The sequence below is a fragment of the Oncorhynchus mykiss genome, chromosome 17 (genome assembly GCF_057628025.1).
Source record: "Oncorhynchus mykiss isolate SJ-2025 chromosome 17, ASM5762802v1, whole genome shotgun sequence".
NCBI classification, from domain to species: Eukaryota; Metazoa; Chordata; class Actinopteri; order Salmoniformes; family Salmonidae; genus Oncorhynchus; species Oncorhynchus mykiss.
The window spans coordinates 74,769,955-74,842,043 of record NC_143038.1 but is presented as its reverse complement, the minus strand read 5'-3'; the positions used below and the strand labels follow the sequence as shown (position 1 = coordinate 74,842,043).

The following is a 72,089-nucleotide window of genomic DNA, read 5'->3' as shown; positions in this document are numbered from 1 at the left end:
ATTCCCATTAAACCACAGTGAACTAGGAGAATAATTTGTGAATACAGCCTTTAAAGAAAAACATCAGAAGCAGAGGAAAATAATAATTTATTTCCAGCTTGAATCCTTTTCTCATTCCGTGTTACTACATTACGTTTGCAAATTATCAATCAGAGCTTTTTTTTTTTTACTTTTAGTTTAATAAAACATTTTGCAACATTTTTTGTTCGTCGTCGGGAGACTTAACTTCTGTATACCACATCCCTTCGAAATCTCTTCAACCATATGAGGTAAATAATGCATGAATCCCAGCCTCTAGAGGTGGTGGTGAATGACATCTAACCAGCATGCACCGTGTAAGGAAGTGCTATTTCTTATGCAGGTGACCAGCCTACTGCTATTACATTGCTATAACTGAGACAACGTATTTTCACAGTAAAACATGTTAGGTCCCATACAGGATAGCTCCCACACCCACACACACAGCACACACACATTACACACACTAACTGCCGAGGACACACAGATAAGACATACACCCACACATTGGGAGGAAGAGACAGCCTTGACTTGCAGAAACCAGCGCACACACCTAATCTCCTTTCTAGCCGAACATTGTGTGACTGAGGACAGCGCACACACCTAATCTCCTTTTTAGCTGAACATTGTGTGACAAAGAACAAGACTCAGAGGGATGACGGACGGCCCAACAGGGCCAATCCAAGAAGACTACACCTCAGCCTGAACCAACCCGAAGACCCGATCTTCTAGAATCAACCTACTTTCTGTTCTGTATATGAGACATGTGCACTCTGTTATCTGCGCTCTTTTCTGCTGGTTCCTTAAGAACCGAATGAAATGGCCCGTATACGTTGTACCAGATATCTTTACTCATAATTAAACTGTCACTTGTCATACAATAGACCACCTTGTCTGAATCGATCCTTGACCGGCTCACCCTCCTACATATCCCATTATTAACAGAAACTTGGTAGCAGAGGGATGGTTTACTAACGACCCAGTCCAGAGTGGTTGATGTGGGTGTGAGGGGGCGAGTTGGTGAAAGGACGGTTCCCGGAGGACAGGTGAAAACCATTCGGGGGTGGACAACAATTCTGCTCAACTCGGGAAACTGATCTCTGGTCGACCACAAAATAAGGTAAGCAAAACCTGTTTTATCAAACTTTGCATATTGTCGAATAGTCATACCAAATTACGATCAGTAGTACCGAGTGTGGGTAAGAATTTTTGTGTAAATTTTATATAAATAATGGACTTGAAATTGACAGTGAAGTAAACATATGTGGTAATTAGAATATCCCGATAGTCCGGCATGAGAACGGTCCGGTGGCAGACACCGGTAAGGGATGAGTAGTAGTTAGAATATTCCGATAGTCCGGCATGAGAACGGTCCGGTGGCAGACACCGGTAAGGGATATTTAGTAGTAGACCTAATATTAATAGAATATTCTGATAGTCCGGCTGTGAACGGTCTGGTGGCAGACACCAGTAAGGAATAAATAATATAGTCTAGGATAGATTTTCACCGATAGTCCGGCTAGTGACCGGTCCAGCTGTGTCTGGTAAGGTGGTCTATTATTGAGTATTGATGTGACCAGGATTATATTCTATGTATAAGTGATATTCGTTCGGGCGTCTGAAAAAGGGCGTGATCAGTTTTATCATTAACATCTGAGTATGATTCGATCATTCATCTGCAAAAGATAAATCCAATTAGTGTTTTAGATAGAACCAATAGCCGGTAGTGTCCGGTGAGGTTAAAATCCAATAGCTGGTAGTGTCCGGTGAGGTGTCTACAATAGATTAATGTATGATTAAGATATGTTGGACTGAAAAGTCCGCTTTGTGTTGTGGCCAGAATGAATGTGATAAATGTACTAATGTGTGATGTCATAGAATAAGATGTTCTAATTGAACAATTGTGTTTAAAACTATGTCCATGTAATAATATTTGTGTGTTGACTATAGACTAAATGTAAACGGCGTTTCACAAGTCCCTGATATTATTACCAATATTTAAAATTATTGTGAGAAAAGTATTTCCTAAAAAAAAAAAAAAAAAAAAATCTCTATTATCCAAATTGTTAAAACATAGTTTATGTTGATAATCATTTCCTGAATTAGGGGCTCGTGTTTAATCATTAAAACATTATTGTTTAAAATTCTGGATATATGACGGAGAGGCTCTGAGTTAAGACAGAGTACGAGTAATAGTGTCTCCTAAGAATACATCACTGGCACGAGCCAGTGACGGGCTAAGTATATCCAAAGAGTGTACAAAATATTTCTAAAAAAAAACACGTCAAATCAGCACCTAAGACAGGTGGAGGAGAGGTTTGGCATTACACACAAGTTTGGCTCTGTGTATAGGCCGCAATCGCAGGGCCTTGTGGAACGCTGTAATCAAAATCTGAAAGCTAAAATAGCTAAAGTATGTGCAGGAACCAAATTGACCTGGGTGGAAGCCCTGCCCCTGGCACTGATGGCCATGAGGTCCTCACCAGGTGCAGGGACACATCTTTCACCCCATGAAATAATGACAGGTAGAGTAATGCCAGGGCCACCAAGAGAGGGAGGTCATATGCCCCCTCTTGATGTGCACCAGATAGGGATGTCTGACTATGTGAAGAAATTGACGGAATTGTCTGCAGCTCTCTCCAAACAGATACACCGAGTCGCAGAGAGGGAGCTGACTGACGTCCCGGAACAACCAAGGGTAAAAGTTGGGGACTGGGTAAGGATCAAGGTCCACAAGAGAAAGTGGGCTGATCCCAGGTGGACTGGACCGTACGAAGTGAAGGAGGTTACTTCACACTCAGTCCAGGTCAAAGGTGAATTGGGCGCACCTTGGCACCACCTGACACATTGTACACCAGCCCCAACCCCTGCCAGAACTCTGGCTGAAGTAAGAAGTGATTTACTCACATCCAATTCGAATTCAAATTCTGACATCCCTCCCGTCTGATCATGTGGAGGAGACTCCCATCCTCAGATGATAGGGACACTAGAGTAGCACCATGGGCTAGAAGGGCTAGGAGACCATGGGAAAGACTGGGTTGTTCTGGCCCATTGTTTGTCCTAATTATAGTCAATGTTGTTTTGACATTGGGAGTAATGATATGGGCAGCCCAGCGTATAATCACTGACCAGGAACAGACTACCCAGCTAAACATCACCAATGCTTCAATATTCTCGGATACGCACGTTCTGTCTAAACGTCAAGTTCAGAATAATGACTTTGAGTGTACTGCAGAATTGATTAGGTCAGCTACTCTGTGTATCCCGCCTAACGCTACTACCACTGTTATACTTACCTGGGGTGTTATTGGAAGCCCAGGTGGCGGTTATGGTACTCATGCAATCAGTTGGTCTAGATCAGTGTGGTACATGACAGAAGGGGGGTATAATAAATGGACGTGGAAGAATTTAGTGGCAGAGACTGGTCCTGACTGGTCTAGCTGGACAGTGCATCAGATGGCACTCCTGTGGCGGAGCAGGTTGACGTTAACTAAAGTTACAACTGGTTTGAAATTGGTAATCAAACACAGGGAAGGTGGTATGACTTATGACCTCCATTGTAACTTTCCTTTGTGGTCTGATCAGCCTCATTGGAAAGCCATTTGGATGGAGAATCTAGGGTAATTTGTAATACTGATATTAAGGTAATTTAATACAAAAAGGCAGTGAAATTTACATTATAGTGTCATTATATTTTCTCTGATGAACGTGGTGTGAAAATTTAGCTAGGATAAGTTTTATTTATGGTAGACTCATGTTAAGTATTTGGGACATATTTTGAGCAAACAGGGCAGGGAAGAAATTGAGATATTTGTGTTTGGTTTTAACACCTGTGTATAGGGGGTGCCATTTGAATATTTAATTTGTGGTCATGGGTAATACGGTTTGTTTTTATTTTTTATTTTTTAAAGGTAAATTAATTATAGTGGGGTTTAATTAACCTATATAAGGACTTTAGAAAGTGCCACCATAGACATGTTTTTCAAAAAAAAAAAAATCCATGAGTTTAGATAAAGCCAAACAGTGAGACATTTAGTTCAAATTTGGAAACATGAGAAAACGAGCTACAGACAGATAAGGGGAAAAGGCAGACAGAAGAGCCCTCCCCTGCACTGCAGAGACCTTGAAGGTTGGAGAGCAGAGAGGAGAAGTTTTAAAAGGGAGCCAGGACGAGCAAAGATAACAGAATGTGTAGATAACAGTTACTGAGTGGAGACAAAAGGGAGAATTGGACATGTGGAAAATGAAAGGGGCGCTCCTACATGATAATGTCAGAACAGAAGGATAATATACTAATCTTACCTAAGTCATTATTTAGAGTAGGTAAGGTTGTTACCTGGGCAGAGCCAGGTATCAAAAGGGGGATGGGTAAATTGTGGTCTAGGATAGGATGGGGCCTATTGGATAAGAAACTAAAGATATAATCAGATAAAACATATGAGACACTGTTTGTTAACCAAGCCTGTATGTCCAGGATTTTATGCATTACAGGTGAACTACAGGTGAAGTCACTCAATCCAGTCCCAGAGGCTTGTTGGGGGGACCATACAAGGACTCCTGGTGACAGCTAGCTGAAAGAGCTACCCGGATTCATATCGCACGGGGAAGGGTAGGACACTGACACTGTCGAACAATAAACAGTGTTCGAGAGGAGAACTGGAATTAACAGGATTCCGGGGGCCATCTCTCGAATGAAGTAACCCTCCCTGTCCTGTCACCCCTGTTTTTGTTCATAGAAGTGAAGATGTGTCTGGCTCTTGCTAGTGATGTGTTCTCTGGGAGAGGGTGGGGCTTTACAGGAGTGTCAGTGTACCTGTGTAATGGGGGAGGGTGTCCATATGGGGATTACATGATAACCAACTTGGGACAATTCTAGGATTGGAGAAGAGGGTATTCTTATAGCATAGGGGATCCCACAAAGGTGGATAGGTTTTCCATCATATGGGGAAAACCTGGGAGCACTGTTGAACTTTGTAAAGGTGATGAAATCCTACTAACCATCAAAACTATTAAGCTCTCTGATGCAGGCACTTACACCCTCGGACTACAAAGGACCGGGACAGACACGATGGATGTGTTTTCTATTAGGGAGCTGCCAAAACCAGAGGTCCCAGACGAACCAGGGCCAGACACACTCCTCTACCACCCCTGCACCGAACCTGCCACCTATCACCACTGTGTTAAAAAATCCCATTCAGGTAATTAATGTTAGAGACTACACAGCTATTGATCAATTAGGCACTGAGACTGGTTTTGATGGTAGGGACAATTTGTGGCTGTCTTATATGAGGTACACAGCTAAAACCCTGAGAAGAAAGGACTGCACTATTTGTAGTCATGCTAGACTTGTTCTGGCTACACACCCATTTGCTATAGGAGAAGGAGAGGGGTGGTTGTGTATTCTGAGAGGTTTTTACCAGGTTCAGCCCAATTCAACCCTCTGCTCCTCTTTGAGCCTTGTGTTTCCTACAGTACCTCCTCATCGGGCCCCTTGGGGTGTTAAGGCATATGGGGGCAATTACAGTTGCATCACGGGTACAGGTAGTGGCATGGACTATGGGAGATTGCCTGAAGCTGATTGCAGCAGTAACATAACCATTTATGCCACTTGGCCAGTTACAGGCCTAAACCAAACTAGTGGTCTGGCTGATGTGTGGTGGATATGTGGACCCAAAAGAGTACTGAGACCCATTCTTAGAGGAGACTGGCAAGGTACGTGTGCTCTGACCAGTTTGATAATTCCACTGACCATTGTTGATGTTACTTCTGAACAGCTGTTAGGTTCTGTATCCAGGGGACCTGAAAACATTCCATCCCATGGGAGACATATATGTAGTGCTCCATGGACAGAGGATGTAGTTGACATACACACTAACCTGTTGGGAGTGCCAGTGGGGGTTCCTCATGAGTTTCAGGCCTTGGGTAGGAATGATGGACTCTGGCACTTACTACCTATTATAGGTCCAGCCATAGTGGATGCTAGACGGACTGCATGGATCAGTTATATCTACTATAATCAACAGCGTTTTGTGAATTACCCCCGTGATGCACTCACTGGTCTGTCTGAACAGCTTGAGGCCACATCTAGGGTTGCCAGACAGTCTGCAAGATGTTCGGTGAACAATGTTGCACGTATATTCCTAATAACACCACTCCAGATGGTGGTATAGCTAAGGCCTTTAATGGGCTTGGTGCATTATCTGCTGAGATGAGGACCATGGCGGGGGTGGAGGAGTCTGGACTGTTCTTTTGGTTGGGAGCCTGGTTTGGTAAGTACACTGGTATGGTGGTTACTGGATTTCTGACCCTAATTCTTGTATTTTTATTATTGATGTGTTGTGCTGCTTGCATCATACCGTGTTTTAAGAAGTCTGTTACAGATGTGACTCTAACATGTTTAATCCCATTAATGACTACGGATAACCCCAGTTGTAATTGCTCTGCCTGGGATGCTGTCTATCCCATGACTAAATCTACTGCTAGGAAACCATTGTTTTCCAACAAGGTTGCCAGGGCACATTTCACCTGTGTCAAAATGACGGGAGGCGGTACTAATGTGGGACAGGTTCCTGGGAATTGGTGTCTGGATACAATCAACATTGTTGGGAGTTTCAGTCCAATATCCAGAGCAGATGTGAGGTGGTGGTGTGGCAACACTGTCCTGTTTGATAAATTACCCTCCAATACTACTGGAAGCTTGTTACACTTGTTACTCTCCTTTTGCCTGTTTCTATCTACCCTACAGAGGCTGGAGACCTCATCCTTAGGGTCCAGGGGGTGAACCCTGAATATTGGAGGGGACGTTCCAGGCGTGCCACCACCCCATCTAGTGGTGATCCGACGTACATAGACGCCATTGGAGTCCCAAGGGGAGTTCCTGACGAGTACAAGTTGGTGGATCAGGTGGCAGCTGGGTTTGAGTCCTCCATTTGTTGGTGGTGCACTGTTAATAAAAATGTGGATAGAATACATTCCAGAATCGCATTGCAGTGGATATGCTACCGGCAGAGAAAGGTGGAGCTTGCACTATGTTTGGTGAACAGTGTTGTATTTTCATCCCTAATAACACAGCCTCCGATGGTAGCTTGACCGTAGCCCTAGAAGGTTTGAGGACTCTTAATGGTAAAATGAAATCTCATTCTGGGATTGATACCTCAATGTGGGACTCCTGGATGAGTGCCTTTGGTAAATATAAAACCCTGGTCTCCTCCATTTTGGTCTCCATTTCGGTGTTCGCGGCCATTTTGGTTCTCTGTGGATGCTGTTGCATTCCATGTATCCGTTCCCTCACCACTAGGGTTATCTCTAGAGCTATTGACCCTTCCCCCCTTTCCCAGATGTTTCCTCTGCTTGCTAATGACCTGCCCGAATTTGAGGATGAGGTTGAGAGTGCCTACTAGGTTTTGTTTTTCTTTTCATGAAATGCTATGACTGCTGAAATAAGGGATAATGAGTGACACCCTAGTGGGTGTCAAAAAGGGGGGCTTAAATTTCACATCATTTTCTTTTGTTCTGTTTTTCAATGAGCTGTTGTTCTCTTTTGGCATGAGGGTTGCAAGTTCCTAGGTGGCTGGTAGCCAATCTAGTACATAGTGGGATCGAATGGAGAACATGAAGGTATTTTCAACTTTGTAATTGTTAGCCTAGTTTATGTCACATCTCTTAGGAGATGTGAAGAGAGGGAATCACAACACTTTTCCTTCTGGGAAAAGTTTTCTTTTTGTGTCTGGATCTAGTTAGGTTGTGTCACGTCTCTGGGGAGACGTGAAGAGAGGGATTTGTAAGGAAGTGCTATTTCTTATGCAGGTGACCAGCCTACTGCTATTACATTGCTATAACTGAGACAACGTATTTTCACAGTAAAACATGTTAGGTCCCATACAGGATAGCTCCCACACCCACACACACAGCACACACACATTACACACACTAACTGCCGAGGACACACAGATAAGACATACACCCACACATTGGGAGGAAGAGACAGCCTTGACTTGCAGAAACCAGCGCACACACCTAATCTCCTTTCTAGCCGAACATTGTGTGACTGAGGACAGCGCACACACCTAATCTCCTTTTTAGCTGAACATTGTGTGACAAAGAACAAGACTCAGAGGGATGACGGACGGCCCAACAGGGCCAATCCAAGAAGACTACACCTCAGCCTGAACCAACCCGAAGACCCGATCTTCTAGAATCAACCTACTTTCTGTTCTGTATATGAGACATGTGCACTCTGTTATCTGCGCTCTTTTCTGCTGGTTCCTTAAGAACCGAATGAAATGGCCCGTATACGTTGTACCAGATATCTTTACTCATAATTAAACTGTCACTTGTCATACAATAGACCACCTTGTCTGAATCGATCCTTGACCGGCTCACCCTCCTACATATCCCATTATTAACAACCGCACACTTTTAAAAGTAAGATTTTATTTATATTTCGTTTAAGGTAAGACCCAGGTGCAGCCAGTGTCAAAATAACAATGTTTATTATTCGAACAGGGGCAGGCAAAAGGACAGGTCAAGGTCAGGGTCAGGGTCAGGCACAGGCTCAGGGTCAGGGGCAGGCAAAAGGACAGGTCAAGGTCAGGGTCAGGGTCAGGGTCAGGGTCAGGCACAGGCTCAGGGTCAGGGGCAGGCAAAAGGACAGGTCAAGGTCAGGGTCAAGGTCAGGGTCAGGGTCAGGCACAGGCTCAGGGTCAGGGCAGGAAGAAGGGGAAACTAGGAAACAAAAATAATCGAGAGACCGAGGAAAAACGCTGATAGGCTTGAAAAACAAAAACAAACTGGCAACAGACAAACAGAGAACACAGGTATAAATACACAGGGGATAATGGGGAAGATGGACGACACCTGGAGGGGGGTGGAGACAATCACAAAGACAGGTGAAACAGATTAAGGTGTGACACTTTTCAATATGGGACATTGATAAGGTAAACCATTCAGCACTAAAGAACACCTTTTGACAACTTAAACCGCATCAGCGACCATCTCATTGTCCATAACTACAAATGTAATAGGTCAATCTCCATCCAATGTCATGTCTTTCAGCAGTCAAACAAAACAAAGGCACAGATCACACACATACACAGTCAGGACACAGGCGCAGAACACACACACACACACACACACACACACACACACACACACAAACACAGTCAGGACACAGGCACGGAACACAGAAACACACATACACAGTCAGGACACAGGCACGGAACACACACACACAGTCAGGACACAGGAAAACCATCTGCCTGCGTGCCTGCACACACAAACACATACACACACACACTTAACTGGCCCAATTCCACGAGGCTAGTGATGGTGAGGTTGAATGCAAAGACGACTGATCAGTGCAGGCCAGGCCCAGCTTTGTCGCTGGTGGTTGATCAGTTGTCACAGTGCATAGACAAACATTGGTGTTAGAATGGCCTTACTGAAAAGCTCAGTGACTTTCAACTATGCACTGTCATAGGATGCCACCTTTTCAACAAGTCAGTTCATCAAATTTCTTCTCTGCTAGAGCTGTCCCAGTCAACCGTGAGTGCTGTTATCATTAAGTGGTAATGTCTAGGAGCAACACATGGCTCAGCCGCAAAGTGGTATTCCATACAAGTGCAAAGAACAAGCGCACAGATTTGGATCGCCAAGTGCTGGAGCGCGTACTGTATAAACATTGTCTGTCCTTATTTGCAACATTCACTACCAAGTTCCAAACTCCTGCACTGACGCTTTGCTTGTTTGATGGTTCGTCTGAGGGCATAGCGGGATTTCTTATAAGCGTCTGGATTATTGTCCCGCTCCTTGAAAGCGGCGGCTCTTGCCTTTAGCTCGATGCCATGATTACAGATAACCTTTGTTTGCATTGTATTCATCATAGGAGGCAGGTAAAGCCAATATCATTAAACCAGGGACGGTCTTCTTCATTTCCCATTTACCAAGACAACACAACATAAAAACACAGCAAAAGCCTGAGAAAAAAAGTGTGAGAGAGGAGATATCTGACAATAGTAGTTAGCTCTTTCATGTGCTCCAAGTGTTCTACTTCAGCTAGAGTGAAGTCTATTTGTCTGTCAGTCATGGGTCTGTGTGTGGGAACATTCCTGGGTCTGTGTGTGGGAACATTCATGGGTCTGTGTGTGAGAACATTCATGGGTCTGTGTGTGGGAACATTCATGGGTCTGTGTGTGGGAACATTCATGGGTCTGTGTGTGGGAACATTCATGGGTCTGTGTGTGGGAACATTCATGTGTCTTCCTGTCAACATTTCGTACGGTGTAACACCCCAGGCCTTTATTAAACACCCCAGGCCTTTAATAACACCCCAGGCCTTTAATAACACCCCAGGCCTTTAATAACACCCCAGGCCTTTAATAAACACCCCAGGCCTTTAATAACACCCCAGGCCTTTAATATCACCCCAGGCCTTTAATAAACACCCCAGGCCTTTAATAACACACCAGGCCTTTAATAACACCCAGGCCTTTAATAACACCCCAGGCTTTTTTTGACACTACTGCACATTTTCATTAACACCAGTGGTAAATAACCCAACCAAGATTTATTGGTGGAGTGGCATGCCTTAGCTAACCCTTGTTTAATGGGGGAGGCAGGTAGCCTAGTGGTTAGAGGGTTGGACTAGTAACCGGAAGGTTGCAAGATTGAAACCCTGAGCTGACAAGATGAAAATCTGTCATTCTGCCCCTGAACAAGGCTGTCATTGAAAGTAAGAATGTGTTCTTAACTGACTTGCCTAGTTAAATAAAGGTATCATGAAATGGATTGATTAGCTTGAGCTCTCTCAATAACCCCATTACTCTGGGGGTGGTAGATGGACACAAACGTCTGGTCCACTCCCATCATTACCAGTGAAGTGGTTGTCTGCAGATAAAACCTCAGGAACAACAAATCTATTCTCTCCCTCATTAGTAGCTTTGCTACTGCATCACAGTGTGTTGTGGGAAATGCCTCCACCCACCCCTGGTGTACCTGTCAGTAAGGACTAAACAGTACCTTTTCCTTTGTTTTCTTTCTGCAAGATGTATAAAATCCATGGCAAGATGGACAAATAGTCCTCTTGACGTAGGGAAATGACCTGGTTTCAGAGGTGTCCCTTTGGCAATGTTGAATTGCATGCAAGTAGCACGTCGAAACAGAAACTGTTACACATGCTGAGTCAAATTAGGACAAAACTAATCCAAAGAAATTGCTTGTATCATATCCCACCCTTAATAAATGGGCCATACCATACCATGGTCTGCCAGACAGTCTGTCTCCAAGTTTTAGAAACGGGGTCAAGTCTACAACCCTGCAGTTTCCATACCAAATGAGAACCAACATCCAAAGCCTGTTAAGATGCCAAATGTGTCTTTCCCAACAGTAGCAGAGAAGAACATGGAGTGGCTTTGACACTTCGAGGCAGCCAACATAGCAGCGTCATCTGCCACGGCGTGACCCATATTCAACAAAATATTTCCCCCCGGTGTGAGCAGCAACCTTCAAAATAGCCAAAGCAGAGAGCAGCTTCATAGCCTCTATGAGATCTAAAACCATAATTCAATAAGGAATAGGACTTCCACAAGAAATGTGGAAACCCCTTCTCCTCCAGACACCACACCAGGAGAAACTAACCCCTATTGCATAAGCAGAATCAAGGAAAATGGTAACCTTTTTCCCTTCTCCCATTTTACAGGCAGTGGTAGGTGCCAAAAGTTCAGCCTGTTGAGATGAGAAGGTATCTGGAAATGTTTGTTGTATGTGAGTGGTTCTATCAATTGTCACAATACAAAACCCTGCATGTTTCTTCCCTGTAGTTAGATCTATATATGCAGAACCGTCAACGAAAAGCTCCAAGCATCATCAGTCAGAGAGGTCAGGCCCAGCCTTTTCATTGGTGTGGGACCCACTGTCTCTGCACTGCCTTAGATTGAATCTGTCATGGTGCCCCATGATTTTGTCACAATCAGGTTCTATGTAATGTGGACTGAGTGACTTATCTGTATGGTACTGTAGAAAAACCCAGTTCTATCTCCGTATACAGGTAGTAGAACCGAACATAGGATGATATACCCAACACAGTTCTATTCCCGTATACAGGTAGTAGAACATACCAGGATGATATACCCAACACAGTTCTATCCCCGTATACAGGTAGTAGAACCGAACATAGGATGATATACCCAATACAGTTCTGTTCCCGTATACAGGTAGTAGAACCGAACATAGGATGATATACCCAATACAGTTCTATTCCCGTATACAGGTAGTAGAACCTAACATAGGATGATATACCCAACACAGTTCTATATACAGGTAGTAGAACCTAACATAGGATGATATACCCAACACAGTTCTATATACAGGTAGTAGAACCTAACATAGGATGATATACCCAACACAGTTCTATTCCCGTATACAGGTAGTAGAACATACCAGGATGATATACCCAACACAGTTCTATCCCCGTATACAGGTAGTAGAACCGAACATAGGATAATATACCCAACACAGTTCTATATACAGGTAGTAGAACCTAACATAGGATGATATACCCAACACAGTTCTATCCCCGTATACAGGTAGTAGAACCGAACATAGGATGATATACCCAACACAGTTCTATCCCCGTATACAGGTAGTAGAACCTAACATAGGATGATATACCCAACACAGTTCTATCCCCGTATACAGGTAGTAGAACCTAACATAGGATGATATACCCAACGCAATTCTATCCCCGTATACAGGTAGTAGAACCTAACATAGGATGATATACCCAACACAGTTCTATATACAGGTAGTAGAACCTAACATAGGATGATATACCCAACACAGTTCTATCCCCGTATACAGGTAGTAGAACCTAACATAGGATGATACACCCAACGCAGTTCTATTCCCTCTTCTTCTTTAGTTTCACTACATTCATTCAAATCAAATTATTTTATATAGCCCTTCGTACATCAGCTGATATCTCAAAGTGCTGTACAGAAACCCAGCCTAAAACCCCAAACAGCAAGCAATGCAGGTGTAGAAGCTCGGTGGCTAGGATTTTCCTAGCCACCGTGCTTCTACACCTGCATTGCTTGCTGTTTGGGGTTTTAGGCTTGGTTTTAGGCCTAAAACAGCAAACAGAAAGCAATGCAGGTGTAGAAGCACGATGGCTAGGAAAAACTCCCTAGAAAGGCCAAAACCTAGGAAGAAACCTAGAGAGGAACCAGGCTATGTGGGGTGGCCAGTCCTCTTCTGGCTATGCCGGGTGGAGATTATAACAGAACATAGCTAAGATGTTCAAATGTTCATACATGACCAGCATGGTTGAATAATAATAAGGCAGAACAGTTGAAACTGGATCAACAGCACGGCCAGGTGGACTGGGGACAGCAAGGAGTCATCATGTCAGGTAGTCCTGGGGCATGGTCCTAGGGCTCAGGTCCTCCGAGAGAGAGAAAGAAAGAGAGAAGGAAAGAATTAGAGAACGCACACTTAGATTCACACAGGACACCGAATAGGACAGGAGAAGTACTCCAGATATAACAAACTGACCCTAGCCCCCCGACACATAAACTACTGCAGCATAAATACTGGAGGCTGAGACAGGAGGGGTCAGGAGACACTGTGGCCCCATCCGAGGACACCCCAGGACAGGGCCAAACAGGAAGGATATAACCCCAACCACTTTGCCAAAGCACAGCCCCCACACAACTAGAGGGATATCTTCACTAACCAAGCTACTCTAAATGGTTCCATATGTGTGGTAAATAACCACAATTGGTTTCAATTGTATTTTAACTTCAGTACGGGGGTCTCCCTGTCTCCTCACTTGTGGATGTAATGGAAGAGTGTCACACCCTGACCATAGTTTGCTTTGTATGTTCTGTGTTTTTTTTGGTCAGGGTGTGATCTGAGTGGGCATTCTATGTTGGATGTCTTGTTTGTCTGTTTCTGTGTTTGGGCCTGATATGGTTCTCAATCAGAGGCAGGTGTTAGTCATTGTCTCTGATTGGGAGCCATATTTAGGTAGCCTGTTTTGTGGGTGATTGTTCCTGTCTTTGTGTTTGTTACACCAGGGCTGTTTTTCACATTTCTTGTTTTTGTATATTGTTCTATTTTCATCGTTATTAAAGATGTATCAAAAGAACCACGCTGCGTTTTGGTCCGCCTCTCCTTCAACAGAAGAATCCTGTGACAAAGAGTAAACTCACAACAATTGTATTTTAACTTCAGTACGGGGGTCTCCCTGTCTCCTCACTTGTGGATGTAATGAAAGAGTAAACTCACAACATGTCTTTCCCAATACGCAATTCACAAATGTATCCCTTTCTTGTACTAGTCTTAAAGAGTTGTTGTCTATACCAGTCTAGATTTATATCAGTACATAGACATTCTTGTTATTGACCAGCATATATCCATTCACTGTTGTCAAATGCACTCAACTCATACAACAACTGTCCCACACCAAATCTATAATCACACCAATTATATCAACACAAAACCAATGTCTTCCCTCAGGTAAGAACACAATATATAAACCTAATTCCTTCCCCTATGGCTTCCACATGGTGTGAACAGTCTTTAAACATAGTTTCAGGCTTTTATAAAAAAAAATGAGAGAGAATGATCACATCGCGTCAGTGGATAGTTAGGTGTCTACAGATGTGTGCATGCGCGAGCACTCTCTCTTCTATTGAAAAGGCTACCGTCCGGTTGACATATAATCCATTATTTATATTAAAAACAACCTGAGGATTGATTAAAAAAAAAACGTTTGACATGTTTCTACGAACTTTACGAATACTATTTGGAATTTCCGTCTGTCCATCGTGACCTGCACGACCCTGTGGATTACCAAACAAAATGCACCAGCCAAATGGAGAGTTTTGGATATAAAAATAATTTTTAGCGAACAAAACAAACATTTATTGTGAAACTAGAAGTCTCGTGAGAGCAAACATACAAAGATCAAAGGTAAGGGATTCATTTTATTTCTTTTCTGACTTTCGTGACCAATCTACTTTGCTGCTAGCTGTTTGTAATGTTTTGTCTGCTGAGAGAGATGTACTCACGTAATCGCATGGTTTGCTTTCACCGTAAATCCTTTTTGAAATCTGACACGCCGGGTGGATTAACAACAAGTTAAACTGTGTTTTGGTGTATTGCACTTCTGATTTAATAAAAATGTAATATTTTTAGTAATTTATTTTGAATTTGGCGCTCTGCAATTCACCGGATGTTGATGAAAATGATCCCGCTAAAGGGATCGGTGCTCCAATTAAACAGCATGGACAATTCCTTAAAATGATGTAATGGCTTTAGAAGCTTCTGATAGGCTAATTGACATCAGTTGAGTCAATTGGAGGTGTACCTGTGGATGTATTTCAAGGCTTACCTTCAAACTCAGTGCCTATTTGCTTGACGTCATGGGAAAATCTAAATAAATCAGCCAAGACCTCAGAAAAAAAATTGTAGACCCCCACAAGTCTGGTTCTTCCTCCGGAGCAATTTCCAAACGGCTGAAGTTACCACGTTCATATGTACAAGCGATAGTACGCAAGTATAAACACCATGGGACAACGCGGACATCCTACCGCTAAGGAAGGAGACGCGTTCTGTCTCCTAGAGATGAACGTACTTTGGTGCAAAAAGTGCAAATCAATCCCAGAAAAACAGCAAAGGACCTTGTGAAAATGCTGGAGGAAACAGGTACAAAAGTATCTATATCCATAGTAAAACGAGTTCTATATCAACAAAACCTGAAAGGCCGCTCTGAAAGGAAGAAGCCACTGCTCCAAAATCGCTATAAAAAAGCCAGACAACTGCAAAGTCCAAAGATTGTAGTTCTTGGAGAAATGTCCTCTGGTCTGATGAAACAAAAATAGAACTGTTTGGTCATAATGACCATCATTATGTTTGGAGGAAAAAAGGGGAGGGCTTGCAAGCCGAAGAACACCATCCCAACAGTGAAGCACGGGGGTGGCAGCATCATGTTGTGGGGGTGCTTTGCTGCAGGAGGAACTGGTGCACATAGATTATGTGGATATATTGAAGGAACATCTCAAGACATCAGTCAGGAAGTTGAAGCTAGGTCGAAAATGGGTCTTCAAATGGCCAATGACCCCAAGCATACTTCCGAAGTTGTGGCAAAATGGCTTAAGGACAACTAAGTGAAGGTATTGGAGTGGCCATCACAAAGCCCTGACCTCAATCCTACAGAAAATGTGTGGGCAGAACTGTAAAAGCGTGTGCGAGCAAGGAGGCCAACAAACCTGACTCAGTTAGACCAGCTCTGTCAGTAGGAATGGACCAAAATTCACCCAATTTATTGTGGGAAGCTTGTGGAAGGCTAGCTGAAACGTTTGACCCAACTTTTAAAGGCAAAGCTACAAAATACTAATTGAGTGTATGTAAACTTCTGACCCACTGGGAATGTGATGAAAGAACGGGACCAAGGCGCAGCAAGTGTATAGTTCCACATCTTTATTCCAAAGTGAAATTCCAGCAATAAATAAATAAATAAATAACGAACAACTAAACATGACTACGTGGGGCACATGCACAAACACAAAATAATATCCCACAAACACAAGTGGGAAAATTAGCTACTTAAATAGGATCCCCAATTAGAGACAACGATTACCAGCTGCCTCTAATTGGGAATCATACAAAACACCAACAAAACACCAAAAATGTAACTAGAATAGGAATTTTGGTCCATTCCTACTGACAGAGCTGGTGTAACTGAGCCAGGTTTGTAGGCCTCCTTGCTCGCACACGCTTTTACAGTTCTGCTCACACATTTCCTATAGGATTGAGGTCTGGGCTTTGTGATGGCCACTCCAATACCTTCACTTTGTTGTCCTTAAGCCATTTTGCCCCCTAGACAAATAAATAATTATCTCTACTATTATTCTGACATTTCACATTCTAAAATAAAGTGGTGATACTAACTGACCTAAAACAAGGAATTTTTACTAGGATTAAATGTCAGGAATTGAGAGAAAGTGAGTTTAAATGTACTTGGCTAAGGTGTATGTAAACTTCCGACTTCAACTGTACATACTGGTATGAGTCATCAACCACACAGTGCTTTTTACTAATTTCAGACTTTTGGTTTAACAGGTGCTAATTAATTTATAGTGCTGTGTTTATAATTTTTATTTGACTAGACAAGTCAGTTAAGAACAAATTCTTAATTTAAATGACAGCCTAGGAACGTTCTGCCTGCTCAGGGGCAGAACGACAGACTTGTCAGCTCAGAGATTTGAACTTGTAACCTTCCGGTTACTAGTCCACCGCTTTAACCACTAGGCTACCCTGCCGCCCCAAGATCATCCAGACGCAGTGGTCACTCACTCCTGGCGAGCTCGCCAAATGTTAGGTGGTCCTTTGCATGGGGGGTGATGTACGTTTCCATTAACAATCAGTCTTCCAGATAGATGACACAGACACAGAAACCTTGGTATAAAACTCTTTAGTAATAAAATGCAATTGCAGACAGACATTCACATACAGAATACCTCAGTATACTACTAGTAAAAATCTGTGTGGAGAAACCGGAGACAACACTCTTTATACAACCTACCGTCAATTATATCTTAACATTGTTGCACTGTATTTGCCACAAAGTATCTAAATTGAGAAAAACATGTCTAGACAGTGTTTTCTCTCTTAACTGTCTTGTCCTTGAGGCTTTGTGACTCAGCAGGTGTAGACAATTCTCAACCTGAGAACTAAAGCAGTACACGTCCATTTACCCAGGATTTTTCCATCATTGCGCATTGCAAGCATACAAAGGTTATCACATATATATACAGTAATCATGGCATTCTTCCAGTTTGTGATGAGTAAATCGCTGTTCTGATATCCAGAAGTTATTTTCGGTCATAATAGATGGTAGCAGCAACATTATGTACAAAATAAGTTACAAAATAAGTTATAAACAATGCAAACATTTTTAAAATAGCACAGTTGGTTAGGAAAAATAAAATGTCATCCTGTTCTGTGCCATCTTATCCGTTGAACAAACTATGTTTTCTCTACTACCCCCACAAGTGTCTCGGTACCGAGCCAAACATGTGTATATCCACGCCAAAGGTATACAGGTCATTCCATAATATTGTTTGCAGATATTTCTTATATCTCTCAGACATAGGAAAGACACTGTGTGTTTTGACTGTCTCTCTATCCATGTATGAATCTGCTTTTCAATGCGTTTTCATTGGCTAAAAGCAGTACGGCCAAATTAAAATGTTCCCATTGGGGTCCTAAAATTCCAAATCCAATAGTTAAATCATCCTTGGTATGACCATTATAAAACAATTTCATGTGTTAGCTTAGAATTAAGACGCTATGGGGTATGAAGGAGCTACTTTTTAATGAACCGTTCGATGACGAGAACCAGATTCATTCTCTATGATTGAGTACTGTACGTAGTTATGTTCTGTAGTTTTAGTGCTTGTGGAAATCACAGAGAAAAATGTCAATCTGCCCAGGTATTCCTCAGCACCGTCATCGCCTGTCTGTATGAAGCACTGACACTGCCTAAAAATACCACAGTCGGCAGAAAGAGAGTCATCCCCACACTGTTATTTATTGATTTTGCACCCCGGTATCTCTACTTCCACATTCATCTTCTGTACATGTTATACTCCAGTTAATAGCTACATTTTAATTATTTCGCCACTATGGCCTATTTATTGCCTCACCTCTCTCACCTCTCTTGTCTTACCTCATTTGCACACCCTGTACGTAGACTTTTCTTTTCTACGTTTGTTTTACTCCATGTGTAACTCTGTGCTGTTGTTCGTGTCGCACTGCTTTGCTTTATCTTGGCCAGGTCGCGGTTGTAAATGAGAACTTGTTCTCAACTGGCCTACCTGGTAAAATCAATAAGTCATTGAAAATAGTGTGTGTTTGTGTGTGTCGGGGGATGTATGTTTGTTTGTGTGTGTGTGTGTGTGTGTGTCGGGGGATGTGTCTGTGTGTGTGTGCATGAGTGTGTGTGTATGTTGGGGATGTGTGTGTGTGTGTGTGTGTGTGTGTGTGTGTTGCTGGATGTGTATGTGATTGTGTGTGTCGGGGAATGGGTTTGTGTTTGTGCGTTTGTATGTGTGTGTGTGTGTCAGGGAATGTGTGTGTGTTTGTGTGTGTGTGTGTGTGTGTGTGTGTTCAGCACCACAGATAAATTATTAGACTGTATTAGTGACTTGAATACTTGGATGGCTCACAACATCCCCGAGCTAAATCAAGACAAGACCGAGGTACCTATTATAGAAGCCAAAGCACAGAGAGATAATCTTACCGCACATTTTAATTCACAATCAATAAAAATAAAACACCAGATTAAAAACCTGTTGTCATTTTAGATTCTGAACTGAATTTTGAATCACACATTAAGGAATTTGTCCAAATGAGCTTTTTACCACCTGGGGAACATTGCCAAGGTCCGTTTCTCTCTCAGGCTGATACAGAGAGTCTCATCCAGGCTTTTATTCACTAGCAGGCTTGACTACTGTAATGCTCTCCGGTCTGGTCTACCCAATAAAGGGAGTTGTTCCTAGCCACCGTGCTTCTACACCTGTATTGCTTGCTGTTTGGGGTTTTAGTGCTGGGTTTCTGTACAGCACTTTGTGACTTCAGCTGATGTAAGAAGGGCTATATAAATAATTTGATTGATTGATAAAGCCATTGGGGAACTGCAAAACATACAGAATGCTGCAGCACGGGTACCTGTGCCTGTGAGGTTTAGAATTCATGTTCATTTAAGATTCTTCTACTGGTTTTTAAATAAATCCACAATGGTGACCACTTAGATAGATGTGGCTGGGGGGGTGGTTAAATAATTTATTTCACATTAATTCATTAATTTAGGCAATTGTGTTTTTTTTTTGGGGGGGGGGGGACATGGCCCTACTCGTATTCCTAATCGTATCCATAAATAGACAGTTGATAGTCGGGATCGGATGGTACAGTAAAAAGTTTAGATTTCGGTTTTATTTGCGTAGATATTTTATGTGTGTTTTTTCCTGTGAAATTAATTGAGTTTTAGCTTAGCAGTTAAGAGCGTTGGGCCAGTAACCAAACGGTTGCTGGTTCGAATCCCCGAGCCGACGAATCCCAAAGCCGACGAATCCCCGAGCCGACGAATCCCAAAGCCGACAGAAAAATATTTATGTGCCGTTGTGCAAGGCACTTAACTCTAATTCCTCTTGTAAGTCTCTCTGGATAAGAGAGTCTGTTAAATGACTCACTACTGTAGTGGCTCTGGATCAGAGCGTCTGTTAAATGACTCACTACTGTAGTGGCTCTGGATCAGAGAGTCTGTTAAATGACTCACTACTGTAGTGGCTCTGGATCAGAGAGTCTGTTAAATGACTCACTACTGTAGTGGCTCTGGATCAGAGAGTCTGTTAAATGACTCACTACTGTAAGTGTCTCTGCATCAGAGCGTCTGCTAAATGACTCACTACTGTAAGTGTCTCTGGATCAGAGAGTCTGCTAAATGACTCACTACTGTAAGTGTCTCTGGGTAAGAGAGTCTGCTAAATGACTCACTACTGTAAGTGTCTCTGGATCAGAGCGTCTGCTAAATGACTCACTACTGTAGTGGATCAGAGAGTCTGCTAAATGACTCTCTGCTGTAAGTGTCTCTGGATCAGAGAGTCTGCTAAATGACTCACTACTGTAAGTGTCTCTGGATCAGAGAATGGTGTCTGTGTACTGTACGCTGATGCTGAATAGAAGTGGTTTATAAAATGTGATATTTAAATAAAGCTTGATATCTGTGTGTACAGTATTCGGAAAATGACATGCTGAACAGAAGGAGCTCAGGTCTGTATTCAGAATGACATGCTGAACAGAAGGAGCTCAGGTCTGTATTCAGAATGACATGCTGAACAGAAGGAGCTCAGGTCTGTTTTCAGAATGACATGCTGAACAGAAGGAGCTCAGGTCTGTTTTCAGAATGACATCCTGAACAGAAGGAGCTCAGGTCTGTTTTCAGAATGACATGCTGAACAGAAGGAGCTCAGGGCTTAGTTAACGTTCCAGTGGTATATTTATTAATAATCAGCGTTCCAGTGGTGTATTTTATCTGCACATGCGCCAGCATCGTCCATGCAAGCCTCCCAGTTATGCGCGAGTGAAGTGAGTTCGGAAAAAAAACTGAAAGTATGCATCTTTCGAAATTGTTTTCACATCCGAACTTCACGTGTCCGAACTCAGAATTTGAATAGGCTACCCAAAAAAGAACACGAGTCGATGTGGTAGAACAATTATTATTATTTTTTTGTTTTGTTGCATTTGTCAAAATCCCATCGGGAAGCCTGATTTGAGATATGTCATGTAAACAAGATTGTTTGGGGAAATTGTTCTTCCTGCACAGCATGTAAACATTTAAATATAACTATTATATTAATCTGACTTATTCACAATAAGCACATTATTGTGTGCATGTAATCGTACTCAATGATGCAAAACACACACACACACACACACACACACACACACACACACACACACACACACACACACACACACACACACACACACACACATCCACTATTATTTATTCATAGAAGCATCCTTGACTCTATTGATTGCTGTTATAAATATTCTCTTGAGCTATTTTTCTTACCTCCTGTCCTTCAACTCCTCACAGGGATAAATATAATGCCATAACACACAAAGGAATGGTTCGCATTATCAGAGGGGACAGGTGAAACGATGGACCTGTCAATTCTCAACAATACATCCATCTGTTTTTTTCAACAGGGGGCATGGTTGGGGGTAATTACATGCATCTTTTGGTTGGAGGAGGCTAAGTTTGCTTCCCAAAATGCCATCCTATTCTCTAGATAGGGCACTCCTTTTTGACCTTGGGCCCTTTTCAAAAGTAGTGCACTACAGTAAAAATAATAGGCTACCGTTTGGGATACATGCTAGAGGATTGTTCTCTGACCTCCAGATCTATCCCCATGTTACTCGGTGCCTTTGGTGTTTGGAGAATATTCAGAGCCAAGGAGTCAATAATATATTTATACATCAATGGATGAATTTTGGAAAGCGACATTCATTCTGTATGCAGACGGCGTGACCGAGGCCTTATTTACTCTACGTTAATAAACTATCTATAAGTGAGGCATATTCTAGAAAGTCTCTCACTTATTGCGTCCTCTACACTCCCCAGTGTTTTCAAGGCCAGGTATAATATATCATATTGGATGTTGTATGATAAAAAATGTATTATTTAAAAAAAACAGTCTGTCAGGGAGCATCATGGGAGACTGTTAACAACAACAACAACAACGTAAGACTTAAGACGTAAGACGTAAGACGTAAGAGAATCTGTCATGTGTCAGAATGGAATCACATGTAATTTGGTCCATAGTAGGTCAATCTAGCTTCTGCTACAGTACAGACGGTATGGAAGCCGTAATGGAGCCCACAGACTGATCAGCTACATTGCTGTGCATGCTAACAGAGTTGAGTAATGTCCTCTTTACAGTAGTTGTTCATTCATAGCAGCCATCAAAGAGAAAAAAAAGGCATTCATCCATCCATTCATTAATGAATTCATCCATCCATCCATCCATTCATTCATTAATCCATCCATCCATCCATTCATTAATGAATTCATCCATCCATCCATTCATTCATTAATTCATCCATCCATCCATTCATTCATTAATCCATCCATCCATCCATTCATTCATTAATTCATCCATCCATCCATTCATTAATGAATTCATCCATCCATCCATTCATTCATTAATCCATCCATCCATCCATTCATTCATTAATTCATCCATCCCATCCATTCATTCATTAATCCATCCATCCATCCATTCATTAATGAATTCATCCATCCATCCATTCATTCATTAATTCATCCATCCATCCATTCATTCATTAATCCATCCATCCATCCATTCATTCATTAATTCATCCATCCATCCATTCATTCATTAATCCATCCATCCATCCATTCATTAATGAATTCATCCATCCATCCATTCATTCATTAATTCATCCATCCATCCATTCATTCATTAATCCATCCATCCATCCATTCATTCATTAATCCATCCATCCATCCATTCATTCATTAATTCATCCATCCATCCATTCATTCATTAATCCATCCATCCATCCATTCATTCATTAATTCATCCATCCCATCCATTCATTCATTAATTCATCCATCCATCCATTCATTCATTAATCCATCCATCCATCCATTCATTCATTAATTCATCCATCCCATCCATTCATTCATTAATTCATCCATCCCATCCATTCATTCATTAATTCATCCGTCTATTAATTCATTTCCCAGAGAAAAAAATACATTGCTCAGAGTGGTCTTTGTAGAAATAGGGGAGACGTACACGTTTTATCATTTTGTGATCACTTACTGTATATCTGCACTGTTTCTCTAAAGAGGAGATGGAAAATAGAGTTAATTCTTGAAACAAACATGAGGCTAATGAGCTTGTATTGAGACTTATGTTTGAGAAGCATGAGAAATAGGGTGTAGTATCCTGATGAGATTATTTCGGTCTCAACTATTGATCCAGAAAAAAAATACAACATTTAGTATCAAGTTGATATATACAGGAAGCTGAGGCATTTAAAAAACACACAAAAAAAATATATTTAAAAAAAAATTTTTTTTACAGATTATTTAAATGTTAACAACTTTCACCATTTACAGTTTAAAAAAAAAATGTTTACAACATTGTCGAAGCACGTATGAAAGAAAGTCACTGGGTAGAGGTTAGATTGCTTGTCAAATAACAAAATAGTACAAATATGTCATTGCCTAAAACTAGTGTGGAATTGAAAGTGCTGTCATTATCCCCATTTAGACTGAAAGCCAAAGTGGAAAACTCCCTGAAAAAAATGCCTGGGGTACCTTTAAAAAAAAGGCTAAGTCAGAACATACCTGCTTGTAACTGTTACAAACGGTACCCCCTCCAGGCGTAGTGAAACTACCTACAAAACACTGAAAACAGGTTACTGCAATCACCCTTGTCTATAAATTGATGTGAAGTTGAAAGTGCTGTCACTAACACATTAACATTTGAAACAGATGATTTGAAAACATCAACATGGACCCGGGGTTTACCTGAAAGTCCTGTATATGAAATTACATTATTCCTTACGATGCCAAAATATAACCCACAAAACAATGCCAAGTATCACGATACCCAGTGGTATATCGATAACGAGTGGTATCACAATAACGAGATACCTAGTGGTACCACGATACAAAGGCAAAAAACTTTTTGTTCACTGATATTCATATCTCGTATCAATTTAACACTGATATTGACAGTGATAAGGGAGTGATGGGGGGGGGGGGGGGTTTGAGGGGGTGTATGGGTTCCTCTGGGTAACGGAGAGTTGTGTCCCGACTGAAGATGAGACACCAGAGGAGGAAGGTAAGATGTCCTGGGGAGGAGCGCTGTATCCAACATGTCTGACAGAAACACAATAACAGATTCAATGTTGCTAATCAAGTAACTTGATGTATATATATATATATATATATATGTATATATATATATATATATATATCAAGTTATTTGAGTGGCCATATTCATTCATTGGGATCACAATATTCAATATTGGCAATATTGAATCTGTTATTAATGTAGAGTAAATGACGGCCTCGGTCACTCCGTCTGCACACAGAATGAATGTCGCTTTCCAAAATTCATCCATATATATATATATATATATATTTATATATATATATATATACACACAGTTGAAGTCGGAGGTTTACATACACCTTAGCCAAATACATTTCAACTCAGTTTTTCACAATTCCTGACATTTAATCCTAGAAAAAAGTCCCTGTCTTAGGTCAGTTAGGATCACCACTTCATTTTAAGAATGTGAAATGTCAGAATAATAGTAGAGAGAATTATTTATTACAGTTTTTATTTCTTTCATCACATTCCCAGTGGGTCAGAAGATTACAAACACTCAATTCGTATTTGGTAGCATTGCCTTTAAGTTGTTTAACTTGGGTCAAATGTTTCTGGTAGCCTTCCACAAGCTTCCCACAATAAGTCGGGTGAATTCTGGCCCATTCCTCCTAACAGAACTGGTGTAACTGAGTCAGGTTTGTAGGCCTCCTTGCTCGCACATGCGTTTTCAGGTCTGCCCACAAATGTTCTATGGGATTGAGGTCAGGGCTTCGTGATGGCCACTCCAATACCTTGACTTTGTTGTCCTTAAGCCATTTTGCCACAACTTTGGAAGTATGCTTGGGGTCATTGTCTGTTTGGAAGACCCATTTGTGTCCAAGCTTAACTTCTTCACTGATGTCCTGAGATGTTGCTTCAATATATCCACATCACTTTCCTACCTCATGATGCCATCTATTTTGTGAAGTGCACCAGTCCGTCCTGCAGCAAAGCACCCCCACAACATGATGCTACCACCCCCGTGCTTCACGGTTGGGATGGTGTTCTTCGGCTTGCAAGACTCCCCCTTTTTCCTCCAAACATAACAATGGTCATTATGGCCAAACAGTTCTATTTTTGTATTATCAGACCAGAGGACATTTCTCCAAAAGCACTCCCTATGTGCAGTTGAAAACCGAAGTCTGGCTTTTTTATGGTGGTTTTGGAACAGTGGCTTCTTCCTTACTGAGCGGCCTTTCAGGTTATGTCGATGTAGGACTCGTTTTACTGTGGATATAGAAATGTTGTACCCGTTTCCTCCAGCATATTCACAAGGTCCTTTGTTGTTGTTCTGGGATTGACTTGCACTTTTCGCACCAAAGTACATTCATCTCTAGGAGACAGATCGTGTCTCCTTCCTGAGCGGTATGACGGCTGCATTGTCCCATGGTGGTTATACCTGCGTACTATTGTTTGCACAGATGAACGTGGTACCTTCAGGCATTTGGACATTTTTCCTAAGGATGAACCAGAATTGTGGATCTCTACAATTATGTTTCTGAGGTCTTGGCTGATTTCTTTTGATTTTCCCATGATGTCAAGCAAAGAGGCACTGAGTTTGAAAGTAGTCCTTGAAATACATCCACAGGTACACCTCAAATTAACTCAAATGATGTCAATTAGCCTATCAAAAGCTTCTAAAGCCATGACATAATTTTCTGGAATTTTCTAAGCTGTTTAAAGACACAGTCAACTTAGTGTATGTATGTAAACTTCGGACCCATTGGAATTGTGATACAGTGAATTATAAGTGAAGTCATTTATCTGTTAACATTTGTTGTAAAAATTACTTGTGTCCTGCACAAAGTAGATGTCCTAACCAACTTGCCAAAACTATAGTTTGTTAACAAGAACTCTGTGGAGTGGTTGAAAAATGAGTTTTAATGACTTCAACCTAAGTGTATGTAAACTTCCGACTTCAACTGTATGTAAATAAGCAATTTCTTTTTTTCACATCTTATGAACATCTTATTATACTGCACTGTACATACAGTGCATTCAGAAAGTATTCAGACCCCTTGACCTTTACCACATTTTGTTACGTTACAGCCTTATTCTAAAATGGATTCCATTTTATTTTAGCCCCATCAATCTACACGCTATGAAACTCGAAATTGATGCATCCTCTTTCCATTGATCATCCTTGAGATGATTGGAATCCACCTGTGGTAAATTCACTTGATTGGACATGATTTGGAAAGGCACACACACACCTGTCTATATAAGGTCCCACAGTTGACAGTTATATCAAAAAACATGTCAACCTAACCAGTTTGTATCCTATGAAACAAGGTTAATGTAATTAATAAAGTTAGTAATAGATAACATTCATATTCTGATTATCTCTGAAACTCACTAATACATTTGATGATACAGTGGTAGCAATGCTAGGTTATGACATTTACAGAAAAAATGGAAATGCCAGTGGTGGTGTTGCTGTTTAAATGTAAACATTAGAGAGGATCTCATGTTAAATACAGTTGAAATAATATGGCTACAGGTTAATTTGCCTCACCTAAAGCCAATTATTGTGGGAAGCTGTTATAGACCACCAAGTGCTAACAGTCAGTGTCTGGATAACATGTGTGAAATGTTTGTTATTGTATGTGATAGCAACAGTGAGGTACATTTTCTGGGTGATTTAAATATTGACTGGCTTTCATCAAGCTGCCCACTCAAGAAAAAGCTTCAAAACTGTAATCAGTGCCTGCAATCTTGTTCAGGTTATGAGTCAACCTACCAGGGTAGTTACAAACAGCACAGGATGGAAATCAACATGATTTGATCACATTTTTACTGATGCTGCAGTCACGTGCTTGAAAGCAGTATCCATATCCATCTAATGTAGTGATCACAAATCAAATCAAATGTATTTATAAAGCCCTTCTTAAATCAGCTGATATCTCAAAGTGCTGTACAGAAACCGAGCCTAAAACAGCAAACAGAAAGCAATGCAGGTGTAGAAGCACGGTGGCTAGGAAAAACTCCCTAGAAAGGCCAGAACCTAGGAAGAAACCTAGAGAGGAACCAGGCTCTGAGGCGTGGCCAGTCCTCTTCTGGCTGTGCCGGGTGGAGATTATAACAGAACATGGTCAAGATGTTCAAATGTTGATAGATGACCAGCAGGGTCAAATAATAATAATCACAGTGGTTATCGAGGGTGCAACAGGTCAGCACCTCAGGAGTAAATGTCAGTTGGCTTTTCATACCGATCATAGAGAGTATCTCTACCACTCCTGCTGTCTCTAGAGAGTTGAAAACAGCAGGTCTGGGCCAGGTAGCAAGTCCGGTGAACAGGTCAGGGTTCCATAGCCGCAGGCAGAACAGTTGAAACTGGAGCAGCAGCACTGCCAGGTGGACTGGGGACAGCAAGGAGTCATCAGGCCAGGTAGTCCTGAGGCATGGTCCTAGTGCTCAGGTCCTCCGAGAGAGAGACAGAAAGAGAGAAAGAAAGCAAGAAAAGAAAGAACGAAAGAAAGAAAGAAGGAAAGAGAATGAAAGAAAGAATTAGAGAGGGCATACTTAAACTCACAAAGGACACCGGGTAAGACAGGAGAAATAGAATATAGTAACCATATCTAGCCTCTCTGGGATATGTGGGACGCTCGCAAACAGCCAGTGAAATTGCAAGGTGCTAAATTCAAACAACAGAAATTTCATAATTAAAATTCCTCAAACATACAAGTATTATCTTCTTATGGCTGCAGGGGCAGTATTGAGTAGCTTGGATGAAAGGTGCCCAGAGGTGCCCAGAGTAAACTGCCTGCTCCTAAGTCCCAGTGGCTAATATATGCATATGATTAGTAGTATTGGATAGAAACCTGACGTTTTTAAAACTGTTTGAATGATGTCTGTGAGTATAACAGAACTCACATGGCAGGCAAAAACCTTAGAAGAAATCCAAACAGGAAGGTTATGTTATGGTTATGTTGCACTTCCTAAGGCTTCCACTAGATGCCAACCGTCTTTAGAACCTTGTTTGAGGCTTCTACTGTGAAGAGAGCCTACATGAGAGGGGAATGAGTCAGTTGTCTGGCAGAGAGCCACGCTCTGGTCATGCGTATTTGACATGAGATGGAGCTGCGTTCATTTGCTTTTCTACAGACATAGGTATTCTCCGATTGGAACGTTATTGAAGATTTATGATAAAACCATCCTAAAGTTTGATTCTATACTTAGTTTGAAATGTTTCTACAACCTGTAATATAACTTTTTTTGAACTTTTCGTCCAACGCTCTGCTTGACCTGCACACGCGTTTGAATTTGTGTACTAAACGCCCTAACAAAAGTAGCTATTTGGACCAAAATTATGGACATTATCGAACAAATCAAACATTTATTGTAGAACTAGGATTCTTGGGATTGCATTATGATGAAGATCATCAAAGGTAAGTGAATATTTATAATGTTATTTCTGATTTCTTTTGACTCCAACATGGCGGGTATATTTATTTGTTTTCTGAGCGCCGTTCTCAGATTATTGCATGGTTTGCTTTTTCCGCAAAGCTTTTTTGAAATCTGACACAGCGGTTGCATTAACTTCTTATGGCTGCAATCCCGTTAACGGGAGCGATCTGACAACAGCCAGTCGAAGTGTAGGGCGCCATTTTCAAAACATCAAAAATCGCACAATTAACATTCCTCAAACAAACATCTCATACCATTTTAAAGCAATTCTCGTTATTAATCCCACCACAGTGTCCGATTTCAAATATGCTTTTACAGCAAAGCACCACAAACGATTATGTTAGGTCACCACATAGCCACAGAAAAACACAGCCATTTTTCATTAAGGTGTATCTATAATTCCATGTGTAAATCTTGAATTTTTCATCAACATGTATAATAGTAAATTATATATTTCATTAATGTTTATTATGAGTATTTCTGTAACTTGATGTGGCTCTCTGCAAAATCACTAGATGTTTTTGGAACTACTGAACGTAACACGCCAATGTAAACTCAGATTTTGTTTTTATATATATATGAACTTTATCAAACAAAACATACATGCATGTATTGTGTAAAATGAAGTCCTATGAGTGTCATCTGATGAAGATCATCAAATGTTTGTGATTCATTTTATCTCTATTTGTGCTTTTTGTGACTCCTATCTTTGGCTGGAAAAATGGCCGTGTTTTTCTGTGGCTTAGTGGTGCCCTAACATAATTGTTTGTGGTGCTTTGCTGTAAAGCATATTTGAAATCGGACACTGTGGTGTAATTAACGAGAATCGCATCTTTAAAATGGTGTAAAATACTTGTATGCAAGTATTGTAATTGAATTCAATTGTAATTATGAGATTTTTGTTGTTTTGAATGTGGCGCCCTGCAATTTCACTGGCCGTTAACGGGATTGCAGCCTTAAGGAGATTTATACACCATTTTAAAGATAAACTTCTCCTTAATGCAACCGCTGTGTCAGATTTAAAAAAGGCTTTACGGCAAAAGCACACCGTGCGATTATGTTAGGTCAGCGCCTAGCGCCTAGCCACAGAAAACCACACAGCCGTTTTCCAACCAAGGAGAGGTGTAACGAAAGTCAGAAATAGCGTTAAAATTAATTATTTACCTTTGATGTTGTTCATCTGATGGCACTCCCAGGTCTCCATGTTAGACAATAAATGTTTGTTTTGTTCGATAAAGTTCATATTTATGTCCAAATACCTCAATTTTGCTCGCACGTTTAGTCCAGTAATCCAAATGCACAGGAGTGCTCACAAAGTATAGACGAAAAGTCAAAAAAAAAGTTCCATGATAGTTTGTAGAAACATGTCAAACGATGTATATAATCAATCTTTAGGATATTTTTATCATATATCTTCAATAATATTCCAACCGGAGAATTCATTTTTCATTAGAAAGGAAAGGGAACGGAGCTCGTGCTCACGGCAGCGCGCAATAAAAAAACTCAAGGCTTTCAACCTTACCACTGGTTGAAACAGCTCTTATTCACTCCTCTTTCGCAGTAGAATCCTGAAACAACTTTTTAAAGACTGTTGAGATCTAGTGGAAGCCTTAGGAAGTACAATCTGACCCCATAGACACAGTATATTGGATAGGCAATCACTTTAAAAAAACTAAAAACCTCAGATTTCCCTCTTCCTGGTTTGTTTTTCTCAGGTTGTTTCCTGCCATATGAGTTCTGTTATACTCACAGACATTATTTTTAACAGTTTTGGAAACTCTGAGAGTGTTTTCTTTAAATCTACTAATTTTATGCATATTCTAGCTTCTGGGCCTGAGTAGCAGGCAGTTTTCTCTGGGCACCTTATTCATCCAAGCTACTCAATACTGCCCCCCGTTCCCAAAGAAGCTAGGAAAACAAAAGTTCCAAAGGCTGGGCCTAATATAGTGTTTGAGGCCATACAGTACATTTTGTAGTGATTCCTATGTTGTTGATGTGAAGTATAGTTGTTGAGCCTTGGTGTGTAATGAGGAGAACCAGACTCTGCATTTGACACATTTATAAAATTGCTAATCCCAGTTACTAACAAGCACGCACCCACCAAGGAAATGACTGTAAAAACTGTTAAATCCCAGTGGATTGATGAGGATTTAAAAAATGGTATGGTTCAGAGGGATGAGGCAAAAGGAATGGCAAATAAATCTGCCTCTGCACAACTGATTGGCCAATGAACTGCAAATTGAGAAAACAAACAAAACAAAACTAAAATGAATAAAAAGAAGAAGAAACTACACTATGAAACCAAGATAAATGACATAAAGAATGAGAGCAAAAAGCTTTGGAGCAAGTTCAATGAATTTTGGGGAAAAAAGGCAAACTCAACTCCATCATTCGTTGGAGTTGGAATCAGATGGCTCATTCATCACAAAACTGACTGATATTGTCAACTATTTTAATGGAAGCCTCTCCACCATAATCCATGTAGAATCAGGATTTCTCAGGGCAGCTGTCTAAGCCCCTTACCTTGAGTAAAGCCAGTGTGTCTATGTATGCAGATGACTAAACACTATACACTACAGCGACTGAAATGACTGCAACACTTAAAGAGCTGCGGTCAGTTTCAGAATGGGTGGCAAGTAATACGTTATTCCTAAATATTCCATTTATGATTTAGATAACAAGCTACTTAAACAAAATGTAACGTTAGTTAACCACTCTGGGACTAGAAGGTCAAAAGACGAAAACATCATTTTTTCTTTTGTAAATTAAAATTTGCTATCGTAAATGTTAGCAAAACCTCTGCCTTTGCGGGATGCACGGGGGATATGTTCACTAGTGTAACCAGGAGGTGAGGCCTCATTTAAGTAAATCTTTGGACTACCTTGACTAACGTTAGCTATATCTAAACTATGTTAGCATGTGTAGCTAGCCAACATTAGCTGCTAGCTAGAATAGTTTGATTTAGAAAGTTTTGTTGCTAACTAGTTAGCAAACAACCTAGATAGCTATTCAACCCTAAATTTGCCAGGTGGCTAGCTAGCTAGTTAACGTTAGCTTGATAAAATGTGTTTAGGTAGTTAACTAGATAGCTAGGTCACGTTATTTAGTGTAGCACCATAGCTAGCTAGCTAGCCAAAATTCAGCTGACATTAAATCAAATCAAATCAAATCAAATTTTTATTTGTCACATACACATGGTTAGCAGATGTTAATGCGAGTGTAGCGAAATGCTTGTGCTTCTAGTTCCGACAATGCAGTAATAACAAGTAATCTAACTAACAATTCCAAAACTACTGTCTTGTACACAGTGTAAGGGGATAAAGAATATGTACATAAGGATATATGAATGAGTGATGGTACAGAGCAGCATAGGCAAGATACAGTAGATGTTATCGGGTACAGTATGTACAAATGAGATGAGTATGTAAACAAAGTGGCATAGTATAGTATAAAGTGGCTAGTGATACATGTATTACATAAGGATACCGTCGATGATATAGAGTACAGTATATACATATGCATATGAGATGAATAATGTAGGGTAAGTAACATTTATATAAGGTAGCATTGTTTAAAGTGGCTAGTGATATATTTACATCATTTCCCATCAATTCCCATTATTAAAGTGGCTGGAGTTGAGTCAGTGTCAGTGTGTTGGCAGCAGCCACTCAGTGTTAGTGGTGGCTGTTTAACAGTCTGATGGCCTTGAGATAGAAGCTGTTTTTCAGTCTCTCGGTCCCAGCTTTGATGCACCTGTACTGACCTCGCCTTCTGGATGATAGCGGGGTGAACAGGCAGTGGCTCGGGTGGTTGATGTCCTTGATGATCTTTATGGCCTTCCTGTGACATCGGGTGGTGTAGGTGTCCTGGAGGGCAGGTAGTTTGCCCCCGGTGATGCGTTGTGCAGACCTCACTACCCTCTGGAGAGCCTTACGGTTGAGGGCGGTGCAGTTGCCATACCAGGCGGTGAGACAGCCCGCCAGGATGCTCTCGATTGTGCATCTGTAGAAGTTTGTGAGTGCTTTTGGTGACAAGCCGAATTTCTTCAGCCTCCTGAGGTTGAAGAGGCGCTGCTGCGCCTTCTTCACGATGCTGTCTGTGTGAGTGGACCAATTCAGTTTGTCTGTGATGTGTATGCCGAGGAACTTAAAACTTGCTACCCTCTCCACTACTGTTCCATCGATGTGGATAGGGGGGTGTTCCCTCTGCTGTTTTCCTGAAGTCCACAATCATCTCCTTAGTTTTGTTGACGTTGAGTGTGAGGTTGTTTTCCTGACACCACACTCCGAGGGCCCTCACCTCCTCCCTGTAGGCCGTCTCATCGTTGTTGGTAATCAAGCCTACCACTGTTGTGTCGTCCGCAAACTTGATGATTGAGTTGGAGGCGTGCGTGGCCACGCAGTCGTGGGTGAACAGGGAGTACAGGAGAGGGCTCAGAACGCAACCTTGTGGGGCCCCAGTGTTGAGGATCAGCGGGGAGGAGATGTTGTTGCCTACCCTCACCACCTGGGGGCGGCCCGTCAGGAAGTCCAGTACCCAGTTGCACAGGGCGGGGTCGAGACCCAGGGTCTCGAGCTTGATGACGAGCTTGGAGGGTACTATGGTGTTGAATGCCGAGCTGTAGTCGATGAACAGCATTCTCACATAGGTATTCCTCTTGTCCAGATGGGTTAGGGCAGTGTGCAGTGTGGTTGAGATTGCATCGTCTGTGGACCTATTTGGGCGGTAAGCAAATTGGAGTGGGTCTAGGGTGTCAGGTAGGGTGGAGGTGATATGGTCCTTGACTAGTCTCTCAAAGCACTTCATGATGACGGATGTGAGTGCTACGGGGCGGTAGTCATTTAGCTCAGTTACCTTAGCTTTCTTGGGAACAGGAACAATGGTGGCCCTCTTGAAGCATGTGGGAACAGCAGACTGGTATAGGGATTGATTGAATATGTCCGTAAACACACCGGCCAGCTGGTCTGCGCATGCTCTGAGGCGCGGCTGGGGATGCCATCTGGGCCTGCAGCCTTGCGAGGGTTAACACGTTTAAATGTCTTACTCACCTCGGCTGCAGTGAAGGAGAGACCGCATGTTTTCGTTGCAGGCCGTGTCAGTGGCACTGTATTGTCCTCAAAGCGGGCAAAAAAGTTATTTAGTCTGCCTGGGAGCAAGACATCCTGGTCCGTGACTGGGCTGGGTTTCTTCCTGTAGTCCGTGATTGACTGTAGACCCTGCCACATGCCTCTTGTGTCTGAGCCGTTGAATTGAGATTCTACTTTGTCTCTGTACTGGCGCTTAGCTTGTTTGATAGCCTTGCGGAGGGAATAGCTGCACTGTTTGTATTCGGTCATGTTACCAGACACCTTGCCCTGATTAAAAGCAGTGGTTCGCGCTTTCAGTTTCACACGAATGCTGCCATCAATCCACGGTTTCTGGTTAGGGAATGTTTTAATCGTTGCTATGGGAACGACATCTTCAACGCACGTTCTAATGAACTCGCACACCGAATCAGCGTATTCGTCAATGTTGTTATCTGACGCAATACGAAACATCTCCCAGTCCACGTGATGGAAGCAGTCTTGGAGTGTGGAGTCAGCTTGGTCGGACCAGCGTTGGACAGACCTCAGCGTGGGAGCCTCTTGTTTTAGTTTCTGTCTGTAGGCAGGGATCAACAAAATGGAGTCGTGGTCAGCTTTTCCGAAAGGGGGGCGGGGCAGGGCCTTATATGCGTCGCGGAAGTTAGAGTAACAATGGTCCAAGGTCTTTCCTCCCCTGGTTGCGCAATCGATATGCTGATAAAATTTGGGGAGTCTTGTTTTCAGATTAGCCTTGTTAAAATCCCCAGCTACAATGAATGCAGCCTCCGGATAAATTGTTTCCAGTTTGCAGAGAGTTAAATAAAGTTCGTTCAGAGCCATCGATGTGTCTGCTTGGGGGGGGATATATACGGCTGTGATTATAATCGAAGAGAATTCTCTTGGTAGATAATGCGGTCTACGTTTGATTGTGAGGAATTCTAAATCAGGTGAACAGAAGGATTTGAGTTCCTGTATGTTTCTTTCGTCGCACCATGTCACGTTAGCTAGCTAAAACAGTATTTAAGTGTCCAGCAAACATTTGATCTTCAGACACTTAAATGTTAAACCTTATTTTAACAATTGTCCCCTTAATTTGATTCTTTTGAAGTAATTTGTCGTCTACTTTCTTGAAAGGATTGTTGAAGTCTAGCTCTAGAAGCATTGTCTCATACATAAAAACATATACAGGAGAGTTAAATTATTCCTTTAAGCTATTTTATCGCCCCCAGAGTCCTCCTTTTACTCTCTGTTCCAGACGTTCTAGACGAGCAATTCTGATAGCTTTTAGCCGTATCCTTATCCTACTCCTCCTCTGTTCCTCTGATGATGTAGAGGTGAATCCAGGCCCTGCAGTGCCTAGCTCCACTCCTATTCCCCAAGCGCTCTCTTTTGATGACTTCTGTAACCGTAATAGCCTTGGTTTCATACATGTTAACATTAGAAGCCTCCTCCCTAAGTTTGTTTTATTCACTGCATTAGCACACTCTGCCAAATAGGATGTTCTAGCCATGTCTGAATCCTGGCTTAGGAAGACCACCACAAATTCTGAAATGTTCATCCATTACTACAACATTTTCAGACGAGATAGAGCTGCCAAAGGGGGTGGTGTTGCAATCTACTGCAAATATAACCTGCAGAGTTCTGTCCTACTATCCAGGTCTGTGCATAAACAATTTTAACTTCTACTTTTAAAAATCCAACCCCTCTAAAAACAAGTCTCTCACCGTTGCCGGCTGCTATAGACCACCCTCTGCCCCCAGCTGTGCTCTGGACACCACATGTGAACTGATTGCCCCCCATCTATCTTCAGAGCTCGTGCTGCTAGGCAACCTAAACTGGAACATGCTTAACCAGTTAGAGCTCTAGGGGCGCTATTTCATTTTTGGATAAAAAACGTTCCCGTTTTAAGCGCGATATTTTGTCACGAAAAGATGCTCGACTATGCATATTCTTGACAGTTTTGGAAAGAAAACACTCTGAAGTTTCAGAATCTGCAAAGATTTTGTCTGTAAGTGCCCCAGAACTCATTCTACAGGCGAAACCAAGATGATGCATCACCCAGGAATTAGCAGAATTTCTGAAGCTCTGTTTTCCATTCTCTCCTTATATGGCTGTGATTGCGCAACGAATGAGCCTACACTTTCTGTCGTTCGCCCAAGGTCTTAGCAGCATTGTGACGTATTTGTAGGCATATCATTGGAAGATTGACCATAAGAGACTACATTTTCCAAGTGTCCGCCTGGTGTCCTGCGTCGAATTCGGTGCGCAATTGCCAGCTGCTTCTACTTTACCATTTGATTCAGGGGAGAAAGCATGTGTCCAAGAACGATGTATCAATGAAGAGATATGTGAAAAACACCTTGATGATTGATTCTAAACAACGTTTGCCATGTTTTCAGTCGATATTATGGAGTTAATTTGGAAAAAAGTTTGCGTTTTGAGGACTGAATTTATGGATTTTTTTTGGTAGCCAAATGTGATGTATAAAACGGAGCTATTTCTAATACACAAGGAATCTTTTTGGAAAAACTGAGCATCTGCTATCTAACTGAGAGTATCCTCATTGAAAACATCAGAAGTTCTTCAAAGGTAAATGATTTTATTTGAAGGCTTTTATGTTTTTGTTAATGTTGCGTGCTGGATGCTAACGCTAATGCTAACGCTAAATGCTAACGCGAAATGCTAACTCTAGCTAGCTACTTTTACACAAATTATTGTTTTCCTATGGTTGAGAAGCATATTTTGAAAATCTGAGATGACAGTGTTGTTTACAAAAGGCTAAGCTTGAGAGATGGCATATTTATTTCATTTCATTTGCGATTTTCATAAATAGTTAACGTTGTGTTATGCTAATGAGCTTGCTGATAGATTTACACAATCCTGGATACAGGGGTTTTTTCATAGCTAAACGTGACGCAGAAAACGGAGCGATTTGTCCTAAACAAATAATCTTTCAGGAAAAACTGAACATTTGCTATCTGAGAGTCTCCTCATTGAAAACATCTGAAGTTCTTCAAAGGTAAATGATTTTTTTGAATGCTTTTCTGTTTTTTTGTGTAAATGTTGCCAGCTGAATGCTAATGCTAAATGCTACGTTAGCCATCAATACTGTTACACAAATGCTTGTTTTGCAATGGTTGAGAAGCATATTTTGAAAATCTGAGATGACAGTGTTGTTAACAAAAGGCTAAGCTTGAGAGCTAGCATATTTATTTCATTTCATTTGCGATTTTCATGAATAGTTAACGTTGCGTTATGGTAATGAGCTTGAGTCTGTATTCACGAACCCGGATCCGGGATGGGGAGATCAGAAAGGTTAACACCCCAGCCATCCTACAATCTAAGCTTGATGCCCTCAATCTCTCACAAATTATCAATGAACCTACCAGGTACCACCCCAAAGCCGTAAACACGGGCACCCTCATAGATATCATCCTAACCAACTTGCCCTCTAAATACACCTCTGCTGTTTTCAACCAAGATCTCAGCGATCACTGCCTCGTTGCCTGCATCCGTAATGGGTCAGCGTTCAAACGACCTCCACTCATCACTGTCAAATGCTCCCTGAAACACTTCAGTGAGCAGTCCTTTCGAATCGAACTGGACGGGGTATCCTGGAAGGATATTGATATTTTTTTTTATGCCTTCCTCACCATCTTAAATCAGCATGCCCCATTCAAGAAATTTAGAACCAGGAACAGATATAGCCCTTGGTTCTCTCCAGACCTGACTGCCATTAACCAACACAAAAACATCCTATGGCATTCTGCATTAGCATGGAACAGCCCCCGTGATATGCAACTTTTCAGGGAAGCTAGAAACCAATATACACACAGGCAGTTAGAAAAGCCAAGGCTAGCTTCTTCAAGCAGAAATGTGCTTCATGCAACACACTCTCAAAAAAGTTCTGGGACAATGTAAAGTCCATGGAGAATAAGAACACCTCCTCCCAGCTGCCCACTGCACTGAAGATAGGAAACACTGTCACTACCAATTAATCCACTATAACTGAGAATTTCAAGAAGCATTTTTCTACGGCTGGCCATGCTTTCCACCTGGCTACCCCTACCCCGGTCAACAGAACTGCACCCCCCACAGCAACTCCCCCAAGCCTTCCCCATTTCTCCTTCTCCCAAATCCAGTGAGATGATGTTCTGAAAGAGCTGCAAAATCTGGACCCCTACAAATAAGCCAGGCTAGACAATCTGGACCCTTTCTTCCTAAAATTATCTGCCGAAATTGTTGCCACCCCTATTACTAGCCTGTTCAAGCTCTCTTTCGTGTCATCTGAGATTCCCAAAGATTGGAAAGCAGCTGCGGTCATCCCCCTCTTCAATGGGGGGGGACACTCTTGACCCAAACTGCTACAGACCTATATCTATCCTACGCTGCGTTTCTAAGGTCTTCGAAAGCCAAGTCAACAAACAGATAACTGACCATTTCGAATCCCACCATACCTTCTCCGCTATGCAATCTGGTTTTAAAGCTGGTCATGGGTGCACCTCAGCCACGCTTAAGGGCCTAAACGATATCTTAACCGCCATCGATAAGAAACAATACTGTGCCACCGTATTCATTTACCTAGCCATGGCTTTCAACTCCGTCAATCACCACCTCCTCATTGGCAGACTCGACAGCCTTGGTTTCTCAAATTATTACCTCGCCTGGTTCTACAACTACTTCTCTGATAGAGTTCTGTGTGTCAGATCGGAGGGTCTGTTGTATGGGCCTCTTGCAGTCTCTATGGGGGTGCCACATGGTTCAATTCTTGGACCGACTCACTTCTCTGTATACATCAATGATGTTGCTCTTGCTGCTTGTGAGTCTGTGATCCATCTCTATGCAGACGACACCTTTCTGTATTCTTCTGGCCCTTATTTGGACACTGTGTTAACAACCCTCCAGGCGAGCTTCAATGCCATACAACTCTCCTTCCGTGGCCTCCAATTGCTCTTGAATACAAGTAAAACTAAATGCATGCTCTTCAACCGATCGCTGCGTGCACCTGCCCGCCTGTCCAACATCACTACTCTGGACGACTCTGACTCTGAATATGTGGAAAATTACAAATACCTAGGTGTCTGGTTAGACTGTAAACTCTCCTTCCAGACTCACATCAAACATCTCCAATCCAAAGTTGAATCTAGGATTGGCTGCCTATTTCGCAACAAAGCATCCTTCACTCGTGCTGCCAAACATACCCTTGTAAAACTGACCATCCTACCAATCCTCGACTTCAGCGACGTCATTTACAAAATAGCCTCCAATACCCTACTCAATAAATTGGATGCAGTCTATCACAGTGCCATCCGTTTTGTCACCAAAGCCCCATACACTACCCAGCACTGCGACCTGTATGCTCTCGTTGGCTGGCCCTCTCTTCATACTCGTTGCCAAACCCACTGGCTCCAGGTCATCTACAAGACCCTGCTAGGTAAATTCCCCCCTTATCTCAGCTCGCTGGTCACCATAGCAGCACACACCTGTAGCACGAGCTCCAGCAGGTATATCTCTCTGGTCACCCCAAAAACCAGTTCTTCCTTTGGTCACATCTCCTTCCAGTTCTCTGCTGCCAATGACTGGAACGAACTACAAAAATCTCTGAAACTGGAAACACTTATCTCCCTCACTGGCTTGAAGCACCAGCTGTCAGAGCAGCTCACAGATTACTGCACCAGTACATAGCCCATCTATAATTTAGCCCAAACAACTACTTCCCTACTGCATTTATTTATTTATTTTGCTCCTTTGCACCCCATTATTTCTATCTCTACTTTGCACATTCTTCCACCGCAAATCAACCATTCCAGTGTTTTACTTGCTATATTGTATTTACTTTGCCACCATGGCCTTTTTTTGCCTTTAACTCCCTTATCTCACCTCACTTGCTCACATTGTATGTAGACTTATTTTTCTACTGTATTATTGACTGTATGTTTGTTTTACTCCATGTGTAACTCTGTGTTGTTGTATGTGTCGAACTGCTTTGCTTTATCTTGGGCAGGTCGCAATTGTAAATGAGAACTTGTTCTCAACTAGCCTACCTGGTTAAATAAATAAATAAAATATATAAAAAAAAGTCATTTAAGATCATTTAGAGAGCTCTGATTTTGATCCAACTATGAGTTTATATGTGTATATATTTCTTCTTGAATTTGAGAAGTATGTCTCATGTGTCTTAATCTCATTCTGGTGTTATTAAAGAGAGCTCATGTTTCCAGGAGAAACAAACGGGAAAAATGTAAAATCTCTTCTTCTTTCCTATGTTTTCATTCATGTTTTCATCCATCCACCCACCCACCCACCAACTAAGTCAAGGCTTAGTGAAACCATAGGGGACCGTCTGTTCTTCAAGGCATTAGGGAGGGAAGGGTCTGCATACTGGATCACCAGGGAAGCATAGATGACTCACAGTACGCTAGGTGCGAAAGGGTCTGCATACTGCATCACCAGGGAAGCATAGATGACTCACTGTACCTGAGGTAGAACAAACCCACTTAGTAACCAACCATCTGGCCAAACGCAAACACAAAATCAACAAAGTCACACAACACAGACACTGTGGTGATGCCAAACCCCCTAGGAAATCACTTATTTTTATTTAACAAGGCAAGTCAGATAAGAACAAATTCTTATTTACAATGACGACCTACACCGACCAAGCCCGGATGACGCTGGGACAATTGTGCGCCGCCCTATGGGATTCCCAATCACAGCCAGTTGTGATACAGCCTGGATTCTAACCAGGGTGTCTGTAGTGACGCCTCTAGCACTGAGATGCAGTGCCTTAGACTACTGTGCCACTCGGGAGCCCTTCCACCAACAAGTCATAATAGGAATGTCCACATTCATTCTGTCCAATCACAAACACAACACCAACACGCAATACAACGCCTTCACAAACACTACACACAATAACCTGCCTTCACCAACACAACGCCTTCACAAACACAACGCCAACACCCAACACAACTCCTTCACAAACACAACACCAACACACAACTTTGTCAGTAGCTAGGTGATGCACAAAACCTTTACCAGCTAGGTGACGCCAAACCTCCTAGCAAAGTGCTAATCAGGTCAACCTCCACCTATGTAGAACTATGCTAACTTTCTCCATCCACATTGCCATGTTCCTCCCCTGCTGTCCACTGATGTTAAAGAGAGAGAAGGTCGGTCTCTGGATTTAACTTCAACTGAATTTGATTAGACAGTGATGGAAAATGGAATAAATACTAGCCACAGAGAAAGGCGATCTTTGCATTGGGGCAGTGGAGTAGAGTAGAGTAGAGTAGAGTAGAGTAGAGTAGAGTAGAGTAGAGTAGAGTAGAGTAGATCAGAACTTCAATAGGAAGATTTGGCTAATATTTTACAGCAAATAAAGATCTTGTTTACTTCTCTTGTTCTAGGTGTATTGAAATCAGTTGTTCTAAGTCAGATGGTTAGTTTGTTGTAAAAAAACATATATATATATGTGTGTTTCTGTGTGATGTTTTTTGGAGACATATTCAAGTAATTGGCTTGAATTTTTTTTACTAAACAACCTTCACAAAAAAAAAATATCCAGAATAACTGGAACATTTTGAATAGATGAGATATATATACAGTGCCTTGCGAAAGTATTTGGCCCCCTTGAACTTTGCGACCTTTTGCCACATTTCAGGCTTCAAACATAAATTGAAATAAATGTCGTTCCACTTCATGATTGTGTCCCACTTGTTGTTGATTCTTCACAAAAAAATACAGTTTTATATCTTTATGTTTGAAGCCTGAAATGTGGCAAAAGGTCGCAAAGTTCAAGGGGGCCGAATACTTTCGCAAGGCACTGTATATTAAACAACATGTAATACATTAAACCAACGTTTGGAGCGCGCCTATTTTACAGGCCTCAGTCCGTAGCCTGTAATACATTTGCAAAGTTTACGTCTGCAAAGTTTACGTCTGCAAAGTTTACGTCTGCAAAGTTCTGCCTCTTTCTTTATTCTGAAGAATGTTTTTTTTTCTCTTGTTCAATTGTCTATTTTCTTGTTTGCACTTTTCACATCAAACAAGTGCACACTTTAAATTACGGAACATAAATGCACTTTACCTAAAGCAGAGTTCTAAAATGTTTCACAAATACACCTGTCTTACTGTATGATTTCACATGAAAACCAAAATGTTTTGAAAAACGTTCAGTGGGGAGAACAAGTATTTGATACACTGCCAATTTTGCAGGTTTTCTTACTTACAAAGCATGTAGAGGTCTGTCATTTTTATTATAGGTACACTTCAATTTTTGTTTTAGATTCAGTCTCTCACAGTTGAAATGTACCTATTATAAAAATGACAGACCTCTACATGTTTTGTAAGTAGAAAAACCTGCAAAATCGGCAGTGTATCAAATACTTGTTCTCCCCACTGTATATATGAAGACAAAAATAGCTGAATGTTTTTCTATGTACCACTACTACTATAGAAAGCAGACAACATTCAGCTTTAAGAACCTCCATAAAATCGTCTCTCTCTCATGCACCACCACTGTCTGCAGTAAAAGTCCACCCTCCAGACTGAGTGTACACGGCCAGTTTACCAGCATGTGAACACAATTTTACACAAAACCAATAACATGTAAAACACACTCAGAAATCCATAGCAACTGCTTTCTTTATAAAATCTCATAGACAAAATCCAGTACAAGTCAGCTACTCAGTAAACATTGTCTCTGTGACTTTAAAATTGTGTTTTACCTCAGCTAGCATCAAGCTATCATACAGTATACTCTCACTCATTGTAAATCATGTTCTTCTCTCACTCAGTTCGACACAAAAAACAACACAAAACCTTTCCTAACGTTATAACACATTGACAAAGTTATTAAATACTATGTCATTGCACATTCTTTCAATATTAGAACATTTGGAAGTTCTGTTAAATATTTAAAAAATGCAGTGAAAAGAACGGACACAAGTTTACATCTGCAAAGTTCTGCCGCTTTCTATATTCTGAACAATGGTCCGCGCGCTTGGCCAGAACTTGCTGTTTCTCCTCCTACCACAGTGAAACAGTGTCATGTATTGGCCTGATGGACTACTAATAATGAAGCCTCTAGAATAAATAATTATGATTCATTAAGACAAATACATAAACAAATGGGTTTAAACAATAATTATTAAATGAAAGGGTTGTCTGTTTTTAGTGACTTTGTTTTCAACCCATACTCTCCTCTTTTTGATGACTCTGTTTGTTTATAGTAGACAGTTGAAGTAGGTGTGCCCATGACCATTGTAGAGTGTTCACTTGCTTTCAAACCACTTGACAGTCTTGAAAACCTTCACCTGGTGGAGCGTGGCGTTACTAACAATCCTTTACCTGGTCTAGAATCAGTTCAAAAGCCCTGGAAGGTGTAGGCAAAGGATCCGCTTTGGGAAAGTCGTATTCCTGGTCATAATGCTGGTTGTGCTGGTAAGTAGACGTCTCTCTGATATCCAGTGTTTCTTCATGTCTGTATGAAATAACAGTTACAATGTAATAAATAATACCTAAAAAAATTAAACACTGAACAGTTTCCGCACAGTTTCCTAAAGACTTGAAGCGAAGCTGCAATCTCTATTGGCTCCATCTTGACTTGCAATTCAGCTCCCTGAAGTTGACACATAAACGCCAGCTGCTGTCCTTCTAGCACGAAGACCACCGAGGATGAATGTGGAAATGTGGATATCTTGATCCAGCCTCTCTCCAGTAAGTTTTGAATATATTATTTCACCTCTTGGTATAGAGGTTTCAGGAAAAGAGTTGTAACTTTTCTGGACAGGCGTGTGATCCTTCAAGTTGAGTTTCAGCTTATTCTTATGGCTAGGCCCTCAACAACATTCCGCTGAAAAGGCAGAGTGCCAAATTCAAAATTATTTTTTAGAAATATGTAACTTTCATACATTCACAACTGCAATACACCAAAATACACCAATAAACGTCTTGTTAATCTACCCATCGTGTCCGATTTCAAAAAGGCTTTACAACGAAAGCACACCATGTGATTATGTTAGGTCAGAGCCTAGTCACAAAAACACACACAGCCATTTTCCAGCCAAAGAGAGGAGTCACAAAAAGCAGAAATAGAGATAAAATGAATCACTAACCTTTGATGATCTTCATCAGATGGCACTCATAGGACTTCAAGACACACAATACATGTATGTTTTGTTCGATAAAGTTCATATTTATATCCAAAAATCTCAGTTTACATTGGCGCTTTATGGTCAGTAATGTTGTGCCTCGAAAACATCCGGCGAATTTTCAGAGATCCACATCAATTAACAGAAATACTCATAATAAACTTTGATAAAAGATACAACTATTATGCACAGAATTATAGATCCACTTCTCCTTAATGCAACTGCTGTGTTAGATTTCAAAAAAGCTTTATGGAAAAGCAAACCATGCAATAATCTGAGTATGGCGCTCAGACACAAAAACAAGCCATGCAGATATCCGCCATGTTGTGGAGTCAGTAAAAGTCAGAAATAGCGTTATAAATATTAACTTACCTTTGATGATCTTCATCAGATTGCACTCCCAGGAATCTCAATTGCACAATAAATGTTTGTTTTGTTCGATAAAGTCCATAATTTCTGTCCAAATACCTCCTTTTGCGCGTTTGGTAAACAAATCCAAACTCACGAGGCACGGCAAGTCCAGGCGAAAGTTCAGATGAAAAGTTAAAAAGTTATATTACAGTTTGTAGAAACATGTCAAAAGATGTATAGATTCAATCTTTAGGATATTTTTAATATAAATCTTCAATAATGTTCCAACCTGAGAATTCCTTTGTCTTTAGAATTGCAATGGAACACAGGTCGCTCTCATGTGTGGGTGCGTGCCCACACATGAGAGCTCATGCCACTCTGCCAGACCCCTGACTCAATCAGCTCTCATTCCCCCCTCCCTCACAGTAGAAGCTTCAAACAACGTTCTAAAGACTGTTGACATCTAGTGGAAGCCGTAGGAAGTGCAATATGACCCCACAGACAATGTACAGTGCCTTGCGAAAGTATTCGGCCCCCTTGAACTTTGCGACCTTTTGCCACATTTCAGGCTTCAAACATAAAGATATAAAACTGTATTTTTTTGTGAAGAATCAACAACAAGTGGGACACAATCATGAAGTGGAACGACATTTATTGGATATTTCAAACTTTTTTAACAAATCAAAAACTGAAAAATTGGGCGTGCAAAATTATTCAGCCCCTTTACTTTCAGTGCAGCAAACTCTCTCCAGAAGTTCAGTGAGGATCTCTGAAGGATCCAATGTTGACCTAAATGACTAATGATGATAAATACAATCCACCTGTGTGTAATCAAGTCTCCGTATGAATGCACCTGCACTGTGATAGTCTCAGAGGTCCGTTAAAAGCGCAGAGAGCATCATGAAGAACAAGGAACACACCAGGCAGGTCCGAGATACTGTTGTGAAGAAGTTTAAAGCCGGATTTGGATACAAAAAGATTTCCCAAGCATTAAACATCCCAAGGAGCACTGTGCAAGCGATAATATTGAAATGGAAGGAGTATCAGACCACTGCAAATCTACCAAGACCTGGCCGTCCCTCTAAACTTTCAGCTCATACAAGGAGAAGACTGATCAGAGATGCAGCCAAGAGGCCCATGATCACTCTGGATGAACTGCAGAGATCTACAGCTGAGGTAGGAGACTCTGTCCATAGAACAACAATCAGTCGTATATTGCACAAATCTGACCTTTATGGAAGAGTGGCAAGAAGACAGCCATTTCTTAAAGATATCCATAAAAAGTGTTGTTTAAAGTTTGCCACAAGCCACCTGGGAGACACACCAAACATGTGGAAGAAGGTGCTCTGGTCAGATGAAACCAAAATTGAACTTTTTGACAACAATGCAAAACGTTATTTTTGGCGTAAAAGCAACACAGCTGAACACGCCATCCCCACTGTCAAACATGGTGGTGGCAGTATCATGGTTTGGGCCTGCTTTTCTTCAGCAGGGACAGGGAAGATGGTTAAAATTGATGGGAAGATGGATGGAGCCAAATACAGGACCATTCTGGAAGAAAACCTGATGGAGTCTCCAAAAGACCTGAGACTGGGACGGAGATTTGTCTTCCAACAAGACAATGATCCAAAACATAAAGCAAAATCTACAATGGAATGGTTCAAAAATAAACATATCCAGGTGTTAGAATGGCCAAGTCAAAGTCCAGACCTGAATCCAATCGAGAATCTGTGGAAAGAACTGAAAACTGCTGTTCACAAATGCTCTCCATCCAACCTCACTGAGCTCGAGCTGTTTTGCAAGCAGGAATGGGAAAAAATGTCAGTCTCTCGATGTGCAAAACTGATAGAGACATACCCCAAGCGACTTACAGCTGTAATCGCAGCAAAAGGTGGCGCTACAAAGTATTAACTTAAGGGGGCTGAATAATTTTGCACGCCCAATTTTTCAGTTTTTGATTTGTTAAAAAAGTTTGAAATATCCAATAAATGTCGTTCCACTTCATGATTGTGTCCCACTTGTTGTTGATTCTTCACAAAAAAATACAGTTTTATATATTTATGTTTTAAGCCTGAAATGTGGCAAAAAGGTCGCAAAGTTCAAGGGGGCCGAATACTTTCGCAAGGCACTGTATATTCGATAAAAAAAACTACAACCTAAGATTTCCCACTTCCTGGTTGGATTTTTCTCAGGTTTTTGCCTGTCATATGAGTTCTGTTATACTCACATACATCATTCAAGCAGTTGTAGAAACGTCAGAGTGTTTTCTATCCAATACCACTAATAACATGCATATATTAGCTTCTGGGCCTGATAAGCAGGAGGTTTAATCTGGGAATGCTTTTCATCCGAACGTAAAAATGCTGCCCCCTATACCAAACAGGTTTTAAGGTTCGGAATGCAGCTGATACAGTGGTTCTTCCTTTAAAAGTTTTGAGCTTTATGCCGTGACCGCTTGTGGTAGATGGTGGCAGATTGTGGTAAATTGTGTCATTCTGCCAACAATGGCTGACACTTAAATAACGTGTCATAGAATTCTGCGGCACCCCGCAAGTTGTGCTGCAGTATGCCGCAACTTTTAAAAAAAGAACCATTGTATCTCCACCTTCCTGTGCTTCACACAGAATTCTTCTGACTATTTTCTGTTCCTCTTCCTGTAGATGTTCTAAGTCAACAGGTGGGTGACATTGTTCTCTGGACTCAACTGGTGTGTGACTCGTGTGTGACTCGCTTTTCTCTGCTCGCCATGGGGAGGCTGAGTGGAGCATTGGAAAGCATCACTAGACTGACTCACATGCTTATTCTGACAGTCAGGTGTTGTGATGACAGGTCTAATGTCATCCATCAGATCTACCCAATCCAGCACTGTTCTCTGAGCACTGTTCTCTGAGAGAGGTAAATGTCATGTTGTACAGAGTTCTGAATTGAAATCTTTACCACCTTCGATGCTCAACAGGGCACATCCACACGGCATGGAAACAGCCCCAAACTTTCTGGGCAATGACTGTCCACGGCTGACTCAAACATCATTGTTCAGGGCCCTCCCCAGTGGTGCACTGGTCTAAGGAACTGCATCGCAGTGCTAGCTGTGCCACTAGAGATTCTGGGTTTGATTCCATGCTCTGTCACAGCCGGCCACAACCGGGAGAACATGGGGCGGCACACAATTGGCTCAACGTCGTCCAGGTTAGGGGTGGGTTTGGCCGGCAGGGATGTCCTTGTCCCATCACTCACTGGTGACTCCTGTGGCGGGCTGGGTGCAGTGCACACTGACATGATCGCCAGGTGTACGGTGTTTCCTCCGACACGTTGGTGCGGCCGGCTTCCGGGTTAAGTGGGCGTTGTGTCAAGAAGCAGTGTTGCTTGGTTGGGTTGTGTTTTGGAGGACGCACGGCTATCAACCTTCGCATCTCCAGAGTCCGTAGGAGTTGCAGCGATGAGACATGACAGTAACTACCAATTGGACACGAAAATGGGGTAAAAAAATAAAAATAACATCATTGTTCCTTCCTAATCTATAGAGCCCTTCTTACATCAGCCAACAGCAAGCAATGCAGATGTAGAAGCACGATAGGTAGGAAAAACTCCCTAGAAACTCCCCAGAACCTAGGAAGAAACCTAGAGAGGAGGAACTATAAGGGCACAAGGCGAGAGCCAAATGCAGGCAGGGGTCGGAAAGCAGATCAGAGTTCAAAACAGTACAAGGGGATAGGCAGGCTGGTAGTCGGAACAGGCTAGGGTTTAACCAGGATGACTGGAAACAAACAGACTTTAGAAAATAAGAGCAAGGAAAAATGCTGGTTAGCTTGGCAAATAAGACAAACTGGCAATGAGAGACAGGAAACACAGGGATAAATACACCGGGGATAGTAAGCGACACCTGGAAGGGGTGGAGACATTAACAAGGACAGGTAAACTAGATCAGAGTGTGACAGGAACCTAGGAAGAAACCAAGAGAGGAACCAGGCTCTGAGGGGTGGCCAGTCCTCTTCTGACTGTCCCGGGTGGAGATTATAACAGAACATGGCCAAGATGTTCAAACTTTCATAGATGACCAGCAGGGTCAAATAATAACATTCACAGTGGTTGTAGAGGGTGCAACAGGTCAGCACCTCAGGAGTACATGGCAGTTGGCTTTTCATAGCCGATCACACAGAGTTAGAGACAGCGTGTGTGGTAGGGAGAGAAAGTCGGTCCTGGACAAAGTAGCATGTCCGGTTGAACACGTCAGGGTTCTATAGCCGAAAAGCAGAACAGTTGAAACTGGAGCGGCAGCATGAGCAGGTGGACTGGGGACAGCCAGGAGTCATCAGGCCATCACTTTAAATGGCAGAGACCATGGTTTCAGCAGCTTTTTTTTTTTTACATTCATCACCTCACTCAGCAGTGCAGTGAGATTCACACCATCAGTCTGTTCACTGTTTTCTCGGATGAGTTCCTCTATGACATTAAAGCCTAGTAGTGGACAGTCTACACAGATCTCTGACGAACTAGCATAGGCACATGAATGGCCATTTTCCCATGTTTACTACTCAGAAGCTTTAGGGACATTTCAATCCATCCATCAAAGGGGGAAATAGTTAAATTTCGTTAGTTAACAAAGTCTCAAGGGGTTGGATCTCAACACCTGGCAAAGCGTTCTCTACCCAGGCCCTCCCTACAATGCTAGACTGTGCCCCATTGACTAAGAACATCTCAACTGTGACTCCATTACATAGGTATGAGACCATACATCTATTGCCAATTAGCTGTGCGACACTTTTCACCTTTGTGTGTCTCTTCTGAGTGTTGGTGTTCCTGTGTGTGGATGTGTAGCTGTTTTCTCTGTCTTCATACGGTTGATTTGGAGTAGGGGACATTTTGTTTTCAGCGGTCACTGTCTGTCCCTCGCCAGTGACCTGGACCCCGTTTCCCGACGTCTGTCTCATTAGGCAGCCGGCATCTCTGTGTCCTTCTTGTCCACAACGGAATCAGTGAGGGCAGCGTTCAATTCCCTGCTGGACACAGTCTTTAAACGTACCCTTAGTGTGGGCCATGTCTGTCATCGTTGCTGTGGATGGTAGTGGAGAGGAATATCCTGGTGCCTCTCTTGTCGGTGCTCTGGAGGATAGGTTATGGGCATATCCCTGGGCCTCGCCTCCGGAGGGTGGGGGATGTGTGTACCCCTGGTCCTCACCTGCAGCAGATTTCATCTTTTTCATCAGGTTTTTAGCCAGTACAGACACTGTTGCGGTCAGCTCCTGGATGGCTGTGAAATTGGCTTTCACTTCACCATCAACCTGAGTGGGGGGGAAAAGACTGGTCATAATATTCACTGTCCCTTTGTTGCTGTGCTGAGTTGACATTTACAGGTTTGTGCCTAGCACTGTGACCTAGACGTTTATGTCTATCTGCTTCCTCACTGGCTGAGTGTGTTATCTGCTCGAGGATTAAGTCGTCAGTCACACTACAATCAGAGGTACATTTCTTGAGGTCATCTCTGATTTTAGTGTATTTTTCACTGAGCCCTTGGTAAAGTGTGTGAAGGAACACACCCTGAACCATCTTCTTGTCATTCTAGTTGTTACATAGCATGTTCTTTCATATTATTTTGATATTCGAAAGTTTGAAAGTTCTACTACTGTAATGGTAAAAAAAAACTGACACACTTCTGCAAAGTTCTGGCGCATTCTTTATTATGAAGAATGTTGTGAGTGCTTGGCTAGAACTTGCAGTTCCTCTTACCACAGTGCAACAGCAGCAAATGGACAATATAACAGCCTGATGGACAATCTAATGCTAAAGCATGTAGAATATACAATTTAGATAAATTAAGAACAATTCATAAATAAATTGGTTTAAAAATATATATTTCTAGCAACAGGGTGTCTGTTTGTGGTGACTTTGTTTTCAACCCACTACACCCTCCTCTTCTCTTTTTGATAACTCTTGGCATCTATCTACACCTACATCTGTTATACATGTGGGATCCATAGTATCACATCCAAATCAAATCGATCCAATTTTAAAGTTTGGAATACTTTAGCTTGCCTACATTGGTGATACAGATGTAGGATCTTAATTTGATCATTTTGGTGCTGATCATTTCTTTGTGGTGTTTTATAGTTTTAAAAAGGTTTCTAAAGTTTGTCATTTCAACTTTGAAATATCAGACTTGATTTCCCCTAAAGACATATGTATTAATTCGCATTTCCTGTTAGTGAAGGACTATTTTCCTGATGAATCAAAATCGCTCAATTAATTAATTTATTTTATTAACCTTCATTAAATTAAGATTTCAAAATCTTTACATTATGGTTTAACAAATGTGCAAAATGTATATAATGTGCTCTATTAGGTACAATAATTCACTGGTCACCTAGAAATGTCCTTGATTTTGAAAGAAAAGCAATTTTTTTTGTCCATTAAAATAACATCAGATTAATCAGAAATACAGTGTAGACATTGTTAATGCTGTATATGACTATTGTAGCTGGAAACGGCTGATTATTAATGGAATATCTACATAGGCGTACAGATGCTCATTATCAGCAACCATCACTCCTGTGTTCCAATGGCACGTTGTGTTAGCTAATCCAACTTTTTCATTTTTAAAAGGTTAATTGATCACTAGAAAACACTTTCAATTATGTTATCACATCTGAAAACTGTTGTTCTGATTAAATAAACAATAAAATTGGCCTTATTTAGACTAGTTGAGTATCTGGAGCATCAGCATTTTTGTGTTCAAATATAGGCTCAAAATGGCCAGAAACAAAGCACTTTCTTCTGAATCTCGACAGTCTATTCTTGTTCTGAGAAATTAAGGCTATTCCATGCGAGAAATTTACAAGAAACTGAAGATTTGCTGCAACGCTGTGCACTACTCCCTTCACAGAACAGTGCAAACTGGCTCTAACCAGAATAGGTAGGCCCCAGTGCACAACTGAGCAAGAGGACAAGTAGTTTCTAGATTGAGAAACAGACGCTTCACAAGTCCTCAAGTGGCAGCTTCATTAAATAGCATCCCGGAGTCGCCTGGTCACTTGGTTATTCTAAGTGGACCATGCTGTGGCCAAAGAGGATAGCTAGCTAAAAACTAAAGAGCATCCTGGCTATAGTCGGTAGCATGCATAACTTCCAGTGAATTAAGCTTACTGGTGTTCCCATGGGGATATCACAACCCCGTTCCTATTTTCAATTCCTGGAGTTGGAGGGAGTAGAGAGACGGGATTCTCATCCAATGAGGAAGTAGCCCCCGAGCAGCTGCTTTGCTTCACAAAAATATTACTGTGATCCCCCTCATTTAGTTACAGCAAACGGGGTACTAAGTCAACCATTAGGGGGCCGGGCTTCATGCAGGCTATAGAGTCACATGGAATCACAACACGTGTTGGAAGCTTGCCCATGTTTGCCCTCTTAAGGATCTGCCCTTTTTTTCAATTTTCGCCTAAAATTAGAAACCCAAATCTAACTGCCTGTTGTTCAGGGCCCGAAGCAAGATATGTATATTCTTGGCACCATTTGAAAGGAAACACTTTGAAGCTTGTGTAAATGTGAAAGGAATGTAGGAGAATATAAAACAACATATCTGGTAAAAAATTATACAAAGAAAAAAAACAACATTATTTTGTATCTATCATCATCTTTGAAATGAAAGAGAACGGCCATAATGTATTATTCCAACCCAGGTGTGAGTTAGATTTTGTCCACTAGATGGCAGCAGTGTATGTGCAAAGTTTTAGACTGATTCAATGAACCATTGCATTTCTGTTCAAATGTTGTATCAAGACTGCCCAAATGTGCCTAATTTGTTTTTTAGTAACTTTTCATGTTCAAAGTTGTGCTCTCTCCTCAAACAATAGCATGGTATTATTTCACTGTAATAGCTACTGTAAATTGGACAGTGCAGTTAGATTAACAAGAATTCAAGATTTCTGCCAACATCAGATATGTCTTTGTCCTGGGAAATGTTCTTGTTTCTTACAACCTCATGCTAATTGCAATGTTAACCTATGTTAGCTAAACTGTCCCATGGAAGGGACACCGATCCAAAAGAAGGCCCGTCTGGTACCCAGTATTCCATGCTGTTCACAGGGTTAAAGGGGTACATCGATCTCTCCAGGTTGCGACTAATAAGATGGGAGATTCGTTCTCTGTCCACAAGGGGGTACCCCTCCCCATAGGTGGCTCATGACTGGGAGTCAGCGGTGATTAACAAGAAATTAGCTGGAGCTAAGAGCCCAGCTAGGCTGCCCCTAGGGTGCCATGGCAACGAACAATGCAGATATGCGTGTAAATGTCAAGCATTTGAGCTCTGGTGCCAAGAAAAATTCATTTTCAGTACTCTGTGGGGGATTATGTTTCTACGGAGGCATTTAGAGCAACGGCTGTCATTCTCCACGTTAAAAGGGTACATGGCTGCTATCTTGTGCGTGTCATGTAGGAATTGACGGACCCTCGCCGGGGGCACAGCCACTGGTTGTTCGTTTCCTGAAAGGTGTATGTCATAATCTCAGACTGGTCTCCAAACCCTGTGACGCCCACATAGGATTGGTGCTGGTTTTGGAGGCACTCTCAGGAGTTGATGGATCTGAGGGTCCTTTCCAACAACATCTCTCTGCACGTGGCTTTGGCCTCAGCTAAACTTTTTTGGGGACCTTCGCGTGTTATCTGGTACTCCGTTCGCCCCCGGGTCACTCTAAGGTGACGTTGTGTCCAAATGTGAATGTCCTAAAAGATCCTAAACTTTTGAGCTATTTCCATTTTCAGGTTGAATCTGGTAGTCAGTTTATTAACTGGTAGTCAGTTTGTTATCTGGTAGTCAATTCATTAACTGGTAGTCAGTTCATTATCTGGTAGTCTGTTCGTTATCTGGTAGTCAATTCATTAACTGGTAGTCAGTTCATTATCTGGTAGTCTGTTCGTTATCTGGTAGTCAGTTCATTAACTGGTAGTCAGTTCGTTATCTGGTAGTCAATTCATTAACTGGTAGTCAGTTCATTATCTGGTAGTCTGTTCGTTATCTGGTAGTCAGTTCATTATCTGGTAGTCAGTTCATTATCTAGTAGTCTTTTCGTTATCTGGTAGTCAGTTCGTTATCTGGTAGTCAGTTCATTATCTGGTAGTCAGTTCGTTATCTGGTATCTGGTAGTCAGTTAGTTATCTGGTAGTCAGTTCGTTATCTGGTTATCTGGTAGTCAGTTCGTTATCTGGTATCTGGTAGTCAGTTCATTATCTGGTATCTGGTAGTCAGTTTGTTATCTGGTAGTCTGTTCGTTATCTGGTAGTCAGTTCATTATCTGGTAGTCAGTTCATTATCTGGTAGTCAGTTTGTTATCTAGTATTCAGTGCGTTATCTGGTAGTCCGTGCGTTATCTGGTAGTCAATTCATTATCTGGTAGTCAGTTCATTATCTGGTAGCCTGTTCGTTATCTGGTAGTCAGTGCATTATCTGGTAGTCAGTTCGTTATCTAGTATTCAGTTCGTTTTCTGGTAGTCAGTGCTTTATCTGGTAGTCAGTGCGTTATCTGGTAGTCAGTTCATTATCTGGTATTCAGTTCATTATCTGGTAGTCAGTTCGTTATCTGGTAGTCAGTTCATTATCTGGTAGTCCGTTCGTTATCTGGTAGTCCGTTCGTTTTCTGGTAGTCCGTTTGTTATCTGGTAGTCAGTTCATTATCTGGTAGTCAGTTCATTATCTGGTATTCAGTTCATTATCTGGTAGTCAGTTCGTTATCTGGTAGTCAGTTCATTATCTGGTAGTCCGTTCGTTATCTGGTTAACTGGTAGTCAGTTCATTATCTGGTAGTCAGTTCGTTACCTAGTAGTCAGTTCGTTATCTGGTAGTCCGTTCGTTATCTGGTTAACTGGTAGTCAGTTCGTTACCTAGTAGTCAGTTCGTTATCTGATAGTCCGTTCGTTATCTGGTTAACTGGTAGTCAGTTCGTTATCTAGTAGTCAGTTCGTTATCTGGTAGTCCGTTCGTTATCTAGTAGTCAGTTCGTTATCTGATAGTCCGTTCGTTATCTGGCTAACTGGTAGTCAGTTCGTTATTTGGTAGTCCGTTCGTTATCTGGTTAACTGGTAGTCAGTTCATTAACTGGTAGTCAGTTCGTTATCTGGTAGTCCGTTCATTATCTGGTTATCTGGTAACGCCCCATAGTATGTTACACCTCATTTGGCTCCTTCAGGGAACACAAGTTATAGTCATAAATGTACGTTTATTAGGCCTAGTGGTATGTAATGTCACATTAGATACCCATAGATTGATTCTCCATTTGAGTAAACTGTAGGAAGAAGAGTGAAACATGTTTAATAAGAATCTGAATTAATCGTATTGCTCTTTGAGATGTATTATTCATTGTATAATAATTACGATGTAAAGCAATCGATCTCAAGATCTATATTTTACACGTCAAGTCAATTAGAATTAATGCTTTTTTTTGCGTTTCCATAATGTATTTAAATAAAACATGTATCTCATTCTAAGTAGCTCATTATGGCCTCAATGTGACACAACTAAATGGATTACCTTGGTGGTTTAAACTTTAGATAAACAAAACTCTGCACTGACAAACCCTTCCAGGAAGGGATTGTGTTGATTTCCCTGGTTTCTGGACAATCAGAACCGTAGTCTGCATCACTATGCAGTGCACCCTATGGGCCCTGGCCATTGGGCATGCAGACGTAGTCATTGAGGTGTTTTACGATAAACAAGGAAACCCATCATAAAGCATATAACATGCAGTGTGATACAGTTTCAGTTATATGGCAGCACGTCTGTTGGTACTGTATGCAAAGTGATGCAACTCTGGCCTAAATACATGCTGTTCTGGATTAAACACCCATAAGGGGAGCATTTCTCCCTGATTTACTTACTGTAGGTAACATCCCAAAATGGCACCCTATTCCTTCAATAGTGCACTACTGTTGACCAGGGCCCTATGGGTCCTGTAATGCACTATACATGGAATAGGGTGCCATTTCAGATGCAACCATAACTTCAGACACGGAGAGGCTTCCATTAGAGCCTGCCAAGAAAGAGAGAAAGAAAGAGAGAGAGAGAGAGAGAGAGAGAGAGAGACAGAGAGAGAGAGAGAGAGGGAGAGAGACAGAGAGAGAGAGAGACAGAGAGAGAGAGAGACAGAGAGACAGAGAGAGGAAAAGAGAGAGAGAGAGAGAACGAGAGAGAGACAGAGACAGAGAGACAGAGAGAGACAGAGAGAGACAGAGAGAGAGAGAGAGAGAGAGAGAGAGAGAGAGAGAGAGAGAGAGACAGAGAGAGAGAAGGCACTGGGGTCCATCAGGGATGCTTGCATTGATCATAAAGCGTTAATACTGTTTGACAATCTTACAACTTCTAAACTGTCTGTCTGTCATCTCTTGCCAAATAATAGCATTGTGGAGAGAGTGGCCAAAGTTAGTAGAATACCTATGCAGCCGCATCTGTTAAAGCTGTAAAGTTGATTACTTAAAAATAAATGACACCGCCAAAAGATATCTCCAGTCTCCCGACAAATTTGCCAGTTTCTCTGTCTCCCTTCCTTTCTTGGAACGTGAGAACAAAGAAAGATTAGGAGACGACAGGAAAGCTAGGAAAATGCGCGTGCACAAACACACACGGTACACAAACAAATTGGCAGTTTCTCCTCTCCAATTAAACTATTGTTTTTCTCCAGCGTCAGCCCCATTACTGCACAATGTTTTAATGGCAGTATTAACAGTAGCGAGAGAGAGATGAAAGGGAAAGAGAGAGAAAAGGAGAGACAGAGAGAGAGATAATATACAAAAGTGAAATGATCTACTCCACTTGCTTTGGCTATGTTAACATATGTTTCCCATGCCAATAAAGCCCCTTGAATTGAATTGAGAGAGAGGGGAGGGAGTGAGGGAGGGAGGGAGTGAGGGAGGGAGTGAGGGAGGGAGAGAGGGAGGGAGAGAGCTAGAGAGAGAGAGAGGAGAGAGGAAGAGAGAGAGAGAGAAAATATGATGACATCATTCCATAAACCAGGCTAGGGCACTGAGAGAGAGAGAGAGAGAGAGAGAGAGAGGAACTCAGAGGCAGTTCAAATATATATACAGTATATTCTGTATGTTCTTCTATACAGCTGTCATACTAAGTTTTTCGGGGTCAGAAGTTAATGCCCCTGTGAATGTTGGTCTGTACGTTACACGTTACAGTCTGACAATAATGTGATGTTGTTTTTTGTCACACTGCTTTGCTTTATCTTAGCCAGGTTGCAAGTTGAACTTGTTCTCAACTGGCCCACCTGGTTAAATAAAAAGGTGAAAAAAAAATAGATGAAATAAATTCAAAAGAGTGAACATTCTCCTGACACAATTCTACATGTATGTATTATCCTACTGTATCTATTGCAAAGGTTATTCACATTAGAGCTTATGAAACCAAACTATCTCGATTGTAGTCGAAGACTGATTTTCATCGGGTATGACGACACCACCCGGCTGAGATTGAAATTAATCCGAAACTGCACGACCTGTTTTCAAAAACCGACCTGTTTTCAAAAACCGACCTGTTTTCAAAAATCGACCTGTTTTCAAAAACCGACCTGTTTTCAAAAACCGACCTGTTTTCAAAAACCGACCTGTTTTCAAAAACCGACCTGTTTTCAAAAACCGAACTGTTTTGTGGGGACAATTGGGATGCATTATCCACAGGAACAGCCTTTTTTTTTAAGAGTTCTTTGTGTTGCTTCTGATGTGTTTGTTTGATGTGAGAGAATACATCCCAGAGCAGTCAATGGAAGAAGTACTGATTTTCCAGTCAGATATCAGAGCGGGACACGTAGACAGGGTTAATAGACTTTCTCTGAACACGGGAAGAAAGAGAGGAAAAAATTGGCATTTGAAACGTGGCAGTTGAAGAAATAGGCATTTGACCTTTTCCTGCTTGAAGCTTTCGTCGCAATGCTCTCTCTCACACACCTTCTGTCTCTATCAAATGTAGCCTACACATTTCTGACTTCAGCGTGAGACCCATACAGTCTGTAAAACCCTGAACACAGAGGAAGAAAGACATTTGAAAAGAGGCAGTTGATATCTTCTTGTTGCCTAACTTTTGACCTCATCTCTGTCCCCTCGCTCTCTCTCTCTCTCACCCGTTCGATGTTTCACCCCTTCGAATGTAGCCTACAATATGGCTAGATATATTGAAGTAAATACACACATCCCAAAGTTGAAATGAAAAACAATGTGCTCGGCTAAAAAGTATTATATCTATAAATAAATGAGAAGCTATATTTCCATGAAAACAGTATATTTGCCAATGTTGTGTCCATAAGAAACATGCGTTTTTCTACATTGCAGTGGACATGGTGCAACATGGTGCAACCTCTGTTACATAGGCTGCCTGTAGGCATCAGCCGCGGTACAGGAAAGCCAAATCAGCCATTGCTCAGGGGAACTGAAATCATAGGGTACAATAACATCTCATGATGCACATCGCAAATCACATGTGACAACATCCGAATGCATCACAGACAAAACACCAAAACAAATGTAACAGCAACAACAAAATACATAAACAAATGCCATTACATTTCTTCTGCCCGTTCATCATTTTTTTATTTAACCAGGCAAGTCAATTAAGAACAAATTCTTATTTTCAATGACGGCCTAGGAACAGTGGGTTAACTGGCCTAGGAACAGTCAGTTAACTGCCTTGATCAGGGACAGAACAACATATTTTTTACCTTGTCAGCTCAGGGATTTGACCTTGCAACTTCTCAGTTACCAGTCCAACACTCTAACCACTAGGCTATAGCAGACAGCGTAGGATCTACACTTGTTTTCTATAGCTGCACCGATCAAAGCAGTGAAGGGTGTAGTGAAGCGAGACTTTAGTGGTCAAAACCATTTATCTTGGAGGGACTGGGGAGTGGGGTTGCAAAATGCAATCATAACATTTATAAAATGGTCATCATTTTATTTTAAATATACACCGACTATTGAAAACAGAAGTGAATATTGAGTTTTTTAATAATTTTTTTAATTATTTTTTTTTACCTTTATTTAACTAGGCAAGTCAGTTAAGAACAAATTCTTATTTTCAATGACGGCCTAGGAACAGTGGGTTAACGGCCTGTTCAGGGGCAGAACGACAGATTTGTACCTTGTCAGCTCAGGGGTCTGAACTTGCAAACTCTATTGAGAGGTTATCCAATGATTTATAGTAATTTTCGGGTAAAAAAAAAATGTGGAGGTGGAAAAAAAACAAGTTTGCACCTTCTACATTAAATGTGTTCAGTCGGCCAACAGGACACAAGGCTGTGGGGCGTGGAAAGTGGAAGAACTGTGCAGGTGTTTCTGATTAATAATGCCATGGGGGTGGGTGGTAATGTTTAAATAAAACGCAGCCTTGAAAAGTATTGCTACGTCATACAGACACTGAAAAACACACCGACACTGAAAAACAAATCCCATCTTCAGATTTCACACTTCAAGCCCAAATATTATGCTTTGACTAAAAACGATGACTTATTGACTTCAATCGTCACGGGGGAAAGCTCTGGGTATCTCCTTTCAGCTGATTTGTATTTATTTGTTTGTTCTTGTGGTACTTTAACACTGAGTTAACAAACGTTCAAACATCATTTTTTGGGGGGGGTCAATTTCATCAGACAACATATTGATAATTATAAGAAGAGATCTCGCTTTCTGCAAAATGGAGGATTTGAGAAGATAAATAAACAAATCAACTATTTAGCTAAATTCCAGGCAGGTGAGGAGGAAAGTTAATTAGAATATTCATAAATAAAAGCCACGGCATCATCGAGTTCTGTTTGTCTTCCAACACTTTGTCGACTTCCCCATATTGGTGGAGGTTTCCTCCAAAAGACGGTTAACTTTACAGTAAACAGCTTCCTGCAGTTGTGATCCACGGCCTGCAGAGACATATCATTATATATATATATATATATATATATATATATATATATATATACAGTACCAGTCAAAAGTTTTAGAACACCGACTCATTCCAGGGTTTTTCTTTATTTTGACCATGTTCTACATTGTAGAATAATAGTGAAGACATCAACACTATGAAATAACACATATGGAATCATGTAGTAACCAAAAAAAGTGGTGTTATATACAAATCAAAATACATTTTAAATTTGAGATTCTTCAAAAGTAGCCACCCTTTGCCTTGATGACAGCTCTTGACATTGACTTTTGGTATTCATGATCTGCCTCACTCATCCCTTATAGATGGAAACCAGTGAAGGCTGGGGGGGAGGAGCTATAGGAGGATGCGATCATTGGCTGGAATGGAACAAACGGAACAGTATCAAACATATGACTCCTCCCACCAGCCTCCACTGATGGAATCCTCTTATATGTTCCCCTTCAACGATAAAACCAGATTCAACCTTTAATCCCTGTTCCCTTACATTCTCCTTCAACGTTAAAATGGTTTACCAGATTCAACCTTTAATCTCTGTTCCCAACATTCTCCTGTCTTTACTGTAGAAATGTTCCTCTTTCCCTTGATATTGAATAAATAAATTGAATAATAATAATAACAATTATTATTATTATTATTGTTATTATTATTATTATTTAATAGTTATTTTATTGAAAAATTGCATTATTGGGAAAAAAGCTTGCATTTCACCGTACTGTTTTACACCTGTTGTATTCTGTGCACCTCTTGGCAACTGCTTGACATCCGACCCCAAGGCGCTACAGAGGGTAATACATACTGCGCCAGTACATCACTGGGGCCCTCTGCCATTCAGGACCTCTATACCAGGTGTGTGTTAGAGGAAGACCCTGAAAAATTGTCAAAGACTCCAGCCACCCAAGTCATAGACTTGTTCTCTGGAACCAACATGACCCTGAACAGTTTTTGCCCCTGAAGCCATAAGAGTGTAGTTAGCCAATAGCTACCCGGTGTTCTGACCTTAGTTCCTTTGTAATGTCTTTGTTTTAGTTTGGTCAGGGCGTGAGTTGGGGTGGGTTGTCTATGTTCCCTTTTTCTATGTTGTGGTTTTGTGTTTGGCCTGGTATGGTATGGTTCTCAATCAGAGGCAGGTGTCGTTCGTTGTCTCTGATTGAGAATCATACTTAGGTAGCCTTTTCCCACCTGCGTTTTGTGGGTGATTATTTCCTGTTTAGTGTTTTTTCCATTCACCTTTCGGGACTGTTCGTTTGTCGTTTATTGTTTTGTTCAGTGTTCAGTTATTTTATAAAAAATATGAACACTTATGAACACTCACGCTGTGCTTTGGTCCTCACCTTCTTCCACCACAGACGATCGTTATACACGGACTATCTGCATTGACCCTTTTTTGATTCATCACGTACGCTGCTACTAATACTGTTTATTTTCTGGCACTTTATTCCTAGTTATTATGTACATATCTACCTCCATTACCTCGTACCCCTGCACATCCACTCTGTACTGGTACCCCGTATATAGAGCCTAGTTATAATGTACATATCTACCTCCATTACCTCGTACCCCTGCACATCCACTCTGTACTGGTACCCAGTGCATAGAGCCTAGTTATAATGTACATATCTACCTCCATTACCTCGTACCCCTGCACATCCACTCTGTACTGGTACCCCGTGTATAGAGCCTAGTTATAATGTACATATGTACCTCCATTACCTCGTACCCCTGCACATCCACTCTGTACTGGTACCCCGTGTATAGAGCCTAGTTATAATGTACATATCTACCTCCATTACCTCGTACCCCTGCACATCCACTCTGTACTGGTACCCCGTGTATAGAGCCTAGTTATAATGTACATATGTACCTCCATTACCTCGTACCCCTGCACATCCACTCTGTACTGGTACCCCGTGTATAGAGCCTAGTTATAATGTACATATCTACCTCCATTACCTCGTACCCCTGCACATCCACTCTGTACTGGTACCCCGTGTATAGAGCCTAGTTATAATGTACATATCTACCTCCATTACCTCGTACCCCTGCACATCCACTCTGTACTGGTACCCCGTGTATAGAGCCTAGTTATAATGTACATATGTACCTCCATTACCTCGTACCCCTGCACATCCACTCTGTACTGGTACCCCGTGTATAGAGCCTAGTTATAATGTACATATCTACCTCCATTACCTCGTACCCCTGCACATCCACTCTGTACTGGTACCCAGTGTATAGAGCCTAGTTATAATGTACATATCTACCTCCATTACCTCGTACGCCTGCACATCCACTCTGTACTGGTACCCCGTGTATAGAGCCTAGTTATAATGTACATATCTACCTCCATTACCTCGTACCCCTGCACATCCACTCTGTACTGGTACCCCGTGTATAGAGCCTAGTTATAATGTACATATCTACCTCCATTACCTCGTACCCCTGCACATCCACTCTGTACTGGTACACCTTCAACGTAGCCAAGTTGTCGACACTCGATAACTTGTATTTATTATTACGTGTTTTATGTAACTATTATTTCTCCATTTTCTTTCTCCATTTTCTTTTCTCTCTGCATTATTGCCTGAATCATTTCACTGTTAGTCTAGGCCTGTTTGTTTACCAAGCATGTGACGAATAAACATGTGATTTGATTTGACAAATATACGTAGATGGATTGAAAAAAAATTCTTCCTTCTGGACTTTAGGAAACTTGATTAGAAAACCAATATTGGATGGATAATGCATTACACATGACACATGACACAATGGATTGAACATTCCTCACATGCCTTTTCCTCCTTCTCTTCCATACAGTTGCAATGTACTTTGGCCTCCTGGGCAAGGATCAACAATCCTCTTTGCTGTTCTCGTGTTATGTTGAATGTATTTTATTTCATTGAAGTTTTCATTCATGTTTCCCTAATAGGGCCCCCTGACGGATGCAGCGTCTGATGCACTAGAGGCGTCACCACAGACCCTGGTTTGAGTCCAGGCTGCATCACAACCGGCCACGATTGGGAGTCCCATAGGGTGGTGCACAATTGGCACAGTGTCGTCCGGGTTTGGTCGGTGTAGGCCGTCGTTGTGAAAAATGACTTGTTCTCAACTGTCTTGCCTAGTTAAATAAAGGTTCAATAAATATATACGTTGGTTATAATGCCAACCTGACCTGAACAGTGGTAAGATAAGAATGAAGGTCAAACAAAATATAAGATAAGACATCATATAGGATACAATTCTGTGTCATGAACTAAATAGTGTGATCTGCTACCCCCTCCCCCCCCCCAAAAAAAGGGCTAATGCCATGCGATATGTGTTTACATTACCAATTGTAAACACAAAATTAAAAATAAAATCAACACAACCCTGTGGAAAGAAATGTCTGTGTTTCTTCTTTCTCTTCCGCATACTTGTTTTTTTGAGTTCATGGATTTTACAATGTCGTATGTTTTTCCACCAACACCACTTTCCATCAATTTGTATAGCAGACCCTGAGTCTAAGGCTTTTTTGAAGTCAACAAAGCATAAGGTGACTTTGCATTCGTTTTGGTTTGTTTGTTTTGTCAATTAGGGTGTGCAGGGTGAATACGTGGTCTGTCGTACAATATTTTGGTAAAAAGCCAATTTGACATTTGCTCAGTACATTGGTTTCACTGAGGAAATGTACAAGTCTGCTGTTAAGGATAATGCAGAGGATTTTTCCAAGGTTGCTGTTGATGCATATCCCATGGTAGTTATTGGGGTCAAATTTGTTTCCACTTTTGTGACTATGGGTGATCAGGGGTGGTTCCAATTATTGGGGAACATGCTAGAGCTGAGGATGGTCTATCTATTTAACCATTTAATTTAGGATGCCAACAACACAAATCAAATCAAATGTTATTTGGCACCGAATACCGTGAAATGCACCACAACACCACAGGCCTTTTTGGATTGGAGGGTTTGTATTTTGTCCTGTAGTTTAACTCAATGTAATTGGAGAATCCAGATGGTTCTGGTAGTCTTTCATAGCTGATTCTAAGATGTGTAATTGATCATGTATATGTTTTTGCTGTTTGCTATAGAGTCAAAATGATTGGAGTAGTGATTTATCCATACATCTCTGTTTAGAATTAAAAATCTTTGTGTTGTTGATTGTTTAGCTTGTTTCAATTTTCCCAGGAGTGGTTAGAGTCTATGGATTCTTCAATTACATTGATCTGTTTTCTGACGTGCTGTTCCTTCTTTTTCCGTAGTGTATTTCAATGTTGTTTTACTGATTCACCATAGTGAAGTAGGCTCAGGTTTTCTCTCTATGTTTTTGGTTGGACAAGTTTCTCAATTTCTTTCTTAGGTTTTTCTATCTTCATCAATCCATTTGTCATTGTTGTTCATTTTCTTAGGTTGTCTGATTGAAATGTTTTGATTTGGTCGGAAAGCTGAGAGGTCAAACATGCTGTTTACGTTTTCTACTGCCAAGTTGACACCTTGAATTTGTTGTTGCCCCCCCCCAAAAAAATGGATAGGATTCTAAACTACTTTCCTTCCATCTATAGTATTTATTAGATATTATGCATTTCCTTTGGCTTTGATGCCTCATGATTGAGTGTTGCTCAAGTAGATTGTGATTTTGCTGTGATCTGATAAGGTTGTCAGTGGGCTGAAGGTGAACACTTTGAGAGAATCTGGGTTGAGGTCAGTGATAAATTAGTCTATAGTACTATAGATTCTACTGTATGCAGTTCAAGTCGGAAGTTTACATACACTTAGGTTGGAGTCATTAAAACTCGTTTTTCAACCACTCCACACATTTCTTGCTAACAAACTATAGTTTTGGTAAGTCGGTTAGGACATCTACTTTGTGCATGACACAAGTCATTTTTCCATCATTTTTTTATAGTCAGATTATTTCACTTAATTTAAAGAGCTTGGAAAATTCCAGAAAATTATGTCATTGCTTTAGAAGCTTCTGATAGGTTAATTGACCACATTTGAGTCAATTGGTGGTGTACCTGAAGATGTGTTTCAAGGCCTACTTTCAAACTCAGTGCCTCTTTGCTTGACATCATGGGAAAATCAAAAGAAATCAGCCAAGACCTCAGAAAAAAAGTCTGGTTCTTCCTTAGGAGCAATTTCCAAACGCCTAAAGGTACCACGTTCATCTGTACAAACAATAGTACACAAGTATAAACACCATCGCTAAGCAAGGAAGAAGCCACTGCTCCAAAACCACCAGAAAAAAGCCAGACTACGGTTTGCAACTGCACATCGGACAAAGATCATTTTTTTTTGAGAAATGTCCTCTGGTCTGATGAAACAAAAATAGAACTATTTGGCCATAATGACCATCATTATGTTTGGAGGAAATGGGGGGAGGCTTGCAAGCCGAATAACATCATCCCAACCGTGAAGCACGGGGGTGGCAGCATCATGTTGTGGGGATGCATTGTTGCAGGAGGAACTGGAGCGACTTGTGACCTTCACAAAATAGATGGAATCATGAGGTAGGAAAATTATGTAAATATATTGAAGCAACATCTTAAGACATCAGTCAGGGAGTTAAAGCTTGCTCGCAAATGGGTCTTCCAAATGGACAATGACCCCAAGCAAACTTCCAAAGTTGTGGCAAAATGGTTTAAGGACAACAAAGTCAAGGCCATCACATGCCCTGACCTCAATCCCATAGAAAATGTGTGGGCAGAACTGAAAAAGTGTGTGCGAGCAAGGAGGCCTACGAAACCTGTCTCACTTACACCAACCAGCTCTGTCAGTAGGAAGGGGCCAAAATTCACCCAACTTATTGTGGGAAGCTTGTGGAAGGTTACACAAAACATTTTGACCGAAGTTAATCTATTTAAAGGCAATGCTACCAAATACTAATTGTGTGTATGTAAACGTGTGACCCACTGGGAATGTGATGAAAGAAATAAAATAAATCATTCTCTCTATTATTATTCTGACATTTCACATTCTTAAAATAAATTGGTGATCCTAACTGACCTAAGACAGGGAATTTATAGAATAATTTAATGTCAGGAATTGTGAACAACTGAGTTTAAATGTATTTGGCTAAGGTGTATGTAAATATCCGACTTCATCTGTAGGTAGCAAACGTGGACATTTTTCTCTCATGAGATAATTTCCTCATTAATTTATAGCCAGATATAAAACATACTGGTTTTTGCTCATTTAATAGAGTTAGATCTGCTCTATACCAAATTATCCTCTAAGTCTCTTCCCTGTTTCACACCTGGTAGTGTGGTGGATGGGACTACCAGCTCTCTGTGACCTAGAGGACAACCAGTGGTTCCATCTCCTCTATACCACCCACCTGGTAGTGTGGTGGATGGGACTACCAGCTCTCTGTGACCTAGAGGACAACCAGTGGGTCTGTCTCCTCTATACCACCCACCTGGTAGTGTGGTGGATGGGACTACCAGCTCTCTGTAACCTAGAGGACAACCAGTGGGTCCATCTCCTCTATACCACCCACCTGGTAGTGTGGTGGATGGGACTACCAGCTCTCTGTAACCTAGAGGACAACCAGTGGGTCCATCTCCTCTATACCACCCACCGAGTAGTGTGGTGGATGGGACTACCAGCTCTCTGTAACCTAGAGGGCAACCAGTGGGTTCATCTCCTCTATACCACCCACCTGGTAGTGTGGTGGATGGGACTACCAGCTCTCTGTAACCTAGAGGGCAACCAGTGGGTCCATCTCCTCTATACCACCCACCTGGTAGTTTGGTGGATGGGACTACCAGCTCTCTGTAACCTAGAGGACAACCAGTGGGTCTGTCTCCTCTATACCACCCACCTGGTAGTGTAGTGGATGGGACTACCAGCTCTCTGTAACCTAGAGGGCAACCAATGGGTCCGTCTCCTCTATACCACCCACCTGGTAGTGTGGTGGATGGGACTACCAGCTCTCTGTAACCTAGAGGGCAACCAGTGGGTCCATCTCCTCTATACCACCCACCTGGTAGTTTGGTGGATGGGACTACCAGCTCTCTGTAACCTAGAGGACAACCAGTGGGTCTGTCTCCTCTATACCACCCACCTGGTAGTGTAGTGGATGGGACTACCAGCTCTCTGTAACCTAGAGGGCAACCAATGGGTCCGTCTCCTCTATACCACCCACCTGGTAGTGTGGTGGATGGGACTACCAGCTCTCTGTAACCTAGAGGGCAACCAATGGGTCCGTCTCCTCTGTACCACCCACCTGGTAGTGTGGTGGATGGGACTACCAGCTCTCTGTAACCTAGAGGGCAACCAGTGGGTCCGTCTCCTCTATACCACCCACCTGGTAGTGTAGTGGATGGGACTACCAGCTCTCTGTAACCTAGAGGACAACCAGTGGGTCTGTCTCCTCTATACCACCCACCTGGTAGTGTAGTGGATGGGACTACCAGCTCTCTGTAACCTAGAGGGCAACCAATGGGTCCGTCTCCTCTATACCACCCACCTGGTAGTGTGGTGGATGGGACTACCAGCTCTCTGTAACCTAGAGGGCAACCAATGGGTCCGTCTCCTCTATACCACCCACCTGGTAGTGTGGTGGATGGGACTACCAGCTCTCTGTAACCTAGAGGGCAACCAATGGGTCCATCTCCTCTATACCACCCACCTGGTAGTTTGGTGGATGGGACTACCAGCTCTCTGTAACCTAGAGGGCAACCAATGGGTCCGTCTCCTCTATACCACCCACCTGGTAGTGTAGTGGATGGGACTACCAGCTCTCTGTAACCTAGAGGGCAACCAGTGGGTCCATCTCCTCTATACCACCCACCTGGTAGTGTGGTGGATGGGACTACCAGCTCTCTGTAACCTAGAGGACAACCAGTGGGTCTGTCTCCTCTATACCACCCACCTGGTAGTGTAGTGGATGGGACTACCAGCTCTCTGTAACCTAGAAGACAACCAGTGGGTCCATCTCCTCTATACCATGTTTCACACCTGGTAGTGTGGTGGATGGGACTACCAGCTCTCTGTAACCTAGAGGACAACCAGTGGGTCCATCTCCTCTATACCACCCACCTGGTAGTTTGGTGGATGGGACTACCAGCTCTCTGTAACCTAGAGGACAACCAGTGGGTCTGTCTCCTCTATACCACCCACCTGGTAGTTTGGTGGATGGGACTACCAGCTCTCTGTAACCTAGAGGGCAACCAATGGGTCCGTCTCCTCTATACCACCCACCTGGTAGTGTAGTGGATGGGACTACCAGCTCTCTGTAACCTAGAGGGCAACCAATGGGTCCGTCTCCTCTATACCACCCACCTGGTAGTGTAGTGGATGGGACTACCAGCTCTCTGTAACCTAGAGGGCAACCAATGGGTCCGTCTCCTCTATACCACCCACCTGGTAGTCTGGTGGATGGGACTACCAGCTCTCTGTAACCTAGAGGGCAACCAATGGGTCCGTCTCCTCTATACCACCCACCTGGTAGTGTAGTGGATGGGACTACCAGCTCTCTGTAACCTAGAGGGCAACCAATGGGTCTGTCTCCTCTATACCACCCACCTGGTAGTCTGGTGGATGGGACTACCAGCTCTCTGTAACCTAGAGGGCAACCAATGGGTCCGTCTCCTCTATATCATGTTTGACAATATCTGTATTTCCAATTTATTTGAGAAAGAATGGGTTCCTGCTCTTTAGGCCAAATGCGGAGGGGGGGTATTGCGGTATTGTGGGTCTATACTGATCTCTGTTCTGTGTGACCTAACTCTCTGAGCTCAACCATCTCTCTCTCCAGCTCTCTGAATTTATCCCTCTTAACAATGAGCGGTGCAGTTTTGGGACTGCAAGGAGCGCTACAGTTGAGAGACCTGGTCAGTTCATTGATGAATGAGTGACTCTTCCTCTCGGAGCTGCTCGTCTGCAGAGCAGTTTTGAGGATGAGGTGTGATCAGACTCACTCAGGATGGGGGAGTCGTCACCATGAGCTTTTCCTGCTGTGCTCTATCATTGATTCTATAAAAGTCCTGCTGAAACTGGATGAGGATGCCCTGTACCATTACTGTTCCAGACGTCTAAACGTTGACAGAGGTTGTTTCAATTTCGTCAATGTCTAGTGATCCGAGTTTCCGCCCTGGGCCAATACTCTCTCTCTCTCTTGATTTAGGGGTAGTACGCTCTTAAAGGCACTGTGCCATGCCAGGAGATGGCCTGTGTGGAAAATGAAGTTACTTACATTACCCTCTTTGTAGTAGTCATTAATTAGTGACTCTGGAATGTTCTTGAGGAGCATATTTTTGTACTTATTGCATGCAGTGTCATTTTTCACATGCAAGGGGTAATGAACTGTGGTGACCTCTGCAAATGGGGAAGCCATGGAGCAGGGAGCTTCAAAGGCCTCTACATTTGAGTGGGTGAGACTGTGAAACTCTCCTGCCATTGTTGGGCTCAAGAGTTTTCACACATGTAACTTCACACGTCAGTGCTAATTGAAGTTGCTTCCGAGTGTGTCCTGTCCTATCAGCTTGTTAGCTTCGTAGCATTTTTTACTTAGCTTTATATTATAATATTTCCTAGAGAATATTGAGAATATTGTTGTTAACTTGTTGGTTTCAGAAGGGAAGACAACATTACTCACTTAGTTTTGGGTTGGATGGTATTTCCAGGTTTCTGCTATGTTTCTTCTGCAGGTTTTGGTTTGCTATATACGTTTTCTCTTGATATTCCTTGGTAGTAAGAATCATTCCTGGTAATTTTGTCCAAAATCAAGGTTGAAGGTTTAGAATTTGGAGTGAAAGTTTAGATATAGAGTGTTGTATCATGTTTCATTTCTTGCAGAAAGAATCCACATTTATCAACCTTCATCCAACATTTTTTACACAAGAAGTCAGGAGCCCTGTCTGTCTGTCTGTCTGTCTGTCTGTCTGTCTGTCTGTCTGTCTGTCTGTCTGTCTGTCTGTCTGTCTGTCTGTCTGTCTGTCTGTCTGTCTGTCTGTCTGTCTGTCTGTTATATATATATATATATATATATATATATATATATATATATATATATATATTTTTAAATATACAGTACATTTTCAAAAAATTCTGAAACCCTATTTTTGCTTTGTCATTGTGTTGTATTGTGTATATTGATGAGGATTATTTTAATATATTTTAGAATAAGATTGTAACGTAACAAAATGTTGTCAAGGGGTCTGAATACTTTTTGAAGGCACTGTACTCTTGAGTTAGTGAGATATGTTTTGATGTTGTAAGATATTCTAAAACCCTCTGTTGCTCTCTCTCTCTCTCTCTCTCTCTCTCTCCAGATGTCTTGTTAGACACAAACTGCTCCAAACTAAAGAGACACTCCTCTCTGTTGAAAAGTCATTTCGTTTCATTGAGGCCTGAAATTAATTTGAGACTTTTTCTTTTTTTTTTTTCAAGAAGAGAATCCAGTGGAGTGGAGAGGAAAAGAATGAGCGAGAGAACTGGATCAAAAGGTAGAGCAGCTAGAGACAGCTAAGCTCTAGGGAGCCAGTGCCATTCTGAAATCACAAGACAGAAGTGGCACTTGAAAAGCTCAATTAATTCCCATGTATTTATAAGTGCTCTGTGGCCTGCCCAATCCCATGGCGGTGATCAAATCAAATCAAATTGTATTTGTCAGATGCGTCGTCAACAACAGGTGTAGACTAACAGTGAAATGATTACTTACGGGTCCCAACAATGTAAAAAAACAAAAAAACTATAGAAAGATAATAACACAAGGAAAAAAAACAGACAAAGAGTAACGATCACTTGGCTATATACACAGGGTAACAGTAGTTAGTCAATGTGCAGGGTTGCAAGGTCATTATGTACAGTGCATTCGGAAAGTATTCAGATACTTTTTCGATAATTTGTTAAGTTACAGACTTATTATTAAATGGATAAAAAATATATAAAAAATGTCCTCATCAATCTACTCACAATAACCCATAATGACAAAGCGAACAGTTTTTCACACCTGGTGTCCGACCTGTCACATCACACCTGGTGTCCGACCTGTCACATCACACCTGGTGTCTGACCTGTCACATCACACCTGGTGTCCGACCTGTCACATCACACCTGGTGTCCGACCTGTCACATCACACCTGGTGTACGACCTGTCACATCACACCTGGTGTCCGACCTGTCACATCACACCTGGTGTCTGACCTGTCACATCACACCTGGTGTCCGACCTGTCACATCACACCTGGTGTCCGACCTGTCACATCACACCTGGTGTCCGACCTGTCACATCACACCTGGTGTCCGACCTGTCACATCACACCTGGTGTCCGACCTGTCACATCACACCTGGTGTCCGACCTGTCACATCACACCTGGTGTCCGACCTGTCACATCACACCTGGTGTCCGACCTGTCACATCACACCTGGTGTCCGACCTGTCACATCACACCTGGTGTCCGACCTGTCACATCACACCTGGTGTCCGACCTGTCACATCACACCTGGTGTCCGACCTGTCACATCACACCTGGTGTCCGACCTGTCACATCACACCTGGTGTCCGACCTGTCACATCACACCTGGTGTCCGACCTGTCACATCACACCTGGTGTCTGACACACCTGGTGTCTGACCTGTCACATCACACCTGGTGTCTGACCTGTCACATCACACCTGGTGTCTGACACATCTGGTGTCTGACCTGTCACATCACACCTGGTGTCCGACCTGTCACATCACACCTGGTGTCTGACCTGTCACATCACACCTGGTGTCCGACCTGTCACATCACACCTGGTGTCCGACCTGTCACATCACACCTGGTGTACGACCTGTCACATCACACCTGGTGTCCGACCTGTCACATCACACCTGGTGTCTGACCTGTCACATCACACCTGGTGTCCGACCTGTCACATCACACCTGGTGTCCGACCTGTCACATCACACCTGGTGTCCGACCTGTCACATCACACCTGGTGTCCGACCTGTCACATCACACCTGGTGTCCGACCTGTCACATCACACCTGGTGTCCGACCTGTCACATCACACCTGGTGTCCGACCTGTCACATCACACCTGGTGTCCGACCTGTCACATCACACCTGGTGTCCGACCTGTCACATCACACCTGGTGTCCGACCTGTCACATCACACCTGGTGTCCGACCTGTCACATCACACCTGGTGTCCGACCTGTCACATCACACCTGGTGTCCGACCTGTCACATCACACCTGGTGTCCGACCTGTCACATCACACCTGGTGTCCGACCTGTCACATCACACCTGGTGTCTGACACACCTGGTGTCTGACCTGTCACATCACACCTGGTGTCTGACCTGTCACATCACACCTGGTGTCTGACACATCTGGTGTCTGACCTGTCACATCACACCTGGTGTCTGACTTGTCACATCACACCTGGTGTCTGACCTCTCCCTCTCTTGCCCTTTTCTCCTCGATCGCCAGGCTCAAAGCGTCCCATTCAGTCTCCCAGCCAGACTGGGGAATTGGACCATCTCCTGCTCTGGGAGAGAGCTTGTATGTAGAGAGTTGGGCTGTGGGAATAATCTATAGGATCTAACTTGGAAAGAGAAGAAGAGGAGTCAAAATAATTTGTTTCTCAGGAGATGGATTGGAGAGTGTTCAAATCAAATCAAATCAAATGTATTTATATAGCCCTTCGTACATCAGCTGATATCTCAAAGTGTTGTACAGAAACCCGGCCTAAAACCCCAAACAGCAAGCAATGCAGGTGTAGACAAACTCCCTAGAAAGGCC

The 72,089-nt window shown here is 42.0% G+C and overlaps 1 long non-coding RNA gene across 2 annotated transcripts; it reads left to right on the top strand.

Annotated features, from left to right (window-relative positions):
* The first annotated feature begins 35,817 nt into the window (after positions 1–35,817).
* On the top strand, positions 35,818–62,762 carry LOC149976502 (uncharacterized). 2 transcript variants are annotated; one of them, XR_016488110.1, is made up of 5 exons: positions 35,818–36,556; positions 36,925–36,986; positions 43,328–43,411; positions 43,524–43,687; positions 62,310–62,762. It is a non-coding gene; the product is annotated as an uncharacterized LOC149976502 (long non-coding RNA). The 2 variants fall into 2 exon arrangements; XR_016488111.1 differs by having other exon boundaries at positions 43,513–43,687.
* Positions 62,763–72,089: the final 9,327 nt, after the last annotated feature.